General features: G+C 39.0%; 1 long non-coding RNA gene across 1 annotated transcript; it reads right to left on the bottom strand.

Annotated features, from left to right (window-relative positions):
- Positions 1-38,761: 38,761 nt before the first annotated feature.
- Positions 38,762-69,753, bottom strand: LOC140236654 (uncharacterized). Its single transcript, XR_011901775.1, has 3 exons — positions 69,310-69,753; positions 39,782-39,929; positions 38,762-38,804 (listed from the first exon to the last, which is right to left on the bottom strand). It is a non-coding gene; the product is annotated as an uncharacterized lncRNA (long non-coding RNA).
- Between the last annotated feature and the right edge of the window lie 2,336 nt (positions 69,754-72,089).

The raw sequence follows: 72,089 nt of genomic DNA, 5'->3' as shown, positions 1-72,089 counted from the left end.
AATATAGTATTGGTTGAGGTGAGGATTTAGCTTTTAAACTTTTGCAAGATACTTATATTTAGACACCACTTTATGAAATGTTTAAGAGCATACAATTTTAACCCTAACTAGGCCGGGGGGGGGGGGGGCCTCCGAGGCCCCCCGTCGACGTTTCATGCGATGTATCGCTATCGCCAAAAACCATCGCCGCGACATTTCATGACTTTTTTCTTTTGAGTCTCCCGCATCTTTTGATACCAAATTTGTGATGCCCGGGCGCGCGGTTCCAAAGTTGCACATGAATATGTCCACGTGCATGTCAGACCAAAAATTGCTCAAAAAACGTGAATTCGTATACAATTTCATGCAAACTGTGTTTACAGGCAAATTTCATAAAAGCATTATTATTTTGGGGTTGTATTGATTAAAATCAATTGATAATTTTCTCGTTCGGAACAATGTCGTGGACAAATTTCATCGAAAAAACAATGAAAACCATAAAGTAAAAAAAAACAGAAATACATAAGAAATTAAAAAAACAATAAGATACTCAGAATTTTTTTCTGATTGCACATTTTTTTTCTCATACATTTGCTAAGGAAACTAAAAAGAATATTTACACAAAAAATGTGCCGTGATTTATACCAAATTGTCTGATTTCATGCATCATTATGCATTATTTCCCCCCCCCCCCCGCTCTATCATCAGAGACTCCAAATCTCCCGTTTCGACGGGAGATCTCCCGCCGAAAGCCTATTTTAGCAAAATCTCCCGTTCTCCCGCTTGAGATTTGATTTCTCCCGCCCTGGCTCTGTGTCTCCCGCTTGAAATGATTTCTTACTTAATATCATTGTGTGTTGAAAAATAAGCCTTAGATAGCACGAGAGAGCATCTAGAACCCTAGAGCTTCCAGGGCCCTTAATCGATTAAGGGCCCTGGACCCCGGCTGCAATGAACTTCGCGCGAACGCGCACATCAAATTGGAGACTCCCGTTTGCTAGGGATTTCAGGCGGGAGAATCTCCCGATCAGAAGGTGCTTGGATTTGGAGTCTCTGTATCATGTACCTAAATAGCCCGGCCTAGTTAGGGTTAAGACGAATTCAAAGTTAATTTGATAAAAATCGGTTTTGAAATGGCTGAGATATACAAAAACAAAGTAAAACAAAGCGATCCTAATAAAAGATGGGTCCCACCTTTTATTAGGATCACTTTGTTTGGGATATCTCAGCCATTTGAAAACCAATATTCATCAAATAAACTTTTAATTCCTCTTAGGATCGTACATTCTTCCATATTTCATAAGAGGTTTCTCATTATCTCAAAAAATATCATCAAAAAATGCAGGAAAAGTGAAGCCCCTCTCAACCGAAATTGTACCATCCCTTTAAACTTTTTATTGACTGCATGCCAAACTCTTTGAACCTTTGGTTTAGTGTGATGATTTTCCAGGAACTCCTTGCAAGGGCATGATGGTGTTTCTTTTTGACGGTATTGAAAATGTATGAAATTGATTAATGAGGATAAATTGGCAAACTGTTGGTAATGTCCAAGATTGCTCAGTGTGTATACTATAGTGAATAGCGAAATAGTACGGGCAGAGGGTCTGGAAGCCAGACTAAAATTGGCCCCGCATTTGGCCCAGTTTGCGTTTACACCAATTGGACCCCGTTTACAGTGCGGGGCCGGGCTCGGCCGCGGCTCGGCCGCTGCCGAGTCCGGCCTCAATTGCGCGGCCGAGCCTCGCAATTTTGTCCGTTTACACTGCTGGCCTCGGCCGCGCTTTTGATTCAAACCTTTCAATATTTTGTCGTAGTGGCGCTCTGCTTGTAAACAAACGCAATTTGGTATTGTCTGGTTTTCAGACCCTTTGCCAAATGAATTCCGTGGCGACGAAGTCGCTGTTCGGGCAAAGGCCTTTGCCGAAGGAAAAAATCCTTTGCAGGACAAAACCACCCTAAACTATACTAGTTTTCGACGTTGAGGAGGATAATATCCTGAATAGCGAAAGATACAGGCAGAGGGTTTAGAAGCCAGACTAAAATTGGCCGCGCAATTGGCCTCGCATTTGGCCCAGTTTGCGTTTACACCAAGAAGTGGCAGGGCTCGGCCGCGGCCGAGACCACCTCCAGAGCGAGGCCAAATGCGAGGCCAATTTTGGCCTCGCATTTGGCCTTTTGCGCGTTTACACTGAAGCGGGGCTGGGCTCGGCCGCGGCTCGGCCGCGGCCGAGCCTCGCACTGTAAACGGGGTCCAGGAAGAGGCCGGGCTCGTCGAGCCGCGGCCGAGCCCGGCCTTTTCTCAGTGTAAACGCAAACTGGGCCAAATGCGCGGCCAATTTTAGTCTGGCTTCCAAACCCTCTATTCACTATTCAGGATATTAACCCCCTCAGCGTCAAAAACTGGTCTAGTTTAAGGTGGTTTTGTCCTGCAAAGGATTTTTTTTTTTCCTTCGGCAAAGGCCTTTGCCCGAACGGCGACTTCGTCGCCACGGAATTCAGTTGGCAAAGGGTCTGAAAACCAGACAATACCAAATTGCGTTTGTTTACAAGCAGAGCGCCACTACGACAAAATATTGAAAGGTTTTAATCAAAAGCGCGGCCAAGCCCGGCAGTGTAAACGGACAAAATTGCGAGGCTTGGCCCCGCACTGTAAACGGGGTCTTAGTAATGTGAGACTTTGTTTCACTGTGAAAGCACTAATGTGTGGTGTACCATGATTTTAGCTTCTTTACTCGTTGTTAATCCAGGTAGTTTCCTCTTACATGGTTGATGATTTTAGTGTGATCAAGGAGGTTCAAGAGATGGAGTCACAACAGTCTAATTTGTTTTTATTCCACTCTCATAGCTGCCACTAAAAATATTTGAAGTATGTGTCAACTTGATCTGCCCCAAAGATAGGAAGACAATGAATTCACGTCTCATAACATAATGACCAGCCATTCTCGAAGAAGATATGTCTTTATGATGGTAATTTCTTTTTGCTATCCCTACTTATAAACAAAGGGCGGTAGGCAATTGTAAAGACATGGGTGCGTGAACAGAAGTTGCTCAAATATTGCTGAAATACAAATTGTAGATATCAAAATTACTCAACTGTACATATCTTGATACTAATCTGACATATTAATTTATAAAGAACTATGTTTTAAGATTTCATTTTTTCATTTCAATTTATTTTCATATTTTCTCATATATATCAGAATATAAAGTAAATTGATGCGAAATTTATACAGAATATAATTCAAAATAGAACTTCACCGGAATGTTCAAAAGTTTGTCTTGGTATACACAAGGTCTGTATACATGCGAGTTAAACTGAGATCATAATGCGAAAAAATATGATACCATATTAGTTTCATGATACCATATTAATTTCATTTATTGGAAATAATCGGAAAAGTGATAAAACTGGCTTTCCATGAGGGTAAAATTGCAAACACTTTCACAATATACAGCTCAGATTTACACTTTTGCACATATTTTTGGACAGGATTGGCTTTTCTTTTATGCTTTATCATTATGTGAAATTTCATTCCATTTGATATATAATCGAGGAGAATATACCCGATGTTATGTTAGCGTAAAAGTGTATCTTTAGCTTGCTCAGGAAGATGGCGGCTTCAAGCATCATACATAAAAGGCACAAATGCACCTTTGGAATTCTTTTGTCCATCAATAGAAAAATGACAGTTTATTGAATGATTACAGCCTGTTGGAACTCCATCTCTCAACCCTAAAAAGGCTGGTTGAATCAACCCCCCTCCCCCGTGACATTTTTCGCGGCTACATATTCCGCCGCGCAATTTTTTTTTTTGACCGCGCCTTTCACTGACTTTTTACTTTCAAATCTCGCACATCTTTTGACACCATTTTCGCGAAAATCACGCATACCGTTAGGACGCTGCTCGACCTTTTATACATTCCTGTCAGACCGAAAATGGCCCAAAAACATGATTTTGTGTATTAAGTCTATGCAAATGGAGTTTTCTCACCTTATTCATAAAGATATGATTATTTTCACCTTCATAGGCTGAAATCAATTAATTTTTAACATAATTATGCTTGAAAAAGGTTCTGTCATAAATTTTGCGGAAAAAATGATAAAACAAAACATCGAAAAACAAAGAAATACATATTAAGAAATTAAGTTTGATACCAGATTCTTTTTTTTTAGTACATTGTTAGGAATGCTACAAAGAATGTTATCACCAAAACCTAGGATTCTAGGAGTTTTACTTTCTGATTTAGAGCAAAATGTATGATTTTGTGCATATATTAGCATAAAATTAATTGATATAATGAAAATTTCCATTTCTTTTTGTATTGTGTGGTAGATTACGCCACAGGTAATGCACGTGCAAATTTTAATGGCGATTGCGCGATTGACGGCCGAGATCTCTTGAAACTAGAGCCATCTTTAAATCGGAAACTTTTTTCAAGATAAGAGACCTTTTTTCTATCCATTTCTCATGAATCTGACAGAGAAGGGTTCAGACTGTCATCTCATCACAAGAGGCAGCCTCTAGCTTTGAGGACGACAGCCTGCTGGTAGAGAAATTCATAGATAATCCAAGGCATATAGAAATTCAAGTAAGAATGAATGCCAGCACAGTACTTGCTCACGTTTAAATATTGTCTGTTCTCATAACGGTTACTAGTCAGAAAAATTCATTTAACCCAAGGCAAAGAGGAGAACAATCTAAACATGAAGCCCCCACATACTGTAAAAGTGGAAATTTTCTCGGTGGGGGAATTTTTGAGCATTTCATGTGACCAGAACCTAGTGCAAAAATAAGAGCACTTTGAATAAAATTGCTCACAGTATGTTTCACTCATTAATGTCTCGATTCCGTACAATTAAAACGTGAAATTTGTGCGAAATATTACTCACACAAAAATATCCACTTTGACACTACCCTAACAAGGTCAAAGTCTTTGTAAACCATGTATTCTCATTTTCATTCTAACCTCGACAAACCTTTCTGTTTTAAAAGAAATGGACCAAACAGTGAAACTGAAAATAGAGCTATGACTGAAAGAAAGAATAAATAGAACTTTGACATTCAGCAAAATGATGAATAGGAAGCCAGCGCAAGTTGACATTTGAAAGAAAGAAATTGAACAAATTGTAAGAAAGGCAAATGAGTCCAGTGAAGATGGATATCATATGCAATCCGAAGTTTATATCAGAAGAAAATGGTTTTTGGAGGGCAAAAAGTGATTTCTATTGCACTTCTTCATCACTAACATATGGCGTATAAGGCCAGTTCAGAGTTAGCTCATGGGCACATTGGTACGAGTGATCTTTCTATTTTCTCAGTCGGTTAGAGGGACTTCATTCATTTTCAGGGCAACATAACGCATAAGCTTTACGTACCATTTTATGGTGTAACGAGCTGAAAAATGGGGGGCTCCCGAATAGGATGGGCATTATAAAGGGACTGATAAGAAATTAGAGGGTCATGAAGTAGATAGGGCAAAGCACAGGGTGAAAGAATAAAGGGAATAAAAGGGAAGGAATAAGGTTCAGACAGCGGGCTTAGGGCATGGCAGGACAGTGTAGGGAACCAGACAAAGGGAATAAAGAAGAAGGACATTTGATAGACATCAGGTGATTTTTTAAAGGACAAAGAAATAGATACGACTGGCAGGATGTTAGGAGTATATGTTTGATAAGGAGTTGAGGTGTTTAACGAGAATATTGTGGTAGTGTGAGTTAAATCGGGAATCCTGCTGGAGGAGTAAGTTAAAGGGCTCGTAGCGAAGCTGGGTTTAGTTTTATAAATATTAGGAGGAAGGGAGAGTGTCAGGTTGGGTTCGAGACGCAGGTAGGTTACGCAGGTGAGAGGAGAGGGTCAAGTCGGGGACAGGTAAGCGGATTGGTCGAAAGAGGGTTGTCAATAATTCAGGTGTGGGAAATTAATTAAAATGATTGGATAATGGAATTGTAGGAGGGATTTAAGGGTTAGTTTAAAAGGGCATGTATTGTAGGGAGATTACAGATTTTGAGATTTTGAGATTTTGAGATTTTGAGATTTCAGATTTCAGAAGACAGATTTCAGAAAACAGATTTTATCGAGAGATTTTTCATCGAGAGATTTCAGGAGAATTTGGCACACACTTAGAGAGAGATTTCCGGACACAATGTGGAGAGAACTTTGCCAGATAGATTGAATCTTAGTGAAGATGTAGCCCGTTGGCATCAAATTTTTGAACATTGGTGAACGTTGAACGTTGTTAATGGAGAGAGAGCCGTGGGCCGAACTTTACTTCTGACGTGGGGAACGCCGTCCGTGCCACTGTCCGAAGAGTTGCCATGTAACAAGCGGAAAAAAAAGATTGTAACTTGTGCACAAACCCCACCCCCGAGGCCCACTAATGTTTTGAGGAGAACCAGAAGGAAGTGAGGCGCAGCCGGAGACCAGCCGCAGGTGCGACGAACGCGATTCGGGCCGAAGTGACGACGGCAGCCACCGACGGAGTTCCGGGTAACGTCGGCGACTAGGACTGAGAGAAGGAAGGGCTTCCGTAACAACTGCAGTATTCCGCGGACAATTTCCCTCTCCCTATTAACCCCCCCCCCCCCTTTTTGCACTTGCACCCGAAGCCATGTAAGTAAAAATAACCGAGATTGAATTATGCGCATGCTTGGTTATATTGTATCAAAATGTTGAATTGCCCAGCAACTGTGGGTTTAAAGTGATTAATAAGAGGAGATTTTCCCCTTAAATAAATACCAAAGTAAATTTATGAATTTGATGTAACGGTTGTTTAATTTTTGTCTTTAAATAAATTTAATTAATATTGTTGATGGTGTGGCAGGTGTGTCGATAAGTCCGAGTGCACTAACCAAATCCCCTCGCGCCTTACAGACCGGGCGCGAGCCCAGCCATCCCCTGCCGCTGGTAGCCCCAGCCCATGGCGGTGAGCTGGGGCGGGAGAGTAGAGGGTTAGATAGAACTCACTCCCTTTTGCAGCGTTATCAGCACGATGCTCTTGGATAAATTTTAATTAATTATAAATAATGCAAAGTGATGCATTAGAACAAAAATCTCCTCTTTGTTTAATAGTCGCTGGCAATTTGGTTGTTGTTGAGAATTGCGATGTTGAAGTGATTATTCAATGTCAGCTTATACACAGAAGCTGATTATCATTAAGTATTGTACAGTGGTTAGGAAAGCTAAAGCAAATATTTAGGAGGCACAGCAGGTAGGGTTCTAATCAAGCATTTTTTCATACAGTGAGATTGGTTGATGCTTTTAAAGATGGATGCTGAAGTTTGCAGGGATTTTTTTGTTAAACATTGGTGGCTAATGATGTTGGCTGCTATGGCTTTGTTGGTGTTGTTAATCGTCCTGCTTGTTGTCGCGGGGATTTACATGACGTAATAGGGTTTTAGTATTCATTAATTTTGTGGTATAAATTGTTTTTAGCGGATACCGTCCATTATATTTTGTGATTTGTGTGCGTGTTCCAGTTTTTTTGGCACAAAATTTGCATTGATTTGTCAATATTTTCTTTGCATGGACGAGAGCAGCAGGGGAATTTCAATACCCTGGGGGGATATCCGAAAGCTAGCTGCAAATTCGGGGTATTTCGCCTCTATCCGAGATCGAGGGTGGGGTAACAAGCTGTTCCACTTATTGATACTACCGGAAGAGATTCGCAGGCCCCGAGACGCTTTTAGGGTTTTCTATAGGTATTCTCTGCGCCTGCCCTTGACTCGATCCCAGACAAACATACCGATTGAAGATTTCATTTATCTTTGCGGGTATTTGCAGGTACCGCAGGGTATCCTCCGACATCTAGTCACGCGATTTTACATTAAACCAAGCCGCAGCGTGGAAGCGCTTAGCGATGCGCTGCACTATTGCGCCACTTTGGAATATTATGACTTTGTTTCATTTTACTTGACCTTGCTGGGGATCCCAATTTGTATTCCTTTACTTACCCAGCCGGCGACTCGCGAATACGCACAGTGTGTCATGAAATGCGTTCTGGCAGCTTTTCAAGAAAATTACCCGCGCCATCGCACCGCACACCTCTTCCCGCCGATCACCTGCCCCAGTGCTCTATTTTGCTTGAGTCCGGGTCACAATTATGTAAGACAACGGATCAAGTTGTTTTGTTGTACGCCTAGGGTGAGTAGGCGTTGTTGGTGCTTGGTATAAGCAGGTGGGCTTATGCAGTAGTGGATAAATGGTATCATAGTAGTCCTATCATATTATGTTTTTGTTCATGTGGTTAATTTTGATATTTGTGTAATTTGAGTCGCAGTTGTACTCAGATTATTTGAAGGTTGTGGATTGATTTTTTGTTGCTTTGTTGTTACATTAGGACCTAATTCTAATATCATGGCTTCATTGGCAGGAGACTGTTTGGTTTTAGTCAAAAACTTAAAACCAGATACGAAAGACGAGGAATTGAGGAAGTTTTTTGAGGGTGTGGGCCCTTTGACATATATAAAACTAGGGAGGGACTCCCTTACCGGTGAGCCCACTGGCACAGCTTACTGTGGCTTCAAGACAGCTGAGGAGGCAGCTAAGGCTAGAGAATTGAACGAAACGACACTTTTGGGGAGGAAAATTGAAATAGTATGCATGCCCCGCACCTGCCTTTCTTTAAATATTTCGGAACCCAGGGTCCCTGAACAAAAACCACACGTTGTGGTGCAAAACCCCTACAAATTGTCCTTTTTTAGCGGAGATCCAAAGCCGAAGGGGGGCGAAGTTTCGTTCGAATTATGGAAATACGAGGTGGAATGCCTCGAGCAGGACGAAACGTGCCCCCCTGACGCCTTGAATAGGTTGGTCAGGCGGTCGTTGAGGGGGGAGGCGGGGCAAATGGTCCTTAACATGCCTCCTGAGACGACGGTCTCCGGCATTGTTTCAAAGCTGGAAGGTTTCTATGGGACCCTGGAGAGTGGGGCGATGCTCCTACACCAATTGCATTGCACTAGACAACTCCCGGGGGAGGCGCTCGCGGCCTACAGCGCGCGTCTCCAGCTGTTGATAGACCGCGCGGAAAAGAGGGGAGGGATCCCCTCCTCCTCCAAAGATGAGACCCTGCGAATAGTGTTTTGGAGGGGGCTTATGGACGAAATCGTGAAACAGGCCATCCGGCATCGCTATGAGGCCGTGACGAGCTTCGATGAGTTGGTAAAAATATCGCGCGCGATGGAACAAGAGGCGGCGGAGGCTCGCGAGTTCCGAGGTAGCGGGCCGTCGCGGCCTCGCGCGCAACACCAGCCGGCTAGCGCGCAAGCGAGCGCTGCCCCCAAGGAGCTAGTAGCAGGGCTAGAAGAAATTAGGGATAGATTACAAAAGTTAGAACAGGGAGGGATGAATCATATTAATAATCAAGCTAGGCCTAGGCAGGGAGGGGCATGTTACCGCTGCGGCATGGTAGGTCATTTTGCGAGGGAATGTACCCTCCCTCCGGTACCCCGCGGCCCACCCTATATGGCTGCACATCCCCCTGCCCCTTTTCGCCCACCGCCCCCTCAGCATGCCCCGCCACCCATGCCCCCGCCCCATGCGCAGCCGTTAAACGGACAGGACCCGCGTCCGTGGGGCAGGCCGTGGGTCAGGAAATAAGTAGCCAGATTCCTCGTAGTAGCAGCAAAGAAGCCACGGTTGTTGATAGATTAGTAGGAGGGGCGAATGAGGGCATTGCAAGAATAGGGGGAAAGGCGTGTCGATGCCTACTAGATACGGGCTCACAGGTCAGTACTTTGTCAGAGGGGTTTTACAGACGTTATCTATCGAGGTTCCCACTACACGAGATAGGCAACCTGATAAGGGTCGAGGCGGCAAATGGGAATGCCGTCCCTTATTTTGGCTATATTGAAGTAGACATTTCATTTGACAGGGCCCTCCCCCAGGCAGGGAGAACCCCAGTAAGTAGTTTGATTTTAATTGTACCCGAGACCCCGTACAACAAAACCGTCCCCATGTGTGTAGGTGTCAATGTAATACGCGAATGTGTTAGGTTAGGGAAGGAGACCGTAGGACCCCGTTTTCTCGAAGAGTCTGGGACTATGGAGGGCGTGACTGCCGCCTGGAAGCTAGTCTACGCGGCCGTCAGCGGCCCAAACTCCCCGAACGCTAAGGGCAAATTAGGTGTAGCTCGAAATGCCAGCCGGAAAGCGGTCCCCGTCCCGGCCCAAAAGGCCATTATCGTGTCCGCTAAGATTAAGTTACGTCCATCCCCAGTCCAGTATGACGTAGTATTTGAGCCAAAATTTCACAACCTCCCGTCGGGGTTAGTTGTCGAATCAGGCTTAGTGACGGTTAGTGAAGAGGTGCAAAAGGAGCAGAGTATCCCAGTTGTAGTTCAAAATCCGACAGACGGCACATTGTGGATTCCCCGACACGCCAAATTGGGGGAGGTATATTTGTGTGAAGAACTCGTCACTGTACAGTCACAAGAGCAGGTAATTGAGATTCCCCCATCTCAGGCAGAGGTAGTTGCCTCCCAGCTAGACTTTTCGGAGTCTGGCGCCCCGAAGGCAGCTATCGACCGCGTCAAAGAGCTAGTAGGGCAATATAGTGGTGCGTTTAGCACCTCAGAGACTGACATTGGCCATAGCAAAATCGTGGAACACAAAATCCCTTTGAAAGACCCCACCCCCATAAACGAGAGATATAGGCGAATTCCTCCCGGTCAGTACGAGGAGGTGCGTAAACATTTACAAGAAATGCAGGACGCAGGCGTAATTCGCGAATCCTATTCCCCATACGCAAGCCCAGTAGTCTTAGTACGTAAGAGAGACGGGTCCATGCGCTTTTGCATAGATTTTAGGAAACTTAACCAACGCACAGTTAGGGACTCCTATGCCCTGCCGCGAGTGGACGAGGTGCTGCAGATGATGGGGGGTGCCCGGTGGTTTAGTTCCCTTGACCTGAAGGCGGGATATTGGCAGATCGAAATAGCGGAGGAGGATAAATCCAAGACTGCCTTCGTTCTGCCACCCCCTTTTGGTCATTGGGAGTGTAACCGGATGCCCTTCGGACTCTGCAATGCCCCGTCCACCTTCCAAAGGGCTATGGAGAGGTGTCTAGGTGAATTAAATCACACTTGTTGCGTCGTATATTTGGACGACATCATAGTTTTTGGCAGCTCCTTAGAAGAACACACTGAGCGCTTGGGGAAGGTCATTGACCGATTGGCCACCCATGGGTTCAAGCTGAAGCCCTCCAAGTGTCACTTACTACAGTCAAAGGTCAGCTATTTGGGCCACGTGATATCGGAGGAGGGCATAGCAACGGACCCTGGGAAAACGGCCGCCATTGATCAATGGCCTACCCCCACAAATGAACGCGAGCTGCGGGCTTTTTTAGGTTTGGCTGGTTATTACCGGAAGTTCGTGCCGAATTTTGCTCGCGTAGCGCGCCCATTGTACGAGTTATTAGGGGGGACAGGGGGGAGAAAGGGAAAGAAGAGCATGAAACCACCCCCACCATGGATTTGGGGAGCACGGCAAGCGGAAGCGTTTCAAACATTAAAGGCCAAATTAACTTCTGCCCCAGTGTTACAGTACCCGGATTTTTCCCAGCCTTTTATTTTGCACACAGACGCGAGTAGGACAGGCCTAGGTGCCGCGCTATATCAGAAGGACGATCAAGGGAGAGAGCGCGTTATTGCGTACGGTAGCCGCGCAGTTAACAAGGGAGAGCGCAATTACCCCGCCCATAAGCTAGAGTTTTTAGCCCTTAAGTGGGCCGTTACGGAGAAGTTCCACGATTTTCTCTATGGTAATGAGACCCACGTGTACACCGACAACAACCCCTTGACCTATGTGTTGACCACTGCGAAGTTGGACGCAACCGGACACCGATGGTTGGCCGCTTTGGCAAATTATCAGTTGACCTTGACTTACAGGACAGGTAGGACTAACATCGACGCTGACATTCTGTCAAGGAACCCCCACCCCCAGACAGAGTCCCAGAGTGAGGAAACAGAGGGTGATGTAGCACCCACAGTAGTTCACTCGGTAATCAACGCCGTGGCCCAGGGGCTAGAAGAAGCCCGAGAAACAGGTACCCCCTTAGTAGAAGTAGTAGGACATGACGGACAGGTACACGTCCCACCCCCCTCCCCAGATACGAATGACGCTGACCCCTTAGGTGGCCCCCTCGATTGGTGCGAGGAACAACAGACCGACCCCCATATAAGTAGGGTAATTAATTTGAAATCGAGTGATAACTTACCCCCAAGGAGAGAATTAAAGCGGGAAAGTCCAGAGGTACAATGTTTATTGAGAGAATGGGATAAATTAGAATTACGGGAGGGAGTACTTTATAGGAGAAGATTGGTAGATGGAAGGACCCAATATCAGCTAGTGTTGCCTGCAAGTCGACGGGAGTTTGTTTTAGAACTATTACATACCAAGCATGGTCATTTCAGTGTTGAGAAAACACTCGATTTAGTCCGAAGTAGATTTTATTGGATCCACATGGGACAGGATGTGAAGCATTTTGTAGGAACATGTGAGCGGTGCGTGCGTAGGAAGGGCGCGCCGGCAGCGCAAAACACAGCCCCTTTGGTGAACATTAGAACCACACGCCCGATGGAATTAGTTTGTATAGATTTTCTCACGGTAGAAGAGGGTCAGGGCGGCTGCGGAAATATTTTGGTAATCACCGATCATTTCACAAGGTATGCCGTAGCCGTCCCGACTAAGAACCAAACAGCTATCACTACAGCAAAGGCATTGTATGAGCATTTCTTTCTCCCTTACGGTTTCCCCGAGCGGTTACATTCTGACCAAGGTCGAAATTTTGAATCCCAGACAATAAATGAATTATGTAATTTGGTCGGAGTAAAGAAAACTAGGACAACCCCCTACCACCCCCAGGGTAATGGCGCCTGCGAGCGCATGAACAGAACGCTGTTGGGAATGCTCGGCACTTTGCCTGAAGAGCAGAAACGGAATTGGAAAGCGCACGTGTCAACTCTCGTCCATGCATATAATTCTACTAAGCACGGGTCCACTGGACATTCCCCATTTTTTTTATTGTTTGGACGCCATCCAAGACTACCGGTAGATGCTTTGTTAGGAGCTAGGGAAGGAGAGGAGTTTATCTCCTCAGATGAGTACGTGGCGTGCCTCCGAGAAAGGCTGGAACACGCCTACAAGCTCGCGGCGGAAACCGATCAGTTAGCCCAAGATAAGAATAAGAAAAGGTACGACGCCAACACTAGGGAGAATAAACTTGAAGTTGGGGACAGGGTATTAGTGCGTAATGTAGGGTTAAAGGGAAAACAGAAGATAGCCGATAGGTGGGGTAGGGATGTTTATGTTGTAGTGGGGCAGCCCAACGTAGGTATACCGGTGTATCAAGTAAGATCAGAAACGGGGGGAAAGAGGATGCAAATGCTCCATAGAAATTTATTAATGCTTTGTAATTTTATTCCTAAGGTGACTCGGGCCGTCGGCCCCAAGCGAAAGCAAAATGTCAGCTCCCCTCCCCCAAGTGATATTGAAGTAGTGGATGATGAACCCCAGGATGTAGGGCTGGGTGAGGCCGTCGCTTGGCGTGTAGGGCCGAATGTCACCGGTGAAATTAATCGAATAATTGACGATGAGTCGCAGGATAATGTTAGGGAATTGGACCCATCCATTGATAATGTAACAACAGAGGCTAGGGAAGGAGATAGTAATGATAAGGAAGAATGTATTGAATCGGAAGAGGTAATAGATACCGACCCGTGTGGCGAAGAATTTGAGGAACAAGTCGAAGCCCCAGGGGACGTACCTGCCCCTCGGGATGAGCCAGAAGCCGCCTCGTTAGAGGAAGATCCTCCTTTGAGGAGATCAAAAAGGTGCTCCCGCGCTCCCGAGAGGTTGGCGTATTCCCAAGTACAGAGAGCTATTGTACAGCCAGTTGTGGAGACCTTAAGTAGGTCCACTATTGTTCAGGTTTTGTATATAGTTTTATTAGTAAAGTGTATTTTTACTTTCTTATCCGTAACAGAAAGTATTGTTGTATTGGTTTTAGTGCTACTTTGTAATGATAATGCGAGAATAGTTACAAAGCAATATATTTCAAAGTGGTTACGTTTTGTTATGCTCCAATTGGAGGAAGATTTGTGATTTTCATAAGTCAATCCAGTAAGTCCAGGATAGGCGAATGGCCAAAATTCAGCCTGCTGGCTCTGCTGCTTTATGTTTTGTGTTTTATAATGTAATGTTTGTATAGTGTCGTGTTTTGTGCCTTAGGGGCGGTCACTGATGTTCCACATCACATAATCGATTGGTCATCAAGTTGACGGTGTAGTGAAGGAGGATAGTATTTTTTTTGGTAACGAAGCAACGATTTATGAAATGTGCTTTGGCAAGTCAATGTGATGTTATTATGTAGGAAGGATGGTCAGAATTTAGCCCACCAGGTCATCATTTTCAGTCGACGTTATTTGATTTTTTGAGTGATATTACGAATGATATGTGCTTATTTGATTGTATTCACGAGCATCAACCAGTGCATGTGTATAGTCGTAGCGGTAAGAAATTCGGAAAACGCTTGGTTTATCATGTGGTTGCCTCTTTATGGGAGGTTTTGTAGTCAGAACGCTGTGCCTCCGGTTGTATAGTGTATAATGTCATGAGTATTCAATTTAGCAGTCATTGTGTCGTTCGAAATTTATGTGGTAATGTGATTAGGGTTTGATGTTATGCATATATGTTGTAAATATTTTCGCGGACAGTGGCTGGCGATATGACAGTGTTGGTTCACCCCAAGTATTCCTGGTTAAAGAGTAGGGAAAACAAACCGGGCTGATGCGGAATGATGAGGACATCATTCTGTGAACAGGGGGGAAGATGTAACGAGCTGAAAAATGGGGGGGGGGGGGGGGTCCCGAATAGGATGGGCATTATAAAGGGACTGATAAGAAATTAGAGGGTCATGAAGTAGATAGGGCAAAGCACAGGGTGAAAGAATAAAGGGAATAAAAGGGAAGGAATAAGGTTCAGACAGCGGGCTTAGGGCATGGCAGGACAGTGTAGGGAACCAGACAAAGGGAATAAAGAAGAAGGACATTTGATAGACATCAGGTGATTTTTTAAAGGACAAAGAAATAGATACGACTGGCAGGATGTTAGGAGTATATGTTTGATAAGGAGTTGAGGTGTTTAACGAGAATATTGTGGTAGTGTGAGTTAAATCGGGAATCCTGCTGGAGGAGTAAGTTAAAGGGCTCGTAGCGAAGCTGGGTTTTGTTTTATAAATATTAGGAGGAAGGGAGAGTGTCAGGTTGGGTTCGAGACGCAGGTAGGTTACGCAGGTGAGAGGAGAGGGTCAAGTCGGGGACAGGTAAGCGGATTGGTCGAAAGAGGGTTGTCAATAATTCAGGTGTGGGAAATTAATTAAAATGATTGGATAATGGAATTGTAGGAGGGATTTAAGGGTTAGTTTAAAAGGGCATGTATTGTAGGGAGATTACAGATTTTGAGATTTTGAGATTTTGAGATTTTGAGATTTCAGATTTCAGAAGACAGATTTCAGAAGACAGATTTTATCGAGAGATTTTTCATCGAGAGATTTCAGGAGAATTTGGCACACACTTAGAGAGAGATTTCCGGACACAATGTGGAGAGAACTTTGCCAGATAGATTGAATCTTAGTGAAGATGTAGCCCGTTGGCATCAAATTTTTGAACGTTGGTGAACGTTGAACGTTGTTAATGGAGAGAGAGCCGTGGGCCGAACTTTACTTCTGACGTGGGGAACGCCGTCCGTGCCACTGTCCGAAGAGTTGCCATGTAACAAGCGGGAAAAAAAAAGATTGTAACTTGTGCACAAACCCCACCCCCGAGGCCCACTAATGTTTTGAGGAGAACCAGAAGGAAGTGAGGCGCAGCCGGAGACCAGCCGCAGGTGCGACGAACGCGATTCGGGCCGAAGTGACGACGGCAGCCACCGACGGAGTTCCGGGTAACGTCGGCGACTAGGACTGAGAGAAGGAAGGGCTTCCATAACAACTGCAGTATTCCGCGGACAATTTCCCTCTCCCTATTAACCCCCCCCCCCCTTTTTGCACTTGCACCCGAAGCCATGTAAGTAAAAATAACCGAGATTGAATTATGCGCATGCTTGGTTATATTGTATCAAAATGTTGAATTGCCCAGCAACTGTGGGTTTAAAGTGATTAATAAGAGGAGATTTTCCCCTTAAATAAATACCAAAGTAAATTTATGAATTTGATGTAACGGTTGTTTAATTTTTGTCTTTAAATAAATTTAATTAATATTGTTGATGGTGTGGCAGGTGTGTCGATAAGTCCGAGTGCACTAACCAAATCCCCTCGCGCCTTACAGACCGGGCGCGAGCCCAGCCATCCCCTGCCGCTGGTAGCCCCAGCCCAGGGCGGTGAGCTGGGGCGGGAGAGTAGAGGGTTAGATAGGGATTCATCAATCCTGTTCAAACAAAGAATGAACTTGCATAAACCAGATGACGAGAGTGTTCTGTTAATCAACACTTTGAAAAGTATCCGTTTCATTATTTTGCATTTAAGGTATTAACAGTCTCTTTCTATATTGCTATTGCCAAATATCCACACAGGTGGATGTGATGGCAAGAGGCAAGTATAAAGGATTACATGAACAATCATTACATCACAGATGCTTATCCCACTGAATTTAAAAACCGACATGCCTGTTGGTACAAATTACCTTTATTCTGCTCCTGCCCAAAGGGGAACTCCCTACTGGCTTATTCTCTGTAGACTGCAGAGTGATTTTCTATAATTGCCAAAAAGATGTCAGTGATATCTTGAAAGATATTGTAGAACTGTTATACTAATGTTGTTATTTATTTGCTGTGTATCTTGCTTGTCTACTCTCCTTTTGTTGTCTGTCTAGACCTTGTATTAATTTGAATTAGTTTGCTTTTCAACACTGCCTTGCAGTCTAGCATTAATTCAGTTAAGTTTGATATTCAGTTGTCACCTCCATGATCACCATTGCTTCGGATGCCTTTCCTCTTGTTCAGTTTTGTCACATTCATTCTTTCTCTATTCAGGTGTGTTCACTCATTCCATCTCACACCTGATTCTTTAGTTTAGCACAGGCATCTCCCATTCTTATGTGATCACCCGTCCTACTTGCATCTCTTGCCCTTCTTTACCTATTGGTTGATTTATTAAATGAGACTGCTCCACTTAATTGAATTCATCCACTCTGTTTATTTCTATTGGTTGTTGTAGATGATTTGAATATATGTAAATATTGTTTATTGTAAATTATGTTCCTTCAGAAGTTTGCTTAGGGTGAGTTGCCCCCAGAATAAATCAGAGCTCTACCAGACTTCTTCGACTTCAGTTTGAAACTTCTCTGAGTTCTTGAGGTTTTTATCTTTCCTTCTTCAAGTACATTGAAGTTTCAGGATTGAAAACATCTCTTAATAATTTCTCAACATTAATTTCTGCTACAATGGCCCAAAGTCACGAAGGTGGTACAATCTTGTCCATGTTTTAAACCATTGACAAGATCGTACCACCTTTGTGAATTTGGGCCAATATGACAGAGATTTAATGGAGCTTCTTTTTTCTTTTTTTCATTTCAGGTTCTGGCTGATTCACATGGCAATACAATTTACCTCAATGAACGGGAGTGTTCCATTCAAAGGAGAAACCAGAAAGTGATTGAAGAAGCACCAAGGTTGGATTACATTTCATTTCTTTTTATTTTCCCTGAGCATTCTTAAATTGTAGAGAATATTAGGGTGCTGCGTCATGCTGAGATGTCTGTTTTTGAGTGGATTTCAGGAACTGTGCGGCACGGTTGATAAAGTCATTTATTTTTCCCCCCGTTATTTCATGTTGCATTGTTCAAGAGGTTATTGTACTAAGATTATGCTTCGTAATCTTAGCTGCTGAGATTTTGTAGTAATTAATATTCACCAGTCTTGTGTGTGCAAGTCATTATGATGAATGATAATTGCTGTCTTTGAAAGTAATCTGAATTTTTTCATTTCAGCAGGTAGCCGAGTTCACGTTACTTTTTTCTCATTACAATTTTCAAGATCGATAAGTCCACGATTCCATTTCATCTTCTCTGTCTTGAAGTACAGTATGTGTTCCGTGTATGAAATATTACATTTTCCATTTTCTTGGATATTTTGTTTTTATCTGTATCTGATATTGAAGAGGAAAGTAAACTCGGTCTTATATGATACAGTCATATCAATCACAACAAGAACTGGCAGCTTCTGTATATTCCTTCTCTGCTCTTCTGATGTCTTTGTTATAGCCAGCATGGATGTGATACAAATCAGTCCATTTTAAGAAGAAGAAAAAAAAAATGGTAAAACAATGTCAAAAATGGCTTTCTAGAAGCAGTCTCCTGAGACCGCTTTGCGAGACATGTGATGTGTTTGTAATATCACCGACTGTATATGCCATATATTTCGCAAGATTTTCATTTTAGCAAATTGTGCGAGTCGTGTGCCATTTGCGAATTTAAATACATGAAAATATTTGCTCTGATCCCGACATGAATGTAATGTGCACACAAACGTTTCTCCGTTCATTCTTGTACTCCAAGATTGCAAATTCAACCACTTGCGAAATTGTTTGGATGTCCTGATTAAAAAAAAAAAAAAAAAAAAAAAAAAAAAAAAAAAATTAGACTGGCTAAATATATGGTGTATGCAGTAATTTTGATCAAGGGCATCCAGAACAGCTAGACATATACATCTTAAACAGATGAGAGCAGGAACATGTGCTGCTACAAAAACGAAGGACTGACACATATTTCAGCTTCTGTTTGTTGCTATTTTCATCCTTACAGTACTTTTCTAGATGAGTCCACCAGGCAAGCCATGGGTGCCCAGGCAGTGGCCCTGGCCAAGGCAGTAGACTACAAGTTAGCAGGTGAGGATATCACATGTTATTCAACACCCACAGAAGTAGAGATTCTTGCTATCCAATTGGTTGAATGCTCATCATGTGACATTGGCTTAAAAGGACCATTGCACGCTGTTGCTGTATTGTAGAAAATATGTGCAGTTTTTATCAAGCAGTTTTGGACAGCGCAGTCTTACATCATCCTTTTACATTTACTCCCCTGATAGGGTCTTGATCACCTTTAGAGTTTGAACCTGTGTACTCCTGGGATGTCACAGTAAACATGCTTTTGCAGTGCGCTATCAATCAGTTAAAGACATCCACTCAATCACTGATCGCTTCCACATGCAACTGTACCACTTGCCTTTCATGAGGAATGTTTGCCCTTTCTGTACTGTAGTCAGATATCAGTGTGGACCATATTTGTATGAAGTATTATATAAAACAAATAGTGAATGGTCTCTATACTTGTGCAGTGGCACAAGATTTCTCATTTGATGAAAGATGTGGTGTTCTATTCAACTAGGCTCTGCCTCATTTGATAGAGCAAGAGAGAAAGTCTCTAAATTCCATGACATCAGTACCTACCAGCGATAATGTACTTTTGATTTTAACACGGAAGTGTACGATTTTCATTAAGGGGAAGCTCAGTAGTGGTTAAAAGGGCTCCCTTTGTTTGTTAGAGAGAATTATTGTAGTTTAGGACCAATGAAAACAAAAGAAAATGAAACATTGAATATCTGAAGACGGCGCGGCGTCGCGTTGGTGTAATATCGCTAAATATTGTTCCCTTTGCATAGGCTGCTAGAGAGAGAGGGGGAGGGGGAAAAATGAAAACTTTTGGGGGCATTATAAGGGATCGCCTTGTAACGCCACTATCGCTATGTTTTCGGAACGATCATACATAATTTTCACAGATATTTTGATAGTGAATGTGTTACGTTCATTATTTTTGCATTCTTGTTTGTTTTTCAGCAATCTTAACATAAGCAGACATGTCAGGCATTTCAAATTTTTAAATTATTCAAATTAATCAACGAAAATGTTAACCAGTGGTTGAAACTGACGTCTGTATCGATATTTTTGAAAATCTGACGCGAAATGGGTCGATCATAAAATGATCGAGTGAACATTATGTCCTATTTTCGCCTCAAAAGCGTCACTAAGCTAAAGCAAGATCGTGAATTTCGTTGTAGAATTACTAGTATGTGTTTTGTCTCCAAAAATACATAAAATGGTGTCATGAGATTTAGAAATGATTTCAAATTCTGCCCACTACTATACCATCCCTTTAAGCGAAATACAATAAAAACAACAATCTCGTTGATCCCTTTATAATCGATTCATCTACCGTGAACGGCTATGCAATGCAAACACAACTATATCTGTGTTGATTCTCTTAATACCCTGATTTTCACCTATGCGGCGAAAAGAAAGTATTATTACATGCCACGAATTTTAAAATAATTTTTCAGCCATTTTTCTTCAGAATGCTTGGAAACGTCCACAAAATACTTCCCAAACCAAGATTCTGTCAGTGACCTCATCTGTCAATCACTGCTTATTTACTAATGCACTTGATAAAAGACAGTGCTGAATTAAACACATTTTGCATGTTTCCAGACAATGACTAGTCAGTGTCTTTGGTGGTGTCCTTGTATTGATGGAGCTTTCCTAGCATGGCAACTGTCAATAAAATTGAAACAAAAATGGGTCAGTATTATGTAGAAACATGCAACAGCATTGTGACAGAATGCCCCTCTTGGAGGAAGACGAATTCCAGTGTCTTTTGTCTAGTGCATTATTAATTAAGCGGTGATTGACAGATGAGGTCACTGACAGAATCTTGGTTTGGGAGGGTTTTTTTTTTTTTGTGGGCGTGTCCAGGCATTCTGATAAAAATTATTATAAGATATATGACACGTATTTATGTAATTTTTGGCAGATAAGTGATGATCAAGGTATTATACACGTAAATCAGTACAAGTCAATATGCATTTGCATTGCTTAAGTCCTTCAAGAGGTGGAACAGACAATTGCGGTTCTGTGGGGTTTGGGTGGGGTGGGGTTTTAAAAGCCCCACCCCAGAAAATGTTTGAGCCTTATTAAGGGGGGGGGGGGAGGGCTTGTCATCTGTGTTGTCATCTGTGTTGTCATTTGTGTCGCGCATGTGTTGGAATATCTACCCTATTGTCATGATTAAAGGCATTGGTTAACATTGTTCAGTCTTTAAAAAATTGAGCTGCAAGTCCTTATATGCTATCAGAACATCCGATGGGATGTAAAAATGAACCTTTGAAAAAAAGTATGCTTGAAGGTAATCATTTAGTGCTTTTAAAGAGTGAAACCTAAAATTTCGCCCCATAGACTACTGTACAGGAATTATTTTTATAGTCGATAATGATTATAATTTTCAAAGATATTTTGATAGTGAATGTGTGTCTTTCATTGTTTTTGCATTCTAGGTTGTTTTGCATCAAACTGAACATAATAAGACAGGTCATGGAGTTCAGTTTTAGAATTTTTTAAAATCAATCAACCACAATGTTAACCAGTGGCTTTAAAATGGGGAAAACTTCATGAAAAAAAAAAATGCGTCAGAGCCCCCTGCCCCCTATCCCCCCCCCTCCACAACATGACCAAGATATTTAGGATTAGCGGACTGGCAATCAGCCATCCAAATAACTATTTGCTCCCCCCCCCCCCCCTCCCCCTCTCCTCGAAAATAAATGAAATAAATAAATGAATAAGTAAATAGATAGATAAATAAAAAGATAAATAAATAAATAAATATAGGCATTGGTTAACATTGTGTTAAGTTTTTTTAAAAATCTGAGCTGCACGTCCGTACATGCAATCAGATAAATCGATGGAATTTAAAAATGAACCTGTGAAAAAAAATTCTTCAAGGTTATCACTTAGTGCTTCAAAAGTTTAAAAACCTAAAAGATCCCCCATAGATTGCAGTACTGGAATTATTATCGTTATGTGCTAGACATTGGGAGATGGTTGTATGATGACACGAGATGATTATCGTAGATATCTTGATAATGATTGTTTGACTTGCATCTTTGGTGTTTTTTCATCCATCTAAACATAATTAGAGAGATGCTCAGTTTTAGAATTTTTTAATTCGATCAACCGCAATGTTAACTAGTGGCTTTAAAACGGGATTGATCGGTCATCTCATAATCGATTCATTGAGTTAAATTTGTATTCTTTCATGAACACCTTTTTATAGTAATAGGTTTGAGAACACGTTATAGAGTGAGAGGATTAAACTTATCAAACAACCGACCACATAGATTCTAGAAAACATGCACAAAAGGTTTCGAAGAGGACGCTTGCTAACCGACTACTCAACTTCCCCTGTCAAACCAAGGGCAAAATTAAAGCTGCATTCAATTTTTTTTTTCTTTTTACATTGTACTATGCGTGACATCGCTTCGTACCACTAAACACAGACATAATTATGATCTGTGAACAATTTTGTTTTCTAACGGAACCAGTACCAATTTGGCGTTGGAGCTAGACGTGGAAGAGGACACGGTGGACGAAGTGCTCACAAAAGAGGACAAAGAGTACAAAGCAGAGAAATCGGATGGCACTCAATCTTCATACACAGTCTTTTCTGTCCCAACAACAACTGCTCACTCTTCCGGATCCACTCCTACAAAGAGGTCGAAGAAAAACCCTTTGGAGGAAGCGATGTTGCCGTATTTCAAGACACGAGGCACTCCATCCGACAACAGTGATCCCTTCTTTTCTAACTTGTCTCAGACTGTGGCTATTAAACTACCTGCCTTGATGCAGGCTGAACTCAAATTTGAAATGTATCAGCTAGTTCATCGCTATGAGCTTAAATTTCTTTCTTCTGAGCACTAATACTAGAAGGGGAGTTATTAGTATTTTAAAGGTGCCCTGAAATCCAAATATTGATTTCTATTGATCTGTACTAACATCATACATCACATATCTTATGACTTTGGGGTGTCAATTTTTGTCGTATATTTAATGTTATTTTTCAATCATTTTTATCTTATCTGCTAAGCTCCACCACTAAAAACCCCTCCAAACTCAGATTCTGTAGATGACATCATCAGTCAATCATCATCAACTGACAACCTATTCTCAGACAATGCCAACTCACAAACATGAATATTCAATTAGCACTTGCTATGTCAGGAATCCCAAAGTAGTATCAGAAAAATAAAGGCTGTGATGAGCTATTGTAGGAAAACATGCAGTGCTATTGTAACCAAGTAGCCAGTTAGTAGGTAAGCACATACCAATGCTTTTGTTTACAGTATAAAGCTGATTTAATGATGATTGACTGATGATGTCATCTAAAGAATCTGAGTTTGGAGGATTTTTTAAGGGATGGAGCTTAGCAGATAGGATAAAAATGATTGAAAAAATAATTTGAAATATATGACACAAATTGACACCCCAAAGTCATAAGATATGTGATGTATATATTAGTACAGATCAATAGAAATCAACATGGATTTGGATTTCAGGGCACCTTTAAGTGTTCATGGACAAAATGAATATGTACTGTACACATGTTTCATTATTTGTTTGACATGTGAAAGGGGCACACAAATCAAATGCCTCAAATTCTCAGAAAACAGACCTTTGTATCATTGAAACATGCAAAGTTTTAGAATACTTGTGTTTACAGAAGAGACTGGAAGAGATTAGATTCGGGATTGATAGGACGCAGGAGAGAGACAAATAAAATGAAGAAAGCCAATTTCCAAATGGACACATACTTTATTAAAACAAAAACGCTTCAGAAATGGCATAACTGACAAATAAAACATGCGTGTAAAATACGTATTATCTACAGGCCGAATGTTTCTCGTGACTGCTACAGTTGAAAAAAAAAGGACAGGCAAAAATATGGGCGAACATGACTTTTGCCATTAATGGCCAATATTGTGCCCAGTTTACTTGAGAAGTTATGTTACATCGATTTCATATTCATCCTCTTTATTGCTTTGAAAATACAGATCAGGTTGAATCGATTATAAAAGAAACGAGTGTACACATGTTTCTTTCATTCTCAACTCTATGGCAACAGGTAGTGTTTGCACAAGAGGGTGGTATACCCACTGACTGTGTGCAGTGTAATTTCTATATGTTGATGGTTGGAAAAGAATCTTCCAATAGAAGTTCCCGTTTTGACAAATATTCATCTACATAATCTTTGGTAAAATACTTACAGGTTATTGAGTGTCCATAAGTGCAGTTTTTCAAATTATAAGTAGACAAACCTGTTTATGGATATTGAAACATAATATATTGCTCTTAGGTTTAAAGCCACTGTTTAAAGGTCCACTAAATTAAAAATGCAAGTTGACTCCTATTCATCTGTTTAAATTTTTGCATCACATATCTTATGGGTTTAGGGTGTGACAATCTATTGTATATTTTATAATATTTTTTGAAATAATTTTGTTTTATAGGGTAAGCTCTACCCCTTAAAAACCTCAAAACTCAGTTGACTTTTCTGACATCATCAGTCAATCATCAGTAACCTAGAATCCTGTGAACAAAAGACTTTCGTATGTCTTTTCCCACCTAATGACAACCTCTGAACAATAGCACTGCTTTCACCACACAATGCCAATTCTGAAGTGGGTAAATTGAATTCTATGACTACTTGCTGCATCAGAAATACCACAGAAAAACCATTACAAAAATGCAATGTTTTTGTGAGAAGATTGTCAGTTGATTGGAGGGGACATACCAATGTCTTTTGTTCACAGGATTTATAGGTTAATAATGATTGACTGATGATGTCAGAAAAGTCATCTGAGTTTTGAGGTTTTTTTAAGGGGTGGAGCTTACCCCACAAGGAAAAATATTTCAAAAAATATTATAAAATATACAATAGATATTCACATCCCAAACCCATAAGATATGTAATGTAAAAATTACTACAGATAATTAGAAGTCAACTTGCATTTCTAATTTAGTGGACCTTTAAAAACGAACCTGTGGAAAAAAAAATCTGCAAGGTTATCATTTAGTGCTTCAAAAAAGAGTGAGAACCTAAAAGATCACACCATAGACTACAGTACTGGAATCATTATCGTAGTATGATAATTACAATGTTCATATATATCTTGCTCATGAATGCATTTCATTATTTTTGCATTGTTGGTTGTTTTTTCATCCATCCGAACATAATTAGAGAGGTCATGCTGCTCAGTTTTATAATCTTTAAATCGATCAACCGCAATGTTAACCAGTTTAAAGCCACTGGTTAACATTGTGGTTGATCGATTTAAAAAATTCTAAAACTGAGCTTCATAACCTGTGGAATTATGTGCAGATGGATGAAAAAACGAACAAGAATGCAAAAGTAGTGAATGTCACACACTCGCTATCAAAATATATATGAAAATTGTAATTATCACCTACTACGATAATAATTACAGTACAGTAGTACAAGGATGAAATTATAGCTCTTCACTCTTTTTGAAGCACAAAAATGCCCTTGCGGCATTATTTATCTTCGCAGATTCAGTTTTACATCCTAACAGATATTCTGATAGCATGTCAGGACATGCAGCTCAGATTTTTGTTTTAAAACTGAACACAATGTTAACCAATGCTTTACAATGTAGTAACATTCTCAATTTGCCTGTAGATTGTAGTGCTTCACTTAACATGTGACAATCTGACTCATGTTAAGGCTTGACATCCATTCCAGTATTCTTAGAATAGCAAGATAATAATGACCTTAGTCGTTTTAAAGCAAATCTAGATAACGACTTGTACCTCTGTAAAATTATATCGAGTACATGAACACAACCCTTTTTGAGAAGTCTTGAATTTTGGAACAATGGATATTAGAAATGCAGAAAAATTAGTCTGTATAAGTACCATCACTCATCACAGAGACTTCATATTTTCTCTGCATGCTCTGTTAAAAGTATTATCACTCATTGGCCGAACAGTGTTTTGGGTTTTGAGAAGTAATTAACTCTAACAATTTTAAATTTGCTGTAATGTACATTCTTTGAATTATCAAATGTATAGTAATACTGCGCCTCACAACAAGGAAGCAAAACTCTCTTCAAAGATATGTACATATAAGAATTGAGTATGATTAAATGAGGAATGCAGTAATGCAGTTATGGTACGACAATGTCCAGACATTATAATCCATCTATCAACGGCGTAAATCCATACTGAGGAGTGGGGGGGGGGGGGATGGTCACCATCACCACGATTACAAGCCCATAACCGGACCGGCGCAGCCTTTTTTTTTTTTGGGGGGGGGGGGGGGGGGGAGAAGCTTTGTGCCCCCCTCCCCCCCCCCCACACACACACACACTTTACAGGGATCGGATGCCCCACTCTTTTGCATGAAATATAAAGTGGGAGAAAAGTGGCAGCAACAACATAAAGACCTTTTGTTCTTGTTGCTTTTTTTTTTTTTTTTTTTTGCTTGTCAGACGACTTTCGGCGAAAAACATTTTTTTTTTTTTTTTTTCCCCTCCTAGGGTGAAATCTCTTTGCGTTGAAAATTTTGACATTTTTCAGTCCAAAAACTGCCGTTTGTAGCTATATTCTTCGCTTTGGAAATTAAAGGGGGCACACCAGGCGCAACTGCTGTCAATCACTGGCAGCAACATCAGGAGAATGGCATAGCGATTAAATGCGAGCGAGCGGAGCGAGCGAGCATGAAAATTTTAACATTTTACAGTCTAAAAACTGCCGTTTGTAGCTATACTTTTTCGCTTTGGAAATTAAGGGGGGCCGCATCAGGCGCAACTGCTGGCAATTACTGGCAGCAACATCAGGGGAATGGCATAGCAGTTAAATGCGAGCGAGTGGGGCGAGCGAGCTTGAAAATTTTGACACTTTACAGTCCAAAGACTGCCGTTTGTGGCTGTATTTTTTCGCTTTGGAAATTATGGGGGCACACCGGGCGCAACTGCCGGCAATCGGGCAGCAACATCAGAATGGCATAACGATTAAATGCGAGCGAGCGAAGCAAGTGAGCTTGAAAATTTTGATATTTTACTGTCCCACATGTCCTTTTTGGCTGTACTAGTATTTTTTCCCTTTGGAAATTAAGGGGGGCGCACCGGAAAAAACTGCTGGCAATTACTGGCAGCAACATCAGGAGAATGGCATAATGATTAAATGCGAGCGAGCGAAGCGAATGAGCTTGAAAATTTTGACATTTTCCAGTCCCAAAAATTGTCGTTTGTGGCAGTATTTTTTGGCTTTGGAAATTAAGGGGGCGCACCGGGCAAAAACTGTTGGCAGTTACTGGCAGCAACATCAGGAGAATGGCATAATGATTAAATGCGAGCGAGCGAAGCGAGCGAGCTTCAAAAGTTTGACATTTGACAGTCCAAAAACTGCCGTTTGTAGCTATATTTTTCGTTTTGGAAATTAAGGGGGCGCATCGGGCGAAAACTGCTGGCAATTACTGGCAGCAACATCAGGAGAATGGAATAATAATTAAATGCGAGCGAGCGAAGCGAGCGAGCTTCAAAAGTTTGACATTTTACAGTCCCCAAACTGCCGTTTGTAGCTATATTTTTCGCTTTGGAAATTAAGGGGGCGCACCTGCTCACAATCACTGGCAGCAACATCAGGAGAACGGCATAGCGATTAAATGCGAGCGAGCGGAGCGAGCGAGCTTGAAAATGTTGACATTTTTTTTTACAGTCTAAACACTGCCGTTTGTAGCTATACTTTTTCGCTTTGGAAATTTAGGGGGCACACCGAGTGCAACTGCCGGCAATTACTGGCAGCAACATCAGGAGAATGGCATAGCGGTTAAATGCGAGCGAGCGGAGCGAGCGAGCTTGAAAATTTTGACATTTTACAGTCCAAAGACTGCCGTTTGTGGCTGTATTTTTTCGCTTTGGAAATTAAGGGGGCACACCGGGCGCAACTGCCGGCAATTACTGGCAGCAACATCAGGAGAATGGCATACTGATTAAATGCTAGCGAGCGAAGCGAGTGAGCTTGAAAATTTTGACATTTTCCGGTCCCAAAAACTGTCGTTTGTGGCTGTATTTTTTCGCTTTGGAAATTAAGGGGGCGCACCGGGCAAAAACTGTTGGCAATTACTGGCAGCAACATCAGGAGAATGGCATAATTATTAAATGCGAGCGAGCGAAGCGAGTGAGCTTCAAAATTTTGACATTTGACAGTCCAAAAACTGCCGTTTGTAGCTATATTTTTCGCTTTGGAAATTAAGGGGGCGCACCGGGCGAAAACTGCTGGCAGTTACTGGCAGCAACATCAGGAGAATGAAATAATAATTAAATGCGAGCGAGCGAAGCGAGTGAGCTTCAAAAATTTGACATTTTACAGTCCCCAAACTGCCGTTTGTAGCTATATTTTTCGCTTTGGAAATTAAGGGGGCGCATCTGCTCACAATCACTGGCAGCAACATCAGGAGAATGGCATAGCGATTAAATGCGAGCGAGCTTGAAAATTTTGACATTTTACAGTCTAAAAACTGCCGTTTGTAGCAATACTTTTTCGATTTGGAAATTTAGGGGGCACACCGAGTGCAACTGCCGGCAATTACTGGCAGCAACATCAGGAGAATGGCATATAGTGGAGCGGCATAGCTTGAAAAATTAGAGGAATTGTGCATTTTATGATAAAAGCACCAGATTTCGCACACATGTTGACAATGACAATTCAAATAAATTCAGATATTGGGCCATCATAGATAGCGCCCTCAGCGGCCATGGTAGCCATTTTTCAAAATGGCCGCCATAAATGCCTATTTCGTATAAATTTACAAATTTCAGTAGGGAAAATCAATAAGATTTTGCAAACGAGTGGGAAATAACATTCAAAATAAATTTAGATATTGGGCCACCACAAATTTCGCCCTCAACGGCCATGGCTGCCATTTTTCAAAATGGCCGCCATAAATGCCATATTTCGCAAAAAAATTTAAAATTTCAGAAGGGAAAATCAGTAAGATTTTGCAAACGAGTGGGAAATAACATTCAAAATAAATTTAGATATTGGGCCATCGCAAATTGCGCCCTCAACGGCTATGGCAGCCAGTTTTTCAAAATGGCCGCCATAAATACCCGTTTTCGTAAAATTTTACAAATTTCAGAAGGAAAAATCAATAAGATTTTGCAAACGAGTGGGAAAACACATTCAAAATAAATTTAGATATTGGGCCATCGCAAATTGCGCCCTCAACGGCCATGGCAGCCAGCTTTTCAAAATGGCCGCCATAAATGCCTTTTTTCGTAAAAATGTACAAATTTCAAAAGGGAAAATCAATAAGATTTTGCAACAATGTCGGAAATATCATTCAAAGTAAATTCAGATATTGGGCCATCGTAAATAGCGCCCTCAACGGCCATAGCAGGTATTTTTTCAAAATGGCCGCCATAAATGCCATTTTGCATAAAAATGTACAAATTTCAGAAGGGAAAATCAATAAGATTTTGCGACCGTGTCGGAAATATTCAAAATAAATTCAGATATTGGGCCATCGCAAATTGCGCCCTCAACGGCCATGGCAGGGATTTTTCAAAATGGCCGCCATAAATGCCCGTTTTCGTAAAATTTTACAAATTTCAGAAGGAAAAATCAATAAGTTTTCGCAAACGATTGGGAAATAACATTCAAAATAAATTTAGATATTGGGCCATCGCAAATTGCGCCTCCTAACGGTCATGACAGCCAATTTTTTTTTCAAAGTGTTCTCCATAAATGCAATTTTTTTCAAAAAATTAAAAATTTCAGAAAAGAAAAATCAAACAATAAAACAATAAAATCAAACAATATATCTAGATTGCATTAACTCTAGATGTTGTTCCTTCGCAAAATTTCAAGAAGAAAAAAATTCCTAATAACGGTAATTGCAGCCATTTTTCAAAATGGCTGTCATTGATGCCATTTTTCTTTTATGAAGATGTCCTAATGCCGGAAGAAGAAAATAAACATTTTTTTTTTTTTTGCGCAAGTTGACAATTACATACAAAGAAGTTTAGACATTGAGCAATCATAAGCTGTGTTCTCAATGGCTATTTAAGCTATTTGTCAAAATGGCTACAATACACTCTTCTTTTTTTGTCTTTAAAATTTGCTTAACTTCAGAAGGAGAAGACAGTAGAATAATCACGAGACATTATGTAATCTGAAATATGGTGTTAAAGAAATCATTTGAGGAACAACTAAATTAAACAAGGCAAATGCTTCGCGAGTATATCTCACCAATGATGAATGCATATTTTAGGTGGCAAACATGAAAAAAACTCCGAAAAAGAGTAATATGAATATTTAGGGATAATGACGCCATGTATTAACTTTGACAGTAACACCATATCATTATGGGGCAAATTATTTGTATAGGGCCCCATTTTCTCTCTCTCTCCTTTCGTTCTTTAAAACAACAACAACATATCATTGAATATATGGGACTATATGACGTGTATCTATTCTAAAATGTAACTTCCTAAATATTCTTACGACAGATACGAAAAAAAATGACCTTTCATTGTACAAAAAAAGTTAATTACTTGCTATGCTTCCATAAAAACACATACCTTTGATATCCATACTGTTAGCCGTCACACGCGAAATACTGCAATTAGAACTTAACTGAAACATGAATTTAGAACTAACCCATCAATGAAACCTTTTTTTTTTAATATAAATTTCTTTGAACACCAGATTGCATTAGATATAATGGCTGTTTAGCAGTATTCTATTGCTTTCTCCTTCTGGAATAAGCAAATAAAAAAAAAAAGGAGTGTGTGGAAGCCATTTTGACAAAGAGCTGGGAACGATGTTTATATGGTGGCTCAATATCTTCATTTAAAATCAAATTCAAATTCAAACTTGAATTTATTTGAATGTCCTTTGTCAATTTGCACAAGAAATTTTATTGTTTTCTTCTGGCATTATCATAATATTTTCAAGAAATAGATACCATCTATAGTGGCCATTTGGAAAATGGCTGCCATGGTCGTTGATGGTGCCATTTGTAATCTTTCCACACAAAAAAAAAAGAAAAAAAAAAGCAGACATCCATGGCGGTCAGCACTGCCCTTGAGGACGCCTTCTAAGAAGACCTTATACTTAAATTTATTTTTGAGCATAATTTTCAACTTGTTTGCAAAGTCTTATTGACATCAGCAATTTTTTTGCAAAAAAAAAGCGGGGGGGGGGGCATCCATGGCAACTGTTTTGAAACTTGGCTGCTATGGCTGTTGAGGGTGCACTTTTGGATGGCCTATTATCAAATTCAGTTTGAATGTAATTTTGCACCTTTGTAGAAATTCTGATTGACATCTGCAACACTTTACAAATTGCCCCCCGTTGAGGGGGCAATTTGCAATGGCCCAATAAGTTTACTTTTGAATGTAATGTAATTTCCCACCTGTTTGCAAAATCTCATTGCCTTTCCCTTCTAATTTTAGTAAATCTTTTCGAAAGTATAGCATTTATGGCGGCCATTTTGAAAAATGGCTGTCATGACCGTTGAGGGCGCAATTTCCGATGGTCCAATATCTAAATTTATTTTAAATGTCATTTCCCATTTATAAACAAAATTTCATTGACTTTTCCTTTTGAAAATGAAATTCCTAATGAAAAAGTGGCACTTATGGTGCCCATTTAAAAATAAAAAAAAAATGGCTGCCATAGCCATTGAGAGCGCAATTTTCAATCGCCCAATATCTGGATTTATTTTGGATGCAATTTCACGCTTGTTTGCAAAAAAGAAAAAAAAATGGCTTTCCCTTCTGAAATTTTCATTTTTTTAACAAAAATGGCATTCATGGCGGCCATTTTGAAAAAATGGCTACCATGGCCGTTGAGGGCGCAATTTCCGATGGCCCAATATCTATATTACTTTTGAATGTAATTAACATTTATGGGCAAAATCTTATTAACTTTTCCCTTCTGAAATTTGCAAAATCATCGAAGAAGTGGCACATTAGACAGCCATTTTGAAAAATGGCTGCCATGGACGTTGAGGGCGCAATTAACAATGGCCAAATATTTAAATTCATTTTGAATGTAATTTCCCACTTGTTTGCAAAATCTTACTGGCTTTCCCTTCTGAAGTTAGCAAATATTTAGAAAAAATGACATTTATGGCGGCCATTTTGAAAAATGGCTGCCGTGGCCGTTGAGGGCGCTATTTCTGATGGCCCGATATCTAGATTTATTTTGAATGTACTTTTCCATTTCTAGCCAAAATCTTATTGACTTTTCTCTCCTAAGATTAGAAAATTTTACGAAAACATGGCATTTATGGCAGCCATTTTGAAAAATGGCTGCCATGGCCGTTGAGGGCGCTATTTACAATGGCCCAATATCTAAATTCAATCTGAATGTGACTGTCAACCTGTGTACGAAATTTGTTGCTTTTATCACAAAATGCACAATTGTTCGGCTATGCCGCTCCACTAATATCGGTTAAATGCGAGCGAGCGGAGCGAGCGAGCTTGAAAATTTTGACATTTTACAGTCCAAAGACTGCCGTTTGTGGCTGTATTTTTTCGCTTTGGAAATTAAGGGGGCACACCGGGCGCAACTGCCGGCAATTACTGGCAGCAACATCAGGAGAATGGCATACTGATTAAATGCTAGCGAGCGAAGCGAGTGAGCTTGAAAATTTTGACATTTTCCAGTCCTAAAGACTGTCGTTTGTAGCTATATTTTCGCTGTGGATATTAAGGGGAGCGCACCGGGTGTACCTGCTGTCAATCACTGGCAGCAACATCAGGAGAATGGCATAGCGAGCGAGCTTTAAAATTTTAACATTTTACACTCCAAAAACTGCCGTTTGTAGCTATATTTTTCGCTTTTGTTTGTCCCACTTTCATTTGAGAACCATCCCCCCCCCCCCATCGACGCCTCTATACATATTAGGTTGCTTTTGTTAAGTGAAAGATCTACTGCACACTCTTTGATAAATAAGGGAATATACGTCTATGTCAAAAGTGTACAAAGTTTATCCCTTATCCTGTATAGCGGACCTTTTGCATGTTCATGATTGCAATACAACGATCTGGTGCATAGTTCTGGCGATATTTGGACAATTTTCCATTAAGAAAGTTCGAGATTTGTCCTCATCTTGGGAATTGCTTGGGGGATAAATGATTTGCCTGTCTAAACACTTCCTTTGGGGCGGGGCAAATGCCCCTTTGTCCCCCATAGAATCGACGTCCCTGATCTTCCCTTGGTATGCCCATAGATGTATCCTGACTGAGTCATCAGTCACTGTCGTTTCTCAGGAATGATTCAGGAAATGGAGGGGATTCAATAATTATGGCGATAAAGTTGTTGTTATTGTTTGTTTGTATGTTTTCGTACATATTTTGCAGATGGTCCCCAGTTCCTCGCGTCATAGCATGTTTACATGTAGACCTATACTTACGGGTTGTCAACGCCTGAGTCATACCTTACAGTGTATGTCGATGTTACTTTCTTCGCGAGCGAGCGAAGCGAGCGAGCGCTTGAGAAAATTATACATTTTCCTACAAGGTAGAATACTGTTCAGGTCTGTTACCTGTCTGAAGGCCGGCGTACAAACGTCATGCAATATGCCAAAATTGATACAATCACATTTCTGCTTCCTCCATTTTTCCCCCTCAAAATTCAGGGGGGGGGGGGGATGATTGTACAGGCCATCCCCCCTCCTCCATTTCAGGGGGGGGGGGATATATCCCCCATCCCCCCCCCCCCGGGATTTACGCCCATGCCATCTATATTGAGTCTGTGTAAATAAATATTCTTTGACGTTCATGGAATAGTTTATATACATGAAAACTTTTCAAACATTCATACACAACAAAATTTGACGCATGGAAATGGTAGCGATGTGTACTTGAATCCGTTCGCCTTAATCACGAAGATTGTTTCTTTTTTTCTCCTAGGCATTTTTCGTCGTTTCATAGTTCATGCCTTGTTCAGAGTGGTTTTTAAGTACGTGTCGTATGACAATTTGTTATAACGTGTAACTGAGTGAGATACGCTAGTATGCCTACACATTAACGTAAATGAAAGTACTAGAGCATAATTCAAGGAGAAATGGGGAAAACAATAAATTAGATTTGTTTTGATCGATTGTGGTTTAACATCAATTATACTACTTTTTTGTGTCTTTTATTGTTCTCATTATCTTGAAACGTCAGTACTGTACTGTTTCTTCACTTGACATTCGAGAGAGTTTATTCCAAGAACGTCTGATATTATAAAATTAATTGATCGGGATGCATGTATTTGTGTTTGGGATTTGTAAGTGTGCATACGTATGCTTAAACATAATTATGTGTGAGTGAGATTAAAAACGTTTTCATTATTTATTTTATGAAAACAAGTCAAGGTAACGCAAACTAGCGGACGGCATCCGAGCACGGTATTTTTTGCCGTGCCGTATGCAGTGGAAACGGAAAAACGGCGTGCCGCGCAGTGTGACGTACCGGAATGCCGTGCCGTGCTGCCGTGCCGGATCCGGTGTAAACCAGCAACACCACACACAATTCCCCAACCGACTGAATTTTTTTTTTTCACGAAGTCTGGGAAGTGTTATTAACATCAGTATTTAAATTTCGTCATAGTCAAGCCATAGGCCCTATCAGACCTTTGCACTACAAGAATGTGACACAGTGATATCAAGTGATTTCATATCATATTGAAAAAAAAACTCTTGATAATTTATTTCGTTGAAATACAATACAGAAAAAAAATTGCTCTGTAGGTTCATATATAAATGTGTATATAATAATAATAGATTACAACCTCATTTATATAGCGCATTATTATTACTTCAGTCCCTATAAACCCCAAGAATATTACGACTTGTGAGTGGGTAAACGGGTTTACATTGAGTTCTCACATTACAGAAAATACCTTTCTGAAAAGAAAAAAAAAAACATGTTCACAACCTTCTTACTAGTAATAAAAGAATCTTCGTTCTTGATAAACATTATGGTCTGGCATTTTTTTGATAACGCAGAAACAGTTGAAATAAACGTATTCAACACAATTTCACTGTTTGAAACCAGAAGTCAGACTTTGATCATTGTTACCGAACTCTAATTTACTAATAATAACAAATTACGTGGAAATACAGTGACTGGGGAGCTGCAAGGAGCCAATTATGAAGGAATATCTCGTAATTGTTAGACATTTAACAAGATTAAATCCTTCCTTCCATTTTGGTTGGTGAGTTATATCACTTATGTGTCTGTCCTAACATTGCACATTTCTGTCGTAGCTGGCGTACTGATTGTCGTAAGGCACGGCCGCCATACACATCGCAGCCCGACGGTCACACTCGCACAGCCTCTGCTCACATTTTGAGTTCAGCTCTGAGTCTGTGTGTCGAAGAAGGACAGAAGGAACAAAAAAGCGTATGGTTATATTATGATGATAATTAAGCCTAATTGCACACATGATAGTATGAAGAACCAAGTCTGTAATACCCTATAAATAAGAACTTGCCACTATGATTTTTGTAATCATGGTAGGACCTGCTTAATTGGTATACTGTTGTTATTAGTAAAATGATTATACTGTTATTGTCATTATTTCTATTACCCTTATTAGGCCTACTACTAGTAATACTGTCGCTGCTATTGTAAAATTGTTATATGGATCCATGATCATTATGATTGGATAAGAGCTATCACGTGACAAGTCTCACGGACTACGTATAAATAGTTGTCTGAAATAGGGCTGAGCTCTCCCCGAGTCCGAGGTTGCCTGGATCCTACTTGGATCTATACTCGCGGGAGGATTCAGGAATTCTGTAAAGGGGGGAGGGGCGCAACTAATATTTCTAGTGCCACTTCCGGATTTCATTTCATTTTTCTTTTGATTTCATTTGATTTTAACGAAAAATGAAGGGGTGGGGGCTGCGCCGGTTGCACCCTCCTCTGCGGGATCCGCCACTGATACTTCCATATTTTTGATCTCAAAATACTATACTAAAAAAACTACTTATCCTGGCAAATCGCGTCAGTCAAGCAGGTAAGTTTCTTGGTAGACCCTTACGATATATTGCATGCAAAATATGAAATGGTGCAAGACCGGTTCTCAAACCATTACCAGAACTATATGTTTTACCTTGTTCGGGACGTTAGTGGAGATGCCGCTCACTCTCGGGTATTCACAATGTTGTGCAACATGCACTCGGTGTCGCCTTTGTATGTACATGTACCCTCGAGTGCGTTGCATCTTCACTAACGCCCTCTTATACTTGTGCATTATACTATTCTTCTACTATCAACTAACTACAGTTAAACTCGCATAAGTCGATCTTCTCGGGACTGAGCAAAACACATCGACTTAGGCGAGTTTCGACTTGTACGTAAGTCGAAAAAAATCGACTTAAAGTTACACCACACGTACATATGTATAATGTACATGTATGTTGTCTACTCTGGAGCCGAGAGCTGGAGCGGTGTGCCCGATATTTGCCCTTCAGCAAGACACTTTATCCACATTGATGCAGGCCAGGGCTCCACACTAACTTTTATTTTGGTGACCCCAAAATGATTGATTTTTATTTTTTGGAGGCCCGAACAAAAAAAAAAAAACAAAACAAAACAAAAAAAAAAAAAACAAGCAAAACTAAATCGGTCCTACGTTCGGTCCGAAAGTTACCGTTATTTATTTCTGATTGTAAAAGCAATCATCCACCATTTACAAGTATTTTAACACCTTCCGGAGCCGAATGTTGCCGTTAATCATTTTCAAATGTAAAAACAAGCAACCGACATTCATTCTAGGATCTTACGGAGCTGAATATCATCCTTATTCATTTCCGAACGTGAAAGCAAACATCCATTTTTATTTCATCATCTAAATGAGCCGATTGATACCGTTAATCATTTCCAACTGTAAAAGAAACAATCTGTTACTTATTTTAGCATCGTACGGAGCAGAATATTACCGTTATTCGATCTCCAAATTCAAAAGCAAACACCCGACATTTATTGTATGATCGTAAGGAGCCGAATGTTACTGCTGTCCACTTCCGAAAGTAAAATGAATCATCTTGACATTTATTTTGGCATCTTCAGGAGTCGAATGTTACATGCTATTTACTTTCGAACGTAAAAGCGAATTTTCGGCGATTATTTCATCATCGCACTGAGTTGAATACCATAGTTATTCATTTCCGAACGCCAAAGCAAACATTCAACATTTATTTTAGCATCTTCCGGAGCTGAATGTTATTGCTATTTACTTTCGAACATAAAAGCAAACATAAGACATTCATTTATCATCGGACGGAGTTGAATACTATTGTTATTCATTTCCGAACGTTAAAGCAAATATCAAACATTAACTTTACCATCAAACGCAGCTAAATGTTACTGTTATTCATTTCGAAATTTAAAAGCAAACATCCGACAGTTATTTAGCATCGTATGGAGAAGAATATTACTGCTATTCACTTCCGAACGTAAAAACAATTATCTGACATTTATTTTAGCATCTTCTGGAGCCGAATGTTATTGCTATTTACTTTCGAAAGTAAAAGCAAACACCCGACATTTATCTCATCGTCGTACGAAGTTGATTATTATTGTTATTCATTTCCGAACGTCAAAGGGATAACTCGACATTTACTTTAGCATCTTCCGGAGCTGAATGTTAATGTTATTTACTTTCGAACGTAAAAGTAAACATCCGACATTTATTTCATCATCGTACGAAGTTGATTATAATTGTTATTCATTTCCGAACGTCAAAGGGATAAATCGACATTTACTTTAGCATCTTCCGGAGCTGAATGTAATTGTTATTTACTTTCGGACGTAAAAGTAAACATCCGGCATTTATTTTATCATCGTATGGAGTTGAATATCATTATTTTTCATATCCGAACGTCAAAGCAAACATTCGACATTTATTTCAGCATCTTCCGGATACTTTTTATCCTTATTCATTTCCGAACGCAAAATCAAATCTCTGACATTCCAAAAGTATAAGCAAACATCCGACATTTATTTTAGTATTATACGGAATCGAATATTACCGTTATTTATTTCCAAAATTAAAAGAGCAAACATCTGACATTTATTCAGCATCTTATGGAACCGATTGTTACCGCTTCATTTCAAAACTGAAGGCAAACATTCGGCTTTTTTGGTGGCCCGGCGTGCGTTTTTGGTGACCCCGGTCGCAAATTAACCATTCGCGAAATCGTGATTCGATTCGCGAAAAGACTCCGCTAAATATAAGGCATAGATCGCTACACTCGGCAGGGGCTACGTCGTCCTTTCACCAGGTCTCGTTACAAAACCAAAATTTCGCGTTGAGTTCTTGCGTTACCTATCGTTAATGTTAACGAAACATCGTTAATTTGCGCTAGGGATCGTTACTCATCGTTGCTACAAACGTTAATTTTCCCGATCGTTAGTTTGCGTTACTAACGATTCAGGTGAAACCGCTTGCGTTAATGAAACGTTAATGTTTATTTACGCAGTTTCTTTTGGTATATACTGTATGTAAACAAAAACTGGCGTCTCGTGATTTTGACAGTGATTTATTACACAATAAAATCTTATTCGACTTAGGCACAGTGAATTCAATGATTTTTCCGTGAAATTGTTCTTGGAATTTCATCGACTTAAGCGAGTATTCGACTTAAAAAATTCGACTTATAAGTGAATTAATACACGTAAGTCAATGGGGAAAAATCGGGACTTTTTAAAATTATCGACTTGCGCGATTATTCGACATATGCGATGTCGACTTAGGCGAGTTTAACTGTACTATTACGAAGAACTACGAATAGGAAACACAAACAATAAGATGAACTCACGACATGTGATCACCGAACGGCTGAAGGGACCACCGATCCCTTGGGTGGCGCAGTTGTTGACCGAGTACTGGTAAACAACATCGTAGATGTTGATACCGCTCTCGCAGTAGTCGAGAGTCCCGTCAAGGAGGGCGCTGTAACAGTTCTCGTGTCTCTGACAGCACCTGTATGCGCGCAGGGAATGACGGGAATTACGGGTAACTTGTTTTTATAAGGCAGGTAAAGAAATTTCTAGAAGACACTATTCTCCAGTTTGAAAAAAAAAAATACGAAGATTAAAAAAAAAAAAAAAACACCCCCACACACCAATTAATGAACTGATTCAGAATTGTGCATTTTTTATTTTTTTTTTCCCCTGCATCGGAAATATTAGATTAACCTGCTTTTCACTTAATAGTGTTCTGTTATACTCCTCTCTCTCTCTCTCTCTCTCTCTCTCTCTCTCTTTCCATTCACTTCCCTTCCTTTACGAATATTTGTAATTGTTCTTTACTTGGGGACCTCACACTTTTGACTTTCGTTTGTTGTTGTTGTTTGTTTTTTTCTGCGTCATTGTGTGTGCGTGTGTCTTTGCGTCATATTACCACCGATAAAATGATGAATATTAGTTTTGCTGTGGTTAATTTGCTTTTATATGTTTACTGATTTTGTAAGTTTTGCACAATAATGTATTGAAGTAATGTACGAGAAGTAACGAGACGACTGTATAATCATACAATTTTTTTCTTGCAAGCAGAACCCCCCTTAAATTTTACTTTCCATTGTTTAATGAAACACGATGGGTTTCCAATCGATACTATGTTACATGAAATATACTATTATTGACGTATGTAATATTCATGTATATTGTTTGGAAATAAAGATAAGAAATAACAAAATGAAATGCTTACAAAAAAGGACCAAACGATTATGATCAGGTCAGCGGAATAAGGAAAATTGAGGTCCTGTAAAATTTGATAAAAGATAGGCCACGCGTGTAAGATACATACTGAATGACAATATACGCACAGTCATCATAGGAAGATGCGAGATTTCGTTGCTCAGTGGGAATATAATACATACCTAAACTGACCGACAGAGATACAGACAGATAATGATTGACAATTGCTCAGTAGAGCTTGGATATCAATAGGAGACTTACTTATCAAGGGCATCCACGGGATCACCGGATCCGCCAAGTCCACAGAAGCAGCCGTAGTCACTGTACCGAAGGACGGATTGTCCCGTCGTGCACACTAGCATGTTGCCGAACTGCGATATGCTCCGCTCTTTTCTCGACGAGACCGGACCTGAGGTCACAAATCAGATTTAGGAAAATAATTTAGTATAGAATTTGATGGAGTTGTATCTTAAATACTTCTCACATAACTCTCGTTACATGTCGACAAGGAATACGAGCTTGATCTTTCTACCAGATATCCATTTCGTTTCATTTCATTTTTCCCATTTCTTTTCATTTATTTTTCATATTAAAAACAACAATTATTGATTAGACAGTTTCATAACGGAATCTTATTCATTGTTGGTAATCAATAAAAACCTATTAGGCTTGATGTGAAAAGGATAGAAATATCGTAGCAAACATGAGAAATTACTTGAAATTGGTATCGGGTTTTCTTTATGCTTTCAACTTTATTGCCATCTTAAAGGCATAATTTACGATTTGCAGATGAAACAAAAACCCAGCATTAGTGCTTTAAAATAGTTCTAAAATGTGCGTAGGGATGGAAACAGCCAATGTAAAAATTTGAACCAGTATAATCAATGGTAAGTATCGTTGAATATACAAAATGTGAAGAATAGTTATGATAAAACTGCTTCCAGACTAAACGGTCTACAGTAAGTTATGGTTTAATGAGAAAAATAGTGGTATCTGTTTATATTTTAGGCTTTATTGCAAAAATGTTATACAGTAGGAGATTTTGGGATACAACTGACCTACACATATGCATCAAAAGTGATATCTTGAGCATCTTTAAAATCACTGCTCCCAAAGGTAAACAGGACCTTTTATATACTCTGGCCTTTGAACAAGGCTCGTGGCTAAGGTTTATTGGTCCGGCTAAAAAGAGACTAATCGAGAGAGTTGAGACCAAAGCGCACTGCGTGCGCTTCTATACTCTTTGGTTGAGACCCTGGATGAACTTTCGGGCGAGTGCATGGAGCCTGTGTTACCACGATTTTTCTATAGGGCCTACTGGTTTCGATCTTTTTAATAACTTTTTTTTTCCCGCTGGGAATTCTCAACGCACGGCCAACAAGAAGCTGTCCATAAAAATTCAACTCTCTCGCGATTCAGGGACGATATGTAGTACTATAATGGGCAAATTTGAGTTCTTTTAAAATCACTGAAATATGGACTGCGATACCTGCTTTTTTCGATTAGTCTTCCCTTGTGATGGGTGATGATAATGAGCGACGATGATAACAATGATAGTAATGACATTATCATTTATCCTAAACATCTTTGATCTAATGGTTATAATGATAAAAGTTTATAGTAATGATATCATCATCATCAGAAACATAAGTAATGAAACAAGACCAGTATGAACTCCACAATAAATTGATGATCGCTTTAACATCCACATTTTGACAAAGCGGGAAAAAGGTGAATGAGTGTAGAGGTAGAACCTAGAAACAAAAAAGCAGTATTTATGTGCTTCCATTGTCTGTCACACGATTATATCTAAATTAATAGAGTGTAAGATAAGGGATGACATATGAAGGATAGGATGACTATCATGAAAGCTTGCCCACGGTTGTAAAATGATTGATAAAGTTCTCTGAGTATCAAAAGAGAGAAATAAAAGTGAATTCACAGTTTCAGTTTCAGTAAGTTTTATTTCTCCACTCGTACATAACAGAAAATAAGTTTTATATCATTTAATATCGAACATACTATTCACAAGTCATAGAAATATAAACAAAATTTCACTTTACAAATATATAATCATGTGAAATAATACATGAATTTCATTCTCTCTCTATTATGCACAGTAAAGCATAATAGAAAGAGAGAGAAAAAAGGGGAAAATATAAGAAGGTTTGGCATTACCTGCCGTCGCATATGACAGGACAAGGAAACACACAAAGGCCCCAAAGTTACAGCCAGATTTCATCTTCACTTCTGTGTCGATAACACGCTTCAGAACAGCTTTAAACGGCGAGGCGGATCAGTCTCTTCTTTGGCAGAAAGTATTTTTGCGACTGAAGAGCGAGACCCAAATCTCGCTCTATTTAAGGGCTTCTGCTTCTTCTAGCTCCGTTTGTCTCTATTTCTTTGTCCTCCTTTTTCGCTTGTCTATCTATCTCTCCTTTTATTCAGTTCTTATTCAGTTACTCGTTCCATATCTCCCTTTCTCTCTCGCCTTATCTCACCCCCCCCCCCCTTGTGTCTCCCATTTCTGGAACGAAGGAGATAAGTATTATTCGCTGGAAATGTAGAAGCTATATTACGATTGTGTGCGCTCATTGATGCAGAAGAAGAAAATAAAAAGGCGAAGAACAGAGCACATCGCCCGTGACAGTAATCCATTAATGTATCCGCTCGACCATCAATGCGTTGTATTCATGGAAGTCGTGTTTGGCTCGTGCTAAGAAGCGCTGTGCGTGAAGGGCCATGGCCCGAATCGATTCCAGTCTTTGGTGATCACATTGACGTGCCATGCATCGTTTTGTGTTCATATTCCAATGGCCTTTTGACGGTTTTCATAGCTGGAATCCATAGCATAACGTCATTGAGGTCCACATGTCCGCCTGAGGTCCGAATGTGGTATCAGTCGAATGTCTTTTTTTGTTATTTTTTGTTTGTTTGGAAATACGCCACAGGATGTTCAAGCATGCCGCTGCAGTAAGAGGTTCCGGGTTTGCTTTGTTTGTTTGTTTTTTATTGCTCTTTAACTTGTTCACTCTCTCTTTCCCCTCTCGCTATGTCATTATCTACAATGGTAAATTCCCTTCGAATTTCGGAGAATGAGCTGAGAATGTCGTTCCGGTGTTTTCAGGGGGAACTGAGAATGCTCCTATATACTCTACTTTGTTATTTTAATTGCAGCCTTACGGTGAAATTGTATATTACGAGTATTTGCCACTATAGTACGTACAGTCATAGTTCCTTCATGCAGATTTCAGAAATACCATACATAATCACTACGAAATAAATTTTGAGAATTGTTTGAGAATCGCCATATCCGTATACAGCGATAGACGATAGAGCTCTGTGATGATTGTACAAAGCCCACTCGCAAATGTTTCCTATACCACAGCACGTGCCTCCATTATTTATCAACATCTTAAAGGGGATGGGAGCTAAAGTTTTCCTCCAATTTCTAATCGAACTGTTGTCAAGGTAACCAAAACTTTCAAATCACGCTTTGTGGAGTAACTCTTTACCGAAGAATTGACAGTTTTCAGATATACAATGAATGAAGAATTGTAAACAAAAGTACAAGTGTAATACAATATGGCCTACATTATTTCTTTGTAACAGAATTCAAATTCAAATTCAAATTTTATTTTCACTTTTTTTTTTCATCCGAATGTACGAGAAAAATATAATTCTGACATGCGAGTTGTTGAGAATATCAACCTATATATCATCCTACATATATAAGCCTACATAGCCAGTCAGGCATAACAACATGTTCATGTCTACATGATCAGTACAAAAAAGAAACTTACACTCTGTATCAACACTCTGCGAAAAAAAAGTGGAGGTACCCACTCAAAAGATTATGCTTGTATTATGTGGGTACCTCTGAGGGAAAGGGGGAAAAAGGGGGTGAAAAGCTTACAACTACAAGGAGTGAAGTGTTTCCTATCTTGTTCTGTTTAAATATCATAATAAGATTTGAATCAAATTCGTCATGTGTGTAAACAAACATGATTGAAACAGAGTATACCGCGCTTCAACAAAACTTCCCCTCCCCCCAATAATACCATGAACAGAAAACTGAAATAAAATCTACATAATTTCCCCAAATGTGAGTAATGAGTTGTCAGTATGCAAGATCACAGGAACTTTTAGGCACACTTCATTAATTGTACAAAGATGGAATAATAATCTGTCCAATTTAAGCAATAGTTCTCTTTATTGTAAGATTAGCAAATGAATGTGTTCGACATAATATTCATAATCATCGCCTTGCATCAGCAATTTGATTCTGTACGTTTTCTAAGAACTTGTATCTTCTTGTAAGTCATGTGAAATCAGTTATCGCAATACATGAACAATTCTTAAGAAATAATCTGTTTGAGCTACTCTTCTCTCAACGTGTGAGAGCATGCAATAGCTATGTGTAGTTGCATGGAACTCTCCTTTAATCCATCACTTTCGCGTAAAAGGCAATTATTTCAGCAAGATTGTGCACTTGATCACGAGGCCTAATCATGTGATGTCTACCGTTAAATCTCCTTTAACGATCTGTGACAGCGGCATAGAAATAGTTATCTTATTTCATCGACCATCAGGCTTCCTATTATGATACCTGTCATGTGTCTTTGACTGTGACAGTCGCTTTCCAAACGAACTGATTTTATGCATCCGCCTTCCATGCCCATATAGAGGGGATGGGGGACTTGACAGCCTATATACTGATGCAAAACAAGATCACCACTGCAGCGAATTACAATTGTGTAATCTGCCCACTTCACCATAAAAATCAAGGAAGTATTTACTTTGATGACACCTTTGAGTGACAATACGTGATGATGTCAGTGCATGCGGTTGTTATGCCATAATTTCAATTTCAATTTCAAATTTATTTTGTATTCCTCGATGGAAAATACAAAAGATATAACAGAATATAATAATACAGAATGTCCAGCTTGGATATATACAAAAAGAAATGCAAACATAGTACATGTACATAGCGGTCGATGTGTCATTTTCAATCAAAGTAAAAGAATGCTGAAGAGAAATACGATGGAACCTACTAAAAAAGCAAAGCTTGTTGAGTATAGGTCCCAACAAAGATTATACTGAACAGGTGAATAACTTTCTTACTCTTTTGTAATGAAATGGTTTTCAGTCAAAATCGTCCGAAACTCGTTTGATGATATCGATATGATCAATAATAATGATAGAGGTAGGCACAAAATGTACCTGTAATAGACCATCGATATTTAGTTCTCGGCTGGTAACGGGAGTGTCTGTTTTCGTAGAGGTATAATCATTATTTTTGGGAGACAGTCAAAGAAGTGAACCGACTCGAAAGACTCACATGAGAGGGTAATGACCGTGCCATCTTTATCCACTGCCACTCATTTCTACATCATCAGCCTTTATAGCTTGGGCCAATCGAGCCTGAGCAACGTGTATAACATCAGTTTAGAACTGGAGAAGGAGGCAGCGCAGTTAGAACGGGTGCACGCCAGGAGACCGACACCCACCTACGAGTCATACAGCCCACGAGTTCGACACTAAGCAAACAAGGCCCACGAAATCCCAGTTGTAATGCCGAACTCAGAGGCTGTATGACTTGTTTGCTGTATGACTCATGGACCTTTTGGACTGTGATGACTCGTGAGTGTCGGTCTCATGGGACAACCACGTATAAGAACTGAATCTTTTTTTTTTATGTAGACTCTCTGTGCTATATGATCCTCACAGGATATCATTTTTTTTTTCTTTTTGCTCCCGGCTTGAATGATTATACACTTATTATGTGATATGTTAGATAACCATTACTCGACATTCATTTTTTTTTAATGTTTTATAAAAACTGGTATACACTGTCAGCTTTGACAACCTGAGCAACATGTAGCAGCTTAGATTTGTGCAAGAGGTATCGGAAATAAGGCTTGCTGCAGCAACATATTAAAGCAAACACACGAGAAATTACCGTTAAAGAATCAGATAATCCCCCTATTGCTTTGCCAATGGCAATGTGACAATGATGCAATATTATGTCATGAAATATCAATTAATTTCAATATCATTTCAAAAATGATCTTACTGATGAAAAAATTCTGTTTTCTTCTTTGCCTTTTTGTTTGTTTGAGATGTCACATCATTTCAACGTGACACAAGATTCATGTTTTAAAGGCAATATTAGATCATCTTTAAATGATTTTTAAACCAAGGAGGAGAGCTGTTATTAAAGTGGTATATCACATTATAGAGCAAGTACACTGTTTTGTTAATATACTAGAATTTCTTCTCTTTTTATGAATTAAGGATGATATCTATGTGCTACTTGCAGAGAGTACTTTTTAGGGAGTATTCGCATCAGTCAATTTTTAGTAATATACTAAAAAATAATGATGTATAACTCGTTATGAAGAAATTGCACAATAGCTGCTTGTCTTCATAATTATGTAAATCATAATTTGTACACTCATGAAAACACTGAATAGCTTCATGAATTCCGAAGTTGTAATAAAAAAAGTTGTTACGTGATTAAACTAGTAGTATGGTAGTGATATGATACTCATTGTGCAATTACCATGTCATATTGTGTTACAATGTGAGAGTACACTCTGAAAGTGTCGTGATACTTGAAGATTGCATGTACCGCGTGCGCGCATACGTGTGTCATTACATTGTGTTGATATGCAGTGGTGGATCCAGAGGGGCGCAACCGGCGCTCCCCCCCCCCTCATTTTGTTGTTAAAACAAAAGAATAAAAAGAAAAAATGAAATGAAACCCGAAAATAGCACGAGAAATATTGTTTGTACCCCCATCACGAAATTCCTTTATCCGCTCCTGATATGCATCTGTAAAGTAGATTAGATAATTTTTATATTGATATCTTGATAGTGTATTAAGGTTACCATCCGTTTTTATTGGCTCATTAAACGTTTTAAAATATTTTGTTCAGTAAATGCACGAACAAATTTGTATTTTTTTTATCTGTTTAAACACACAAAAACATCAGTAAGCTTGTTTTTCATTCTGAGTTTCCAAGTAAATCAAGTTATTTTTCTTCAGTCGTGAAAGTTTTCATGCCAGCGGCAGACTGTTTTTCTATATGGCTAAGCATACTTCATCTAAAAGGGAAGAAAGTAAAGTATGCATGAAGCCACCAAAGCTACATAGCAACACCGTTACGATATTTTTTTTATTTCCAAAGTTGATATTAATTCTTCATTCCTTTTAATTCAGATGGTATTTTTTCACCCATGTGTTTTGATCCTATATATTAATTTCTCCTTCTTTCTCATATCTCATATATATATATATATATATATATATGAATATATATATATATAATATATAATTATATACATATACATGTATAAGTATATACAGTATTATGTATATAATTATATATTATAGATATATATTCATATATATATATACACATAATACTGTATATACATATACATGTATATATATATGTATACATATTTATTTATCTATTTATTTATATTTATTGACAAGGAGGACAAAGTGAGAGAGTTCAAAAAAGACAATTTCTTGGATCTCTACAGATGTGAGAGATCGATGACCTTGCAAGCATTCAGTATAGCACATTTCTAAGTTTTCTTGTAGGCTAACACGCAAATTCTCCTCCTTTACACCTACCCGGATTCACGACGATATGCACACGTTCGTGACGCAATAATCCGACTCTCAATGTCTATTGTATACAATGTAGACAACGTTCCCCTCGTCATCGGCTCTGTGAGGTCATAATATTACCGAGAAGTAGGCCTATAGGAGTTATTGACCCATAAGAACAAAAATACTACCAACATAAAAACACGGAACAACACAAATGGCTTTCTCCAAAGGAGTTTAATAATTGTCCTTCACTCAAACACAAAAACATGCACAATCATTATTTTCTCTTCCTATAGAACTGTCAAGCTCCGCTTTTATACCTGTCTATCAAACAGTACTTTAGGCCTACTTTGTTGATCGATGACAACATTAATCTGTTGTAAATATAATGATTTATCGTCTATTATATGTTTTTATGTATAGAATGAGACGAACTGCTAATTGTAATTAGATGCATACTTGTACTGTAATTTTGTTGTTGTTGTTTTGGAAAGTGCTCTTCGATATTGTTGGGAATAACAATAATGAAACTAATATTCACATTCTGCCATAAAATGACCATAAAGTTATGTGGAATTATGGCGCTTCGTGTGTCTTCAGAGAATATAAAATGTTATTCATACGTTATAAGTCACTGTCCACAATCAAAGTGAACAATACATGACGTGATGACGTAATGAAAAACAACTTGTTGTTTTTGTACGATTTGATTGTGATTTGATTTGATTTGATTGTGTCCCTCTCGACACAGGTGTATTAATGGGTACCTGGCAACGCTAGGGTAATAATGATAGCTGATAGCAGGGCCCTCTGGTAGAGCAGTGGCAACACTGAAAGGGCTACCCTGGGTAAATAAGACCTTATTAATATTATATTATTATTATACCTTCATCCATCGGCTTTTACACTATTCTGCGCGTCAATAATTGCCTAAATTCTTGGAAATGATTTTTTTCTCATGCATTAACAAATAGAGTTCAAGACGCGAAGACACCATTGAGTTTTACAGCATCGCTGTTTAATCAGATTTCTATGAAAATATAAACAATGTTGTCTAACTTTACTCACTTAAATGCAGTATTTACCATTTGCAATTGGAACAAAAACCAAGCTTTAGTGTTTCAAAATAGTTCTAAAATGTGAGCTGGGGATAGAAACACTGAGTGTAAAAATGTTAATCAGTATGATAAGTATTATAAAAAGATACAAAAAGAACAATAGTTACAATAAAATTGTTCTAGAATAAACCGTCTACAGTTATGGTTTATTGAGTAAAATAGTGACATCTCGTTATTTGTCTTTATTGCGAAATGTGGTAGGATGTTTTGTGATACATTATTGACCTACACAAATGCATCAAATGCGATAGCTCGAACATCTTTTAAATCACTGCTCCCAATGGTAAAGAGAACCCTTAAGATTTAAGCCAGCGGAAACAAAACAGTCAAGTTATTCCTATCATGATTCCTTCGAAACATTTTTATAAGTGTGACTTTGAATTATCAAATTACCACAGAATAAAGAGAAAATGATGAAGACTCATAAAAACTTGACTGCTAGGGGGTGAAACCCAAGCTGAATATTCATTTTAGACTCTAAGGGGTACGTTGCAATATCACGTCAAGTAGCGTTTAGCAGTGTTTGAGAGAGATGATATAAAGCCATGTTTATATCAACGAATAAGACATAATATACCGTTTCTCAACATTCGTTGTGACTGCGGTGCTGCCTTATGCCTTTCGTTTTTGCTTTACACACAATACACAAACGTGGAATGATACTGACTTTATACTTTTATAGACTCTTATAGATAAAGTGTGTTTCCATCGAATGTACATGTGCGTGTGTGTGTGTGTGTGTGTGTGTGTGTGTGTGTGTGTGTGTGTGTGTGTGTGTGTGTGCATTTATCTGTTGTTGTTGTTTCTTTATTTGTCGAGACAAAGGTGATGTGATTATCATCACGTAACTTCAGGAAAATTACTTTGGTGGTGATGTATTGTATGGACGACAAAACCTATGTTGATAACTGACTGGGGAGAATTGGGGCTGCAACCCCACTTTCACCCCCCCCCCCCCCCCAAAAAAAAAAAAAAGTATATATATATATATATATATATATACAAACAAACAAACAAACAAAAAAGAATAAAAATTATAATCTGAGAATATGAAGTCATTATAAAGGATCTTCGAGAGTTAAGCCCCTGATCTTCCCCCCCCCCCCCCCGACACACACACACACACACACACACACACACCAATCCACACACACCGGAACTGCGTTAACCGACGATGCCGGATTTGCTTTGACTTTAAAGGGGCAGTGTCCGATGACAAAAACTTGATGACATTGAGGTATTTCATACCTTTACTTTAGGCGACTTCTTCTGGTATTGAATTAACAAATACGACATTCTTATCGCATTATGTAGGCCTACTTTATTCTGCACAGTCTTTGTTTCATGACGTTGACAATGTCTTCCGCAAAAGCAAGCTGGCATGCCGTTGCGAGCATGGATCTGATTATGTAGTTAAGCCAACTGGCATGCCAGAGGTGACTGCAGCTTTACAAACTACCTGCTTGCCAGAAGCTTAACTCAAGGAGGTGAGGTACCTCCTCTCTTAACTGGATTCGATAAACTAAGTACAGGGACTTATCCATGATTATGTGGTCAACAAAGTAAAAAGCTGATTCCCTGGTTTTAAGAGGCGATGGCCAGCAGATTGAGTACGTGACTGACAGACATGTACTTCCGCAGTAATATATCCCATTCAAAATTATTTACAAATCGATCCGTGGATTACTTTATAGAAACCTGATTTTACGAGCGCCTCCCATAGGCCTGTATCATCAAAGAATACGAACAAAATCTAATCACTGATAAAATAGTACAGCGATGATGCAGAAGCAACACATACCACGCAAACAAAAGCGGGTTACTTACGATGAGAAATGTATTGATTCATTTAACCAATTAAGATATTAATCATCAACCGTAGAATAGCTATTCGATGCGAGGGTACAAATTTGAATTCTTTTAAGAGAAAGGATAGAAACAAAAAGGGTGACCCACGATAAAATCGCAAACTTACACTGTGGAAAATATTGTAGTAAGGATAAACATTGAGCAATTAGCCATCAGACAATAAGCCCATTATAAATTGAATCTGTTGATCATTGATAGTAAACCATGAGTTTTACAAATTTATGGCAAGAATTTACACAACGCGGAAGTCAAGTAATTAACCTATAAGATTCTACACGTGATTCGTCATATTTGACGTGACCAAACCAAAAACGTACACATAGGTACATGTTATCTCCTACTGGAAGCCCATTCATACACGGCCGGATGCCAAGTGCTGCATATACAACGAGGATTGGGGTCAAAGGACAGAAAGTAAGGATATGGAAATAATACTAGGGCTTATACAGGGACGTATCCAGGAATTTTGTAAAGGGGTGCCTTTACAAAGTGAAAGGGGGTGGGCGCACGCGCCCACTTCATTTTTTCTTTTTATTCATTTTGTTTTAACAATAAACAAGGGGGCGCACACCGGGTGGATCCGCCACTGTGTATAGGACATCGATTGTGAAACAGTGTCAGGAGAAAAGAAAACTTGCATTCCATTGTAAATTATTGATGATCGGACAGTTGTAATTCCGGCCATTGATGAGTAAAGGGATCTTAAAATCACTGAGCGTCACAGTCTCCTACCCACTATCAAAGAATCTATCTTAAGGACAGAGAAGTTAAAAAAGCAGTTATTCCCTGACAGATTTTAGAAGCTTGCCGTATGTTTACCCAAGTAGGATAAAACAGAATGGTTGATGGGAAGGCATGTTTACCTTTGGGAACAGTGACTTAAATACTGTTCAAGATATCACGTTTGATGCATAATTTATGTTTAGGTCTGTTGTATCACAAAAAATCCTACCATATAACATTTTCGCAATAAAGCCTAAAATATAAGGAGATATCAGTATTTTTCTCATTGAACCATAACTGTAGACGGTTTTAATAGTTTGAAAACATTCTTATTATAACTATTGTTCACATTTTGTTTATTTAACAACACTTACATCAGTTGTATGAATTCAAATTTTTACAGTGGTTGTTTCTATCCCAAACTCACATTTTAGAACTAGTATAAAGCAACAATGCTGGATTTTTGTTTCATCTGCAAATGGTAAATCATGCCTTTTGGCCGATCTGTTCGCCGAACAGAACAGAAATCTTTCGCCCATGATGTATCCTATCAACATATCCTTGTCAGAAAACAAATTTGGTTATTCTAGAACTTTGGAGAAGCCTTGTGACAACGTTATGGGAGTCGTCATAACTACTACGCAACCAAGCTTATAGTCTTCATGAAATGAAAAGTTGGCTTGAACACAGCCTACGAGTCATACAGCCCCTGAGGGGGTGTATTTTGTTTTGATGTTCATGACATTTTTATCTGTAGGCCTACATTATGCGAGCAGGGCCCCTTGGGGGATCATTTTACAACTGAAGGGCCTACCCTACTAACTAAAAGATTGAAGTAAATATATAAATAGATAGATAGATAGACAAGTTAATAGATAAGTTAATGAATTAATGAGTAAACAAATAAATGAATAAAGAAATAAATGAATGAATAAATAAATAAATAAAAAGGTAGATAAACAAATAGACAAATGGTTAAATAGATGAATCAATAAAGGAATCGTTTCAAACACGGATACACCGGTAATTACCGAAAGCTGCATGTGTCCTGAAACCCTTGTTAGTTAACAGATAGATGGCGCCATTCTACCATCTCGTCGAGAGTTCAATGAATCCAAACACTATGAAGAGCTCCCGGTCCAGTAAGGCGAGGATGTCATTCTAGGAGGACTAACCAGAGTACCGACAAGCCAAGTGCACATTCCGAGGTAGGAGCAGCCAGTGATGACGATAACGGTCCTGACTCCCCTCGCCATGGCAACGGACGGTGCACGTGCGTTCGGGGATGCGTCATTCGCAGGTGGCGGTCGCGGGGTGATTCTTCCCAGACTCCAAGTTCGGCGACACGTTATGACAATGAGTCCCAAATTCGAGATGGTGACTATAAAAATAGCCATGGTGAGGCTGCAGAAAAGGGTGATAAGAAGAAAGCTCCAGTAGACCAGGTCAATGGTAAGATCATCTCCGGTGTCCTCTAAGCCACAAGTGATTCTCAAAACATTGGTGGCCGGGAAGCTCGGTAGGGGCCAAAGACTACATGCCAGGAGGAGCGGTATAACGAGAGCGAGGCCCAGGGCCCAGGCGACTCACTTCAGCGTCGCTCTTTGTGGATATTTCATAGGTTTCGTGATGGTAAGGAGCCTGTGGACGTTAATGCAACAAAGAACTAAGAGGGTCTTACCGTATAGATGGAGTAGTAGATCGATATCGTCGGGAGTAACGTGCAGAAATGACCACTAATCCCGAGAGGTGGCTCTCTGACGGCTTCAGCAAGTTCACGTCTAAAGAAAATCCAGTGGTATCACGGATCACATCCACCACAGCCATAAGGGCCTGGTAAAAGAGCCGCGTGTTGTACGGAAACGCCATTCCGTCACAGGCCCGCAGCACGTAGAATGTGAAGACTTTGAAGGTGAAGATTAGAAATTCGGACAGACTGTACAGAGCCATGGCTGTTGCCTGTACACCTATGGGAAATTTCACTAAGAAGGGGCTTATTTGCTGAGGAGAGTTCGTAGACATTGTGTCGACTATTAATACCATCATAGCATGCAGCCCTCGATGCTGTCCGTTCTACTATACGGGACAGTATGAAATGAAACTTTATCAATGATCAATGGCCGGATTTTTCAGTCTGTGATATTCAGATGTAATATATAGCACAGTTCTGCTAACATATAAGGTGTCCGTGATCATACTACGCAACATTCTTTGGCTTGAAGAAGTCGTATTTTTCGAATGTCACATTCCACTTCCGCCACCCTGCGATAATACCACGATGGGAGCGACTTTACATGTAGCTCAACGAGATCGCTGCGCTGAGTGTCAATGTTCTAGATCCCATAAGATGTATAAAGTTAATGTGGACGAAATCGATTTGAAAAAAAAAAAAAAATAAAACAGCACTGCTGTGTTCATGCCTGATGTATGCTTGCACATCAAGCCATTCATAAACATGATCTTCATTTTATTTTGTTCATTTGATAATTTCTTTCGGTTATAGATTTTAGAATTAACACATGACAATTCTCAGTTCAGCAGTATGTCTTTAGGTGAATAACTTACACAATATAAAAAAGCATCATTCATACGGAATTAAGTCATTGTCCATTAACGATGTTTGCTCACAAGATAAGACCTCAGTAAAGTATTCATAGCGCACTCTTTTCACTCTCACTTATCAACTGTGTTGTCAGTTCCATTAGTGTGACAAACACCTATATAGAACATTAATATACGTCTACGGACCAACACCATTACGAAGAGGCGGCTATCATCATTTCAAATTGATATGAATAAACAGGCGATGACCTTTCCATTTAGGCATATAGGTTTGTATGTAGTGTTCAGAGTAACAAAAAATGGATGGAAAAAAAGATGGTGAGAAGGGGAGGAGATGGAGACTAACGTCGTGTGCCCGGAAGAACGACAAACGACTTTCTCTTATTGTACCCTGCGATACTAATACTTGCACTTACTTTCTGTACAATTCATATTTGTTTCCGTTGGAGATCGAACCCTGAATGAATGAATTAAAGGAATGAATGAGCATTATGATAATGTCAGGCGTATTAGCGGAGCACCCCAATTTGCATTCTCATTATCTGTCCGTTCTATTTGAATGACGCCAACGCAATTCTAACTGTCCGTAAGCACGGCTATAGTTAAAGTGAAAACACCACGTACATTAAGTCGGTATGTTCTCGATAAGGACGTAAATATTACTTGATTAGAACGTGTGCGACTTTAAGATGGCGACTGGCTAGAATGCTTCCCAGGGAGTGAAGAGTGAGCCCATGGGCTGTATGACTTATGGACTTTATGACTCGTGGATGTCGAACTCGTGACGTGCACCCACATATTTTGTGTCACAAAATTGGTGATTATATACTGACGTGGGTACTAGTCTTGTGGACACTGACGTTGCTTTTAATGGAAAGGCAAGTTACTCGGAGACAATGTTCGAAAATGGGAAAATCATTCGACAAATTTCGATCAACCTGCCAAAATATTGCTTTTTCTTGTTAATGACGTGCATTTTGCAAAATAATTATGTTTGAGCAATGATTTCAAAATACACTACAAATGTGCATGCATTAGCATTTTTCTTGATTTAAGAGAAGTATCATCTTCTGCGCATGTGCACTTATCAGATTTCTCAGATTTATGTAAATTTATGGGTGTTTCATTCCCGGGAACATAGAAATGAGCTATTTCTTTAACCTGCCCTTCTTAAATGAAATCCAACTGCTGGAATCCAGTTTGCATTACGTATTACTTAACTGTTGCTATGTCGGACAAGCCCCGAACTAGCTTCCAAGTTATCACGAACAACCTCTGTGTTAGAGGTTTAAGGGTCTAAATGCATAAATATTGTTTTGCACGGCTTGCTTAGTGCTTTACAGCCAGAATAAGTTTTAAGTGTTTTTATCAATAGTTTTGCTGAGAATCAATCGATCGATCGATCGATCGATCGATCAATCAATCAATCAATCAATCAATCAATCAATCAATCAATCAATCAATCAATCAATCAATCAACCTAATAAATCTATCTATCTATCTATCTATCTATCTATCTATCTATCTATCTATCTATCTATCTATATATGTATTTACGCAGACGAGATTTTACCTATAAATTGGCTCCACGAAGAAAATAACAAACAAACTGATAATGCGTTTTTGGCAAATAGAGTACATGTGTATAGGTTTGTTTCACTCAAATTTTCGGCGTCTCTTCTTCAAGACTTCTTCTTCTTCTTCTTCCACGCCTTTGTCAAGACTCCCGAAGAAGACATAGGACGCCGAAAATTTGAGTTGTCTAAAGCAATACTTTATTGGCCAGGAATCACAACCAGTATGGAGTTTGTTCGCAAAAAACCAATAAGTCCATTTTGGAAGATTTTGAAGTACGGTATCTGTCATAAAGTACAAAATAATACCTTTTAAATGATATATTGGTCACTACATAATTATAAAGGTACATTTTTGAAGTTATGGTCAAAGAAGCAAAAATTTTCTTATTATTCTCTTGATTTTTCTTGACCTTTAATCGCAAATATCTCCATTAATTTTGGCAAATATGGACTTATCGGTTTTTGCGAACAAACTCTTCATATCGATTATGTACATAACGTCACGAATGTCGCTGTTTGAGAAAGGTATTTGAGATATCTGCACTTCTCTATGTTCAAGGCTCTATGCGGAACTTGTTGGACTATTAATGATCAAGTAACAAAACTGACGTATATCGGATTTTGTGCTCTGAATAGTTATGATATTCAACAATAACATCAAAGTCAGCAATAATGTAATGCAAAACGCCTCTTTTTTTTTTGTGAACAAGTATTTGTCCTTTCTATTTTTGTTAAACACACTTGTTTGGTCAAACCAGCTCCATGGTCAAACCACGCCAAGACAATGATAAGAATGTGTATCAAAGTGCGAAAATAGGACCTCTCTTGAAGAAAGAAAAAAGAAGAGGGGTCTCTTCTTACATGTATAGCATTACCGATATTATACATAGTAATGCAGCACATAAGTTTCTCATTGTAATCTGTCATGTTATGACACCATTGAAATGATCACGCTAAACTGTCACAGTGGCGAGACTGAAGAACAGTAAACAATTCGAGTAATGATTCTACGAATCACGGCAACATCCGGTAAAATTGGTCTAAATATTATACAATCAATCCAATTTCCTCGACGTGATCAAAATCCCGTCAAGTCGACTTAACTTTATAGAATTGCACTGAGAAAATGTGTTGCAAAGAATACATTTTCAAGCTCGCTTAAAGGTAATTAATTGTTTGATGCATCTCGGTATAAAGAGAAGATAGAGAGTTATATATTAAAGCTACCATGCTCATTTATTATGAAATATGACGATCATGGTGATGATAAACTCGCGCGTGACAAAATGCTGTTCTTTGCAGTGTCCAGTTATTGTATACCATTGTATACTGTACAGACCCTTGACTTTGCATTTTTGGAGTATTCTAGTCCTGACAACGATTAATTTGCTTTTCAAGCGTTTTCTTTTGAGACGTGATAAGCTATAGTGGGAAAGGCTCAAAAACGCTCCAATGCCCCCATCGGAGGGTCTCGGATGGAGCTACATGTAGGCCTATATTAAAGCTGGCGCTCGTTGCAGCCGCGGTAAGGATTCGCTTCTCTCTCTCACATGAGAACAGTGTTACTGATGAAAGCTCGATCTGGGAAATTGGTCTCGGGTGGGCTGATGGCCGCGGTGGTAAAGTCGAGAGAGGCTATCAGTACATCTCACTTTCGTTGGCATCGATACCATGGTTAAGGAGTTCTTTCTTTTTTTTATATATATATTGTCGTCTCAGCCGCCCTCAGTACATACTTACACTAGACAAAAATTCCTTGTACTATAGGAAGGAGTAAACGATAGTGTAAACAATCCAGGAAAAAAACCCAAACAAACAAGCAAGCAAGGAAGCAAAGACGGTGGAATCGAAATACGCCAGAAATATATGGTGTTGACAAGGAATATAAAAATAGGACGATCATCGCATAACCAAGAGAGCAACACTAAAGTCTTGTCTTCGTTGACTGCTATATAACAAGATGATATTAGTTAATATTATTGGTCACTTAAATAACTGTGAGAGAACTCGGTTATCTATGATAGGAAATGGAATCGGTTGACTGAGTAAAGCTTTCATGAAGAGATAGAGAACAGGTACAATGTCAAAGCTTTGTACGTCGTTATTTCATTGAGAGATCCTGAACCTTCTCCTTGGGTTGTAATTATATACTCCTTCTTTAGATGGGACGAAAATACCTGTTCATTAACAACTTGTATATGACGAGTTTGGTTGTTTTTGTTTTTTTTTCGCAAAAGGAGCTAACTCCATTCTTGTTATAAGTTGAGATATCTATGATTAAAGCTGAGCACTAAAGAATAAAGAAAATGATAAGAAAATACATGATATTTGTAACCATAACTTCTAGAATACTCCTTGTTATGTCACAAGTGAGATATTACTGAAAAGATTCAATTTTGTTCTATATCTCAGTGATGATGGACTTATATACTTTGAAATGTTTGAAAATGGCCCTTAGCTCATTTCGCAATAAAACTCCTCATCCTTTATATAGAAACTTGTTAATGAACAGTACTGACATTAAACGTTAAGCTACTGAACAAATAAACATTGATCAGTTCTATGTTTTCTACGAAGAAACGGGGAGAAAACACTTATAGAAAGTCCAACTGACATAACGTTCAAATCGTTACTAAAAAAAACCCAACTAACCTTCATCAGTTTAATGGTATATTTCCTAATATACGAAAGACTGTAAAGGTTAATTATACAATGTCGTCTCAATCTTAAAGTTGAAGGCACTAAATGAAAAGAAAATATTAAGACTAGTTTGATAACAAGTGTGAATGTGAGCAACTGATTCATTCGGTAAAATGCAACAGAAAGAAAGATTAAAAAAAATCAGAAAGAGCAACGACTCTCACATACCATATAGGCCCTACACTGTATACCAGCAAGATGTGGTTGGAATAGTCAAGTGTAGATTAACCATTGTGATCATACTATAATAATATTCTGGGTATCATCGACAAACGGTATAGAATAACAAAATGATACAATCGTTATATACCCACATAAGACTTTACTAGTACCGTTCGTGCTTGCTGATCTTCGAACCAGATTTATGTATTACCCATGCAGTGATAACGTTATCGAACCTGTTCAACCATTGCCTTTGATGTGAATGCACAGATGTAATGCTAGCAGAAAACCTGTTTTCATTTTTCTTTCAAACCATGATTACCACAAAATCTCAGACGTGTAACAATGATTAATTAATATCAATGTCCCTCTTTTATCATATCTTACATAATATCGATTACAACTTTCTATTATTGTATATATAGCGACACATAATTATTTTTATTTTTTTTTTTTTTGCAAAAGGTCGAAACATGCAGTTGTAAGTCATAGTAGGCTCCCTATATTAGAATCCAGAATCCTGTCTCATTGATCACCAAAGCAATAAAAAAAGAAAGAAGAAAATGCTGCACTAATACCCCTTTCAGGTAATCGCGGTTCAATTATCCGCATCCAAATAATGCGGATGAAGTAGTCAAAATCGCGTTCATATATCCCATGAAGTGCGCACTACTTTTACGAGCACCCGTTCATATAATGGTGCGAAGGACGGAGTTATTTGTCATGGTTACGGCGCACGCCTCTATAATGACGTAATGTTTCCGGTGTATGCACACCTCTCGCGCGCTCAAGCTCAGCAATCAGCGGTTGTGCGGGAAATCGAGTGACCTTTGACCGAACTGTGGAATGTTAGTGCGGATAAGTCGTAAAACGCGTTCATTTTTATTGTATTCTCGATCTACTCCTCATGCTGCAATTATGCGCATAATAGCAGCATCAAAATAATGCGCACTTTTCTACTCCTCTCCCGTTCATGTAATCGAAATTTTACGACTTAGTGCTCCTATTATCCGCATCCACGATTACCTGAAAGGGGTATATAAGACATTCAGAATTTAATATGCAAACGAGAGACTGGATCTGAAGTGGGAGAGTGTTTGAATGACCAGCATGCACATCAGGTAGGCCCTATTCAACTTATCTAAGATTCTGTGAGATGATTGTCAGATTGGACTTTGATACTCAAAGCACAAAAATACAAATGTATATTTGTATTTTGTATTTTCTTTTTCTCTTATATGTTTCGGTCATTATTTTGTTGTACCCGTGCTCCTCATCTCAATCTTTAGCTCGATGTAGGGGACCTACGCTCAACAAGCTCGCTTGTTCCTTAATTTCTTTATAGCATTCATTCTCAGATTCCAACTTTCATAGATCCACCACTATTATGTTTTACATGTATTTGCAATATTCTATGTATGTCTCCTAGCTGGATATCAAGTATATTTCATTTAATTTTGTTATATTTGATGTATTTTTTTCATCGAGAAATATGAATAATAAATTGAAATTGAAATTGAAAATTTAAATTGAAATATATTGCTTTTGCTGACTGCAATCTTATCCTTTTAATTATCTTTCGATTTTATTTAGGCCTATTATACCTATATCAGGGCCGCGGTTTTTTTTTTTCTGTCTTTTCATTTTTTGAAGCGCCATGAGCACCGAAAAGTGAACATGCGCGCTATGACAAGTAGTCACTATTATTATTATCATTATTTTTATCATTGTCATTATTATTATTATTATTATCATTATCATTATTATTAATATTACTAGTAGTTTATTTTTACTATTATTGTTATTATTATTATTATCAAAATTATAACTTATTTTTATTATCATCATCATTATTATTATCTTTAAGGGAAGGGGAGTGGTTTAGGCTGATGGTCGATGGTAAGAATAACGGGAAGAATATGTAAGGACGGAAACTTCGGAAAATGTGGATGTTGTTATTTTACTTTTTTCTTTTTTTTTCAACAGACCCCCCCCCCCCACAAAAAAAGTGTGTGTGGGGTGATGTGGGGTGGGGTGGGGGCAGCTGTAGGTCTGTTCATGTTGAACATTGAGTTGTTATGGTAACAGTATTCAAATTAATTGTTAGTTGCGTTTACTTTCTCAGTGTTTGATGGGGTATTAATCACATTGAGTGATAGTTTTAGTTTTGATTTGTACGCATGTGCTTCATTTTTATGCTGACGAAGATGATTATGTTTTAAGAGGTCAAAGGTTTAGGGTTGGGGGTCGGGTGGGAACCCAGGAATCTGCTAGATTTATGTTGAAGTTGTATTTTTTTTTAAGTTTTTGAAATCAGTTAATGTATGAATATTCAAAAATGAAGTCAATGGTTGGATGATTATATGGAAATATATTGTGTGTTTTCATGTTTTGAAGTTTGATATGGGCCATGGCGTTAAGGAGCGGGGATCAGGGGTTGAGTGATAATTTTTTGGAATGATTGTTAAATGTTTCTAAGGGGCAACATGTTTGGGTTCACTTGCCTACGGGCAATAGTAAATGTTTACTTTTGTGTGCCCTGACCCTCATGTAGTCTCCATTCATTTCATTTTCATTTTGTGTAACGTGTACAGTATATACAGTGTATCCTTTGTAATGTTCATTCTGGTTTTTGTATACAATGTATTATGTTTGTAATGTTTATGATATGTATCCTGTATTCTTTACCTGATAGTAATAATACAGATAGACAGGGGAAAGGGATATTTTCACATGAACTACGGCCTAAGCTGAAGTTTATTAGATCATTGACATGATAAACTTTGTGTCCGAATCTTGTGCGAAGCTCCGTCAGCGAGGGCACCAAAGCTGTCACCAAGTACACTACATCCAAGTAGATGTCCACAGTCGCCTATCTACGTAAGATTCCATGCTTCAAAATTATCTTACCTAAAGGCCCGGTCCCACTGGCCGATGGACACAAAACGTATGCAGAAAGGACACAGCGGACGAGCAAAATTTCGTTGGTGGCTCCATCCGCTTTCATCCGCTCCAGAAATTGACAAAATTTGCGAAAATTTGCGAAAACAGAACGGAAAAAGAACGGACGTGGGTAGTATGTAGCGGGGATGTTAAACGCATGTTCATCGGAAGCCTAGCGGATGCAGAGCGGATGAAGCGGATGCATCACGTACGCCTAACGGAAACAAACGCTTTGTCCGTTCTGAATACTTCATATACGAGATGCATACACTTACATCCTTTCTATTTCCGTGCTATCAACGATGTAGAGACGCTCCATGTACCATTCTTTCCTCCCTCTTTCCGTTTTCAGCTGCAGCGGATTTGAGTTGCGAGGATACCCAGAGGATTCAGAGAGGATACAGCGGACGTTTAACGGATGAAAACGGACATACAACGTTTGTTGCTCGTATATGTCGCGGATTTACATCGTATGCGGCGGAAAGTTCATCCGTTCTAAAAGTTTTAAGCAGCTAAAAACTTTTTGCGCGGATGAAATCACCATGGACGGATGCTCGATGGATAGAGCGTATGAAACACGTATGCGATGAGTACACGGCGGATGCGTAGCGTTTTCCAACGGATGGCAAGATCTTTTTTACGTTTTACATCCTCTTTGCATCCGTAAGTGCAGTGGGACCGGGCCTTATTTGCATCCGTAAGTGCAGTGGGACCGGGCCTTAAGGCCCGGTCCCACTGCACTTACGGATGCAAAGAGGATGTAAAGCGTACAAAAAATCTTGCCATCCGTTGGAAAACGCTACGAATCCGCTGTGTTCCCATCGCATACGTGTTTCATCCGCTCTATCCATCGAGCATCCGTCCATGGTGATTTCATCCGCGTAAAAAGTTTTAAGCTGCTTAAAACTTTTAGAACGGATGAATTTTCCGCTGTGTACGATGTAATTCCGCGACATACGAGCAACAAACGTTGTATGTCCGTGCGGCATCCCTTAAACGTCCGCTGCATCCTCTCTGCATCCTCTGGGCATCCTCGCAACTCACATCCGCTGCAGCTAAAAACGGAAAGAGGGAAGAAAGATATGGTACGTGGAACGTCTTTACATCGTTAATATAATAGCACGTTAATAGAAAGGATGTAAGCGTATGCATCTCGTATATAAAGCATTTCGAAAGCATCCCCTCTGCATCCGCTCTGCATCCGCTCTGCATCCACTCTACATCCGCTTTTTCTGCTATGCGTCCGTTTCGCAATTATCTCCGGTAGCCCCTTCGGAACTGTCATCCCCTTCCATCCGCTTTCATCCGCTAGGCTTCCGATGAACATCCGTTTAACATCCCCGCTACATACTACCCACGTCCGTTTTATTTCCGTTCTGTTACCGCCAATATTCGCCAATTTTGTCAATTTCTGGAGCGGATGAAAGCAGATGAAGCCATCCCCGAAATTTTGCTCGTCCGCTGTGTCCTTTCTGCATACGCTTTGTGTCCGTCGGCATGACTATGAACAGTGTATAATGTATTGTTTTTGCTATTTTCTCCCAACACGTGCTAGCGAGTGAATGCTTGCATTTTTTCGGTCACACGCCGGCTGGTCGCGGCCGGGGACACGTCGGGGGCGCGTGTGCGGGCACGGTGGCACTGTGTACTGGCGAATTTAACCCGTGCGGTGCTACTGTATAACATGCTGAGGTCACGATCGATGCACTGTACACAATCACAGCGCGGTTTTGCGAAAATTACCGAGCAATTTTGTCCATGGCATTGTATGTAAAGGCTGAAGGTAAGTGGCATTGAAGGTAGACATGAAAAGTGTAGAAACAGTATCGATAAAGGGTGCTTAACTTTGTTATCTTAAGCGTGCTTCCGCACGAGCTTCCTGGAAAAAAAAAATCAAGACATTCGTTGCCTCGAACGCTATTAAGCGGTGAATCAGGCCTACTTCCGCCGCACCTCCGGCGCGATATCCTGCAGGGGCTGCATGTCGGTGCTGGGGTAGTTTACTCGTGCATTCCTATTGAGTATTGAAACCAAATGCTTGTAGGATTAACGTTAGAACAGTACGTTTGTTTTTTCTTCTTCTAACTTCCTCGCTAGGCAAAGTGGAACATACGTCAATAAAATCTCCGAACATTTCCTGTCAACCACATAGGTCTAGGACTGCGACCACGCAGTCGGAATACTAGAAGTCTAACTGTTGGTAAAATTGGAGGGTGCAAGAACTAACGTTAGAGCGAACACTCGATGTGCGAAAAGTGAATTTGAGAATTGCGCCTTTGTTGAGGATTTGAGCTGCGTGCCATTTGGCACTTGAGTTGCATTGTGTGCGCGGGTGTTTTGATATGTGTTCTTCGACTTTACCCAACATGAGGATCGAGGAGCGACTTGTAAATCCACCAGTTTGTCAGTGTTGAGTGTGTTGCTAGGAGCCTGCAACTGGATCTTTGGAACTTTTGAGTGCTAGTTTGTATACCTACGACCTAGTCCGTGTAGCTGCAGTTTCGATGTAGTACTAAACTAGTGTCAAAGTGACTAGTGTTGGCAGTTGCTCTGGCTGGTGCCCGTGCAGATCAGTCTTGATGCGGGTGGAACTATACTGCTCTGATGCACTTAAAAACAAATCTGTGTGATTAAACTCCATCATTTGACACTTGAGATCTTTACTAAAGAAACCGTATACCTTTTGAATTACTAGTGGCAATAGTTTTCATTTTGATTTGTGGCATTGAACCCGGTCTATCAAATTACGATGTGTTTGTAGAGAAACTAAATTAAGTGTGCAAAATGGAGCAAAGTGCCAGCTATTAAAAAGTTAGTTTCATTTTGTGCTTGAAGAGATGTAGCCTATACTTCCTCAGATATCATTGTGAAGATCCAGTATTCGCTTTGTGTCAACGTCAAGACATTTGTCGTGAGAACCTGAACTGTTAAGTCACAGACGAATGTGCCATTTGCATTTTCTTCTTTGATGTGGAGTTGTCCAAGTCAAGTGGATTGCAGTTGTAAAGGCATTCTTTGCCTTTTATTTTCTATTCATTTATTTTTTTTTTCATGCTTTATTTCAATCTCAGGAGAGAAATTTGTGTTGTTTCCTGCTGTCATTTTACTTTGAAAGAGACAGACACAGTTTTTTGTACAGAAATGCAATGGTAATTTCCCACCAAGCAAAGAACATTGTGTCTGCAATACACGGTGCTTTGTAGATCAAAAGCCATTATCAAACTCGATTCAAAGACCATCGTGTTGATGCGAACAATTCTTGGATTTCGCTTTCAGCGTCAAACAGCCAGGCAATCATCTCGGCCAAATGTAACTGTGGTTTAGAACAAATAGACCCAGAATGACTTGACTCTCATCCATACTACTAGCGCATGAGTGAAAGTGGATTGCTGGTAGTTGGAAAAGGTACCAGTTTGTTCATCTGTCCAAATTATACACTTTGTGCATCAAGTAACATCAACCTGTGGAGGGTTAACAGTGGCCGTGCAGTTTTCACAAGTTTTTCATTGTACTGAACATGGCTCATCATATGAAGGATTGGATTTTTCTTCAGTATTTCTTGTTTATCTTTGCTTTGTTGTCAACAAAATCATCAACAGGTGAGTGCAATTCCTGCGCATTTCCAACTTTTTATGCATTTTTGTTTGATTGTTTTGGGTTTTAATATGTACAAATACATAGTCTTTCACTGATGACAAAACAATCCAATCTTTACTCTAACAACAAATTCTGCTAGGACTTCTTGGAGTTAATTAAAAACATTTATTGCACTTTGAATATATATTCGTCGAAATAGATCTATTTTTCTGATTCCCAAACAATGACATTATATGTATTGTAGCAAATCTCTTCCTCTTTGATAAGTTAATGGTACACTTGTCCCAGTTGTTGGTAAAAATTATGATTTCCATTATTTTTATAAGAAACGTGTCCTGTGTAAATTTGCTTACTTTTATTACTCGGAATATCTCATGCTGTGTTTAATTTGCACGAGGCATACAATTGCTAAATACATATTGACAAAGCAGTGATATTTCAAGAAAATCCAACTCGTAAACACAAACTTTACAATGACGTTTTGCCCATGGTATTTGAAGGTACTTGAAGGTACTTGAAGTCCCAGCAATACAGTAACATTATGTTGATATGCAAAGTATCATGTTTTACATGTGGTTTTACATTTTTAATTCTTTGTTCCTGTTTTTTTTTTTTTTCACAATTGTACTTTAAAAACTTGGAGAGTTTTTGTACTAGTAAAACTGCATTTCTGTTCCCTGTCTATACTATTGCTCAAGTATTTACAAAATTTAAAAAAAAAATGTGTAAAATAAGTGTTCTTGTCTGTAAGTGTTGCTTCAAAAGATAAAATTTCAATGTTTTCACTTGTTTTCATGTTTCTTTTGAGGTTTAAAGATCTCACAAGTCACTCAGGTTTATTCATACCAAGTTGATATGAAACTATTGAATGTGAAGAATCACTATGGATCAAACAAACTCGTTATCAAAGAACTGAAAAAAATATTATCAGACAAATTAAAGAGTTATAGGTAACTGCAAGTTTGTACTCAGACCAAAGCTGGCGGATGATGTTGTTACCCCATACCGTAAACTGGGGGGACATTGGACAGGTGGATGACTTTGGACAGTTCAGAAAAAAAAGATTGTTTTACTTACATTTTTTTTGCTGTTGGTTTTTCTGAAAATATTTTTGTAGGTTATGAAAGGGGGATATGTGAATATTTGAATGACTGCACTTCTCTTGTATATTGCATTACTTTATATGTTTTTTGGGCTTTTCTTTGCAGGGTCCATGGAATGCTTGAATTTTGTGGCTGTCGAACTTTTGGTACTCTAGAAATACAGAAGTATGGAAGCTCAAGCCTATTTCTTGGATAGTGAACATGAAGTGGTCATGAACCCACCTGTATACTCAGGATACCTGACCACCCTTACAAATTTAAAAAAAGGTCATGTCCAATTTCACCCCTGGATTTGGGATCACTTACGGGGTGACTTTGGACACCAAAGAAGTACCAAATGTTCGACGGCTGCGCAATGTTTTTTCTTTCTTTTAAAGATGAGATAGTTACTTAGGATGGGGAGATCATATAAAAGACGATCTGGGTCAAGAGACTATAGAAACTTTTCAGAAGAAAGCATGAAAGATGCTGTGAAAGCTTGCAAAAATGGAATGTCGATCAGGAAAGCATGTGCAGAATTTAACGTTAAAAGAGGGACTTTGTGTAACAGACTGAACGACCGGCACACAGGCACACAAGATTTCCAGTAGACATTGGTTTTCATTTTGTGAACCTAGGCCCAAGAATTTAAGCAAATATTTCCTGTAGTTGGTTTTACTTTTGTGATTTCTAGGGCCAAGAAAACCTTGTATTTCCAATAGACATTGGTTTTACTTTTGTGATAGCTACATGTATGTAGGGCCAAGAAAAGCCTTGTGTTTCCAGTAAACACGATCTTGTTCTTTCTTTCCAAATGCATTAAAAAAAAATTAAAATGTGTTATTTTGCAAACATTTCAAACTGACCTAAAGTTACAATGAACAACATTCAAAGAAAATTACAAAATTTTCTTGTAGAACTACATACCGTGGTACTTTAATCTGGCCAACCTCCGGGTGTACATGCATTTCTTGGGGTAAAACCCCAAATTATTCTTTAAAATGACTAGAAAGTGACTCATGACCCATTTAATGTAATTTATCTTATTAACATCTGTAGAATTGGACAACTCAATGATGGTACAATTGGTACATGTTGTACAATACCTCACTTATCCATGTGATCAAACTTGCTGACTATCCTAAATTTGCAAGAAAATTCATGCAGTGCCTTGTTTAAGTAGCGTCCTTTTTCGTGATTGTTCTAAACTATTATGAATATTTAGGTTTATTGAAAATTCAGATTTTCAAATGTAGGGGCACCAGTAATTCTATTACTAGTATCTTGAAAAAAATTGTGCAACCAACTACAATGTATCTGTGAATGCCTCTTCAAACTGAAATGTTCATTACTGCAGAATTTTGCTTCTAAAAACCACCATACACAATGTATAAATCATTCATGGGTATTTTGTATACTTGCTGGTTGTTATGAAACATTTCAACATGTTCAAGTTTTTAAAACCTTTTCCAAAACTTGTTATGAAACATTTCAACATGTTAGAGTTGTTAAAACTTTAAAAAAAACTTGTTAGTAGTCTTAACTCCCCCATAGAGAGTTAATCCTTGGACAAACAACAATCCTGTAGGGTATATTGACAAGGTTTATAATGGTTGTCCAAAGTTGCCCCGAACGCCGGGGGCACTTTGGACAAACTTTGACCAAAAAAAATTAACATAAAATAGAATAAACTGAAGAAGTCTCTATATGACATGATATCCTCTTTATTAGTACTTGTTAACCCCCACATCAACCCCAGAATTCCTATGTTCTTAATGAAGATATCAATAAGAATAGTTCAAATTTGTCCAAAGCCACCCCGGTTTACGGTACAAATATGTTGTGGTTTTCCTGTGTTGTTCTGATGCATTGTCTTTTTTTTTTCCAAAACTACAGTATTCAAGTACACTGCAATCTACATGTATGTCCTGTGTCTTTTCAACATTGGATGTTGCTTTCACATTTTTATTACAACCACAGCACAGAAATGCCCTTATCAGGCATGTACAATGTATAATCACAGTGTTTGTGAAAGTGTGTCAGGGTTGTTTTGTAGGGAATTATCTGAGAGGATATGGCCCTGTCAGGTGTGGCTAAAAGGGAAATTATTTACAAACATCAGCAGCACGGATTGCAATCATTGGTGCAAGTTTCAACTGAGTAGTGCTTTAGGATGCCTAATTATTACTGTTCACTAATGTGCAATCAATATTTATCCGATGATCAATCTATGTTAAAAATGATGATGATAGTAATAGTAATAGTAATAGTAATAGTAATAGTAATAGTAATAGTAATAGTAATGATGATGATAATTATCATTAATCATATAGTGATGATGATGATGATAATAATAATAATAATAAATAATTAATACACAACAATGATAAAGTCTTCTTTACCAAGGGTAACCTCTTCAGTGTTGCCACCATATTGCTACATGTACATTGTATATTACTTGTATATAATACAAATTAATGGTACTTTTTTATAACTATTTTTCTGAATTCATGATTGATTTTATTTTGTACAAAATTAAATTTATCTCAAAAAGTGTTGGCTGATTACAGCGTATCATTTTTTTAATACCATAACTGAAGACAATAATTGGAAAAAATATTGCACTGCAGAAGCTGCAAAGTTTCCTGTTTGTACTGATAAAGAATAAAATATTGTTCCTTGCTCTTGGATAAGTTAATGTCCAAAAATAATTTGGAGAAAGAGGTGGAAAAGGGTTCATTGGAGAAGGTAGAAGGGACTTAGTCCTTCTTTCTGACCAGACAGACATGTTTGGATAGATGTTGTGCTCTATCAATTTCATTGGGGAATAACACAATTGTAGCACTATAGGGAGTAGGTTGTCATCTCAGTGACAAAATCTATACACTTTCCAGACAACTGTACCAATCAACTGGTGAGGAAAGTATGGATACTGATTAAATGTGACCCTTCATCACAAAACCAACAAAAAGTCACCAGACATGGATTTTTAGTTACAACGTAAGAGCAGATTCTGAAAGAGCAGACTTTAAGCTTTACAATGATCAATGTACAACTCAATTTAAATGGACTCAGATCTCCTTAAAAACTATCCTAATATTGGATATTGGAAAGAAAGGACACACGCTGGAAAGTGTGAACTGAAAAAAAAAAAAAAGCCTCTGTACACTAGTTCAGGGTCTATACAAGCGCTTAATCTTTACCAAACTGTGCTAGCTGTGCGATGAATGGAAAAAAAAAACCAACAACACCAAAAACAGGATGTAAACTGCTGCAGCAACAACAATGAAGGGATTATCAGATTACACTACGCGCAATAGGAAACGCCTCCGTCAATTTCGTTTTCCAACGAAAGTTCGTTATCGATCGAGTAGCAACGAAATCTGGACGAAATTTGGACGAAATTTCGTTATCGATCCATTAGCAACGATTCTGACGCTTTGTGGACGCTTTGTGGACGCATTTCACGCACGACCGCCCGCTCAATTCCGTTCGGCAAATGCGTTGCTCGTTCGGAAAATGCGTGTTCGGAGCTCGGCAGTTTCGTCCAAATTTCGTTAGAAGCGTCCGTGATCCAAGGCGCACATGGAATACAGTACACACGTGTGTGTGTAGTGGCCACATCCACATCGGTACAGCCGCTAGAAAGCCGGCAAGAATCACTGCAAGATTAGACTCAACAAGTAGCACAGCGGTCGGGAATGAGAACAGTAGACAGGCGTGGAATTCACCTGATACACATAATAATATTAAAAATGGTAACATGTATACATATATCGATGCCGTTTTCATTGAAGCAATTTGTAAAAGTTTTAGTTTCCCTTACCCTAGCTGTAAGTACGGCACCGTTAGCAGATTATTCACTGCATTTAGTGAAAGTCACCTGATACATCACATGGTGGTATGCGGGCTGCATGTAACCAGGGAATGTGCACGTATGGGAAAGGCGAGTGCGCCGTATGTGCGTCGCCATTGCTATGGCATGGCTCGCTCGGCTGAACGAAACAGAGATGTTATACGATGTAGTAGTTCACGTGTTTTGTTTTGTTTTTTACAAGCAGAAAATAAACAACTGTTGATCATGAAATAGACTAAATTACCAATCAGAGATCATTCGGGTTCATAGTATTTAAGAGAAATCACGCAATTTTGGCGAGGGTGAACCCACAGGAACCCACAGGAACCTTATCGTAGAATGCCGACCAAAAAGAAAATGGTTTCACTAAAATTGCGTGTACGTAAAATCCATTTGAGTATAGAAAGAAAATTAACCCCCAAAAAGAGGAAAACAGAAATTAGAAGGATTTGTTCGCCGTTATTTGGTCATTAAATATATTTTCTTTCTTCAGCAATTGCGCGTTACATTGCCCGTTTTTTTTTTTATTGAATCAGGGCCCTGTTGCATAAAACCCATATACCGCTGGACTTACCGCTCCTTTCTAGCGGTAAGTCTTCAAATCAGCGGTAAATTTTATAATCCTTGATGCTGATTGGCTGTGATGCCTAATTTTGACGGTAGTTACCATTGAAATTCAATGGTAAGTTTTATGCAACGGGCCCCAGAAAAGCAAAAAAAAAAAAAAAAAAAATATTCAAAACAAGACAATTTGTACGTTTAATTCTTAGTTTGATCAAGGAGGTATACCTCCTTGGTTTGATATCGTTTATTTCTTTATTGGACAGAGAGATAATTCAGACGGTACGTGGAATTTTCAAAGCGACTAATTCAGACTGATTCTTAGTTTGACTTGGCTCTTTCTTTCTTTCTTTCTTTCTTTCTTTCTTTCTTTCTTTTTTCTTTTTTTTGGGGGGGGGGGTGGGGGGTTGAGGGTCATGTTCGTTGTACCCATGCACCCATAAGGTTCGTTAGTACGAAAATGAAACATTCAGATACACGCGACTTCCCTACACGAAAAATAGATGTTCGTAAATGTGATAGTCAAATTATGATTCATAATCCGAAAATGCACGAATGTTTGTGATTGGATAGGTGCGTTATTGTCGGATTAGCAAACCTTCGGAGTACTGTAGTATCGAGCCTGTTGTATTCACGGATAAACGAACTTTTGGAATAATGAATTTTATATTCAGAGCAAGACAATAAGTTTAATTCTTATTATAGTTTGACATCGTTTATTTCCTAGTTGTGAAGCGGGAAGCGAGAGATAATTCTGAAAAGAAGTATACAGACGGAACATGAAATATTCAAAGCAGCAATGAGATTAAATCTTAAGTTGTTTATTTGTTTGTTTGCTTGCTTGTTTGTTGTTATGCTCAAGTGTTGGTGTAATTATATATACGTTTTTATTTTTATTTTTTTAGGGGGGAGGCATTTTTGTAGTACCCACTGCACGTAAAGTTCGCTGATGCGAAAGTGATAAAATATTCCCTAACACGCAAATTCCCTACACCATAGATGTTCGTACCTAGTGTGAAAATAAAATGTATTACTATTATTATTTTTTTCCCCATTGTTCGATTAGCAAACCTTCGGAGTGTCAATCCTTTCGTTTTCGGATAAACGAACTTCCTTAACTCACAACACCACTTTCAGAGTAACAAACTAGTCATTATTTTATTCGGGCATTGAGAATACACGTAGTTCAGGAAAATCTTTAAGGCAAGAATTACGATGGATTCTTAGTTTGAAATCATTTTATTGATTTCCGTGCTGTTCATTATTCCGAAAAAGAAAACGGGTGCGCTATTCCGATGGTTACGGCGTTATTTCGAATCCGAAACACGCATATTCCTTGTGCCTATCCATGTTTGTTGATTCGAAAATGTAATCATGCTACGGGTAATTGCTATAGGGCCATATATTGTTTTATTTCTGTCTATTGTTATATTATTATTATTATTATTATTATTATTATTATTATTATTATTATTATTATTATTATTATTATTATTATTATTATTATTATTATTATTATTATTATTATTATTAATCTTTAACATTATTAACCGATATTTTGATTAACGAGCATTTTGTTGGCTTTTTTTTTTGGGGGGGGGGGCATTGCCCGATTAGCAAAACTTCGGAGTGTCAATCCTTTTGTTTTCGGATGAACGAAGTTCCTTTCCTCAGAAGAAGAAATCAGAGTAACAAACTAGTCATTATTTTATTCGGGCATTGGGAATAGTTCATGAAAGAAATAGAAGGGAGGAATCCGAAACACGCATATTCCGTGTGCTTATTTATACGTCATGTTTATTGATATGCTGCGGCTATAAAGGGCCTATTGGAGGTCGTTATACCTCTCGTTTGGTGTACGATTTCTTTCGTTTCATATCACTTTATTTGCTCCCTTCATATTCTTAATCTAAAGGTAATTCTTTCAATTGCCTCGCACTGTGTACATGCATTTTCGTAACGGCGATTTCCCGCTTTGCTGCAGTATTTCGAAGGGTGTTTGATGCCAGCCGCTTCGGTGTGCTCTGTGGTAATGTTTATTTGTCGGGGAGGTTGTTGATACTTTGTCTGTTGACATTTATTTTCGTACAGGCAGGGGCGGATCCAGGAATTCTGTACAGGAGGGGGGAGGGGCGCAACTAATATTTCTGGTGCCACTTCCGGGTTTCACTTCTATTTTTTTTTTTTTT

The sequence above is a fragment of the Diadema setosum genome, chromosome 13 (assembly GCF_964275005.1).
Source record: "Diadema setosum chromosome 13, eeDiaSeto1, whole genome shotgun sequence".
Classification (NCBI taxonomy): Eukaryota; Metazoa; Echinodermata; class Echinoidea; order Diadematoida; family Diadematidae; genus Diadema; species Diadema setosum.
Note: the sequence above shows the minus strand (reverse complement) of the source record. Positions and strands in the feature narration are given on the sequence as shown.